This window comes from Gossypium hirsutum, chromosome A08 (assembly GCF_007990345.1).
Source record: "Gossypium hirsutum isolate 1008001.06 chromosome A08, Gossypium_hirsutum_v2.1, whole genome shotgun sequence".
NCBI classification, from domain to species: Eukaryota; Viridiplantae; Streptophyta; class Magnoliopsida; order Malvales; family Malvaceae; genus Gossypium; species Gossypium hirsutum.
This window is the reverse complement of record NC_053431.1, coordinates 122,151,228-122,221,580: the sequence shown is the minus strand read 5'-3', so window position 1 is coordinate 122,221,580 and position 70,353 is coordinate 122,151,228. Positions and strand designations below refer to the sequence as shown.

The following is a 70,353-nucleotide window of genomic DNA, read 5'->3' as shown; positions in this document are numbered from 1 at the left end:
GGGACACTTTTCAAAAAATTGTCCAAAGAACAAGAAACAATGCCAAGAAGATTGCACAGATAGTAAAACAATCAGGAGTAAAAATTCAAGAAGATGATGATATTGAATTTGTTTGCTCCATTGAAGATAAACCATCAGACAAAACAATTTGTGCTATCCCTGCTTATGATTCTTCAGAACCTGAATCGGATTATTCCGACATACAGATGATACAAGCTAAAGCTCAGACTGTTGACAGAGCCGTTGACACAGTCTCAGTTCCTCATATACCTGTTAAGGTCTATTTAGACAAGTATAGTAAACCCATTACTATAATTGCCTTCATAGACACTGGTGCAGCAGAAACCATCATGAACCCAGACGTTCTACCCTCAGAATGGTGGAAACCCCATATAAGGTATTTTGATTATGCTACTGATGTTCTTTTTGCTACTCATTTGATTAGCAAACCAATTACTATTCAATTCTTCCCAGGCTGTTGTGTAAAAACCACAGTATTAGGATCAAAACTCCCTGGAAAAAATATTATAGTAGGTTTTGACCTCTACAAAAAAAACCCAGCATCTTAGAATACTCCCTGAAGGAGTAAGATTCAAAAATCTTTTCTAACCCTTTGTTAGAATCCCAAAACTTTTTGTCATCCAATCTGAAAAAATCCTTCACACTATCCAGGAATTAAAAGCCCAATCTTGTGCAGAATCTTATTCTGAATTCCTGAATAAATGCCCAAACCCTTTGTGGAAAAATCCAGACTTCTTCATTCAACTACCTTTCCAGAAAAATGAAGACATCAACCCAACAAAGGCCAGCCACTAGGGAATGAATCCAGATCATCTGATGCTAGCATCAAATGAGTGCAAAGAATTACAGCATCAAGATCTGATTGAACCCTCAGATTCTCAATGGGCATGTAAAGCTTTTTATGTAAATAAAAGATCTGAACAGATCAGAGGAAAGTTAAGATTGGTAACTAATTACCAGCCTCTTAATCATTTCCGACAAGATGACAAATTTCCTCTTCCAAAGAAAGACTTACTCTTCTCAAGCTTAGCTAAAGCAAGAGTCTTCTCTAAGTTTGACCTCAAGGCAGAATTTTGGCAATTAGGAATTCATCCTGATGACAGACCAAAAACAGGATTTTGCATTCCTAATGGACGTTTTCAGTGGAAGGTCATGCCATTTGGATTAAAGACTGCTCATTCTTTATTCCAATAAGCAATTATAAAAAATTTTCATCCCTTGATGGAAAATGCTTTAATATACATTGATGACATCCTGCTCTACAGCAAAGACGAAGATTCTCATGCACAACTCATTGAAGAATTCAAATCCTTTATTTTCAAACATGGGATAATACTGTCAGAAAGAAAAATGCAGATCAATAAGTCAGAGATTCAGTTTCTGGGAATAGACATTAAAGAAGGAAAATACTCTCCAGGACCACATATTGCTCAAGAACTTCTCAAATTTCCTTCAAAAGATTTGTCTTTCAAACAGGTCTAACAATTCATTGAGATTGTTAATTATCTTAGAGATTTTATTCCTAAAGTTTCTAAGTATATTAACCCCCTCCAAAAGATGCTTAAGAAAGACCTTCATCAATGGTCTTCATCTCAGACAAAAGCTCTTCAAAGATTGAAAGAAATTACTCAGGATTGGCCTCCACTTCAAATCCTCTCAGATGGAGAAAGAATTCTACAAACAGATGCCAGTGACAAATACTGGGGAGCAATATTGCTTGAAAAAAGAAATGGTAAAAGACAACTCTGTGGATACAAGAGTGGAAGATTTTCAGGAGTAGAAATTCATTACCACTCCACATTCAAAGAAATCATTGCAGTCAAGAAAGGTATGACAAAATTCAAATTCCATCTTCTAGGTTATCATTTTCTAGTAGAAATGGATATGTCCTCATTTCCACAAATGCTCAAGTTTAAACAGAAAACTGTCCTTCACCCACAACTCTTAAGATGGGCAGAATGGTTTTCTGAGTTTAAATTTGATGTCAGACATATATCAGGAAAGCAAAATGTTCTTGCTGATCTACTTTCCAGACCCAAAGAAAATCCAGAAGTTTTCACCTACAAAAGAGTTTTTTGGCCTAGACCCATCATGATGTATCGACCTTATTCCTCATCATCCACCTTTCTTACTCCTTACACTGTTACTCCTACTCTCTACCCTGAATATCCACCAGAAGTTTTTACTCTTGTGGAAAAGAACTGTTTTCACCAGAAAGCCAGGGATATGATGTTCGAATATCAGATTCAAATTTTCAAGAATTTTGGGGGACTTATTCTTAAACCTTGGGGTATTCACCCAGATTATCCTTTCATACACCCAATAAGGTTTAAATTTATTGAACAACCAAATGAATTAAAATGGTTTTTATGGTACTTTACCCATCTCTACCATATTGCTATACAGTTCGACACCCCTAATCTCCTTTATTACTTAAAAAAAGCCATCAGAGGAAATATTGAACCAGAACAAGAAAATTTCTTTACTTTCCTTAGTTGGTTTCATCCTCTCCCACAATGGCTTCAGATTATTGAGCAACATTGCAATCAGACAATAGGTAACTATGGAAGTTATATGATTATAATCTTCTATAAGCCTCACTATTTTGTCAAATGTGGAAAAGCAACTCAACTCAATTCCTTCCTTACTTATTGGATCCATAAATCTCTTGAAAATGAAGTCTTCAAAGATGATGTTCAATATAGAGAGTTACAAAAGTTTCTCTACCAGCTCAATAGGATTATTCCATTTGAGATATGGCCACATCCAGATATTGATGCACCATGGGACACTTGGCCAAGGACATACACACATTATCATGAATAAGTCCTAAAAGCTCTCCGTGAATATCATAAAGGAATTCCTGACCCCACAGAATGGTCTCAAGATTACCCGTGGCAGTACAGTCAAATCAGTTTTGCTAAGATAGAACTGCATAATGAAAAAGAAAAAGATGAAGAAATGATCTGCTGCAGTGAAGATTTCATGAATAGTGCTCAGCTTCCCCATTCAAATGCAAACAGCTGAAAATCACTTGTCGGGAATCCTGCTTTAAATAATTAAAGTGTTTTACTTTATGTCAAATAATGTCTAATATCAGTACTATCTTTATTTTATGTACTGTTTACTACTGTTTACTTTATGCTTTAATGTCTAATGCTTATCCTATGTACTGTTTATTATTTTGTTGTATTACATCCCCTTCAGCTATAAAAGGGTGATGTATTCTCATTGCAAAGATCAGATAAGAATATCATAAATAAAATCCTAGTGTGTTTTCTCTACCTATGGCTTTCTAAAGATCTCTCATTTTCTCTAAATCATCTTCTTCTTAGAAAACTTCAGATGAGTTTACAAAGAATTTACAATATAGTATGCTCTGTGCTTGCCATATAATGGATCATGCACATCAGAAATATTGAAATTCTGATCAACAATACCTATATTGATGTGGATAGCTTAAGTCTCTTGAATTAAGGCTTTGTAGCTAAAAGGCAGTGCCTGTTAAATAACCCGTGTGGAGAAAGGGTTTAAGTTTTTGGCATAGCATACCTGCTACGATTTATTCTTTCTTGCAATCCCTGAGTTAACATCTTTTTATTCTTAACTTTTTTAAATAATTAAATAATTGAGAGAAGAGAACGAGATTACTTAGGGGTCAAATTCAAGCTCTGACTTTTTGAGCTAAAAAATACTTACCTGAGACCCGACTCGTTTAGAAAATAAATCTTGTTTATTGTTTAAACCCATTTTTGAAGTCTATATTTTTTTCAAACCTTAATACATTTAATATAATTTATATTCTTTGAAGGTACTTTTAATTTTTTTATTTTAACAAATAATAATAATAATAATAATAATATATGGTGGGATTTAAACCCATAACAACTATAATTAGTAAAATATTAAATTTACCACTCAACTAAAGCTTTATTTTAATATGCTTTAAACATTTTTATTTTAACATGCACAATCTATTATCTCTACCAGTTGTATATCTATATCATTGATAAAACCCTAGATAAAATAATTGTAGTGCATTTAGTATTATTAATTTGATGTATTTATGTGTTTAAATTTTGTTTACTCACAATTTAATTTAATTTAATTTTTATTTTAATATTATGAATATTTTATGTGCTAGTATAATTAATTAGTTTTAAACAATATGTTTCATTATTTATTATATGTTATTTTTTTAATAAACATTGATGTTTTAAATCAATGATTTTCAAACACATGAGTGTGATAAGATTTTTAATATTAATAATTTATGTTAAATAAAACTATTATCGTATCCATTGTTAATAGGATAAAAATAATTAAAAAATAATTAAAATTATCAAACATAACCAAAAATAATGGAAATAACACTAATAATCAAACTTAATGCATAATAGCAGTAAGATTCATTTAATCCGGTATGATCCAAACTTAATGCATGTGTTCTTTAATTGTCTTAAGGCTCGAGAGGCATCAGCTTTTGCAGGCTTTAACGACATGGATCGTTTGAGCGTTGCATTGAATCGGTCTTGTTTGATCAAAGTAACTTTAGGAGGAACGAGCGAGTTTTGTCGATTCGGTTTCATCGAAATCTACATTGTTGGAAATGCTGACTCTTATCTGCAGGAATGGCATAGCTCTAGACAGCTTTTTGGTGAGTTGGTGACTTCTAATGGTGTCGGCACTGACCAGGAGAAGCAGTGGAGGAGCCCTTGAGGGGGAGATTGAAATGTAACATCGATGCGGCTGTGTTCGACAGGGATAATGCGACAGCTTGGGCAGCGGTGGTGCGTGACTGGAATGGCAGATTTGCCCATTGTTGGTCTGATTTTCGAGCAAGTGCGTTGGATTATCATATTGCTGAAGTGCTAGCCTTGTGGAAAGTTTTGTCGTGGATTGAAGTTATGAGATTCGATAACATGATTGTGGAATCAGACTGTTAACGCGTGGAAAACTGATGTGGTTGATGATTGCAAATTCGGATTGCTAGGAGATAGCGGCGTATTTAGGGGTGGCAGGCCCCGGTTTGAAAAATTATCCATTTAATCATTTAAAAACTTAAATATTTTAAATTAATAAAGATAAAATTATACTTTAATCTCTTTAAAGTAATAAAATTTTAATTTAATTCTTTAAAAATTATAAAAATTTAGACTATTAAAAATTATAATTTAATTTCAGCCCCTAAAAAGATTATCTAACTTCACCTCTTCTTCGAGATTAAATCCCGTCTTCAATCGTTGTACATCAATTGAACTAGTAGGCAAGTTAGTAAGATGATTTACACTCTTGCTAGGGTAACCTTGATGAAAGCTTGATTTGGATATTTCTTCGGTTTGCATTATGAGTGTTCTATAAAATGTTATTTGTACTTCTGATTTTAATGCCATGAAATAGTAGGTCTTGTTTTCATGGTTATTTAATGACATTTATATTATTAAAAAATTAATATAATTTTTCTAATTATTCTTTAATTAATATAATAAAATGTCTTTACTAAGAGACACATATAATAATCCAAATATACAATGATTAATCATTATGACCAATTTATTTAGTATAAAGTAACTTTTTAAAGCATATATGGTTAAGATTTAGTGTTATAAGTGTAGATTATTCGTGATTTATATTATTAATTTTTAAATAGATTGGTTAGATAAAATTTCATTATTTCCATTAATGCCGTGTATAATGCCCTCTAAGGTTGTTGCACATAAAGCAAAATATAAGTAAATATTAGCTCACTGATTATTTAATGTTTAACTAATATTAAGTTGCATTACGTGGTCGAATCATAATGCGAGACGACAACTTGTATTAGTAGGTAATTTAAAAAATTCATAGTTTTATTAATTGAAATTGAACAAATCGATTAAAGAACTATTGTCTTTTATCAAGTCCAAATGGGAGATATATTATCTTAAGTATCGAAGTAGTTGACTCCCAGAAGATAGAGATATTGATGTGATTATTTAGATTGACAATACTATCAAATAAAACCCAAGTAGAATTAATCGTAGATTCGTTTATGGATTAATTTACTTGTGACATTTATAGTACGACTTACCTCAATCATGAGTAAGTGACTGATTATGTATGTATGACTCGTATACTTTGATATATTAAAAGCGTAAGTTCAAATAACTAAATGGCCAAAAGTTAGTACGTTGGGTATACGACTTATGCATGATATAGCTTCATTTACAATAGTAAAATTCATAGCCCAGTAAAAGGTAAGTGATGTCATCTCATTAACATCACATGATAGATGGAAAAGTAATGTGATCATAGGTTATTTCTCTAAGGCAAATGATTTAATTATCATTTGTTAGTAATTAACTTTTTCATGAAGTGAAATGTAAAGGTTATCATGATATAACATATGATCATACTAGGTGAACGGATTTAACCCAATGAGATAAAAAAAATTTCATATGAGAGTAACATACTCATGAAAATGTCATTGAACAAGCACTTACTGAGTTGCTTTCATAATGGTATGTAATAAGGGAGAGTTCAATCATGGTACTTTAGTGGAACGAATTTATAATTAAATAATATTATAATTAACAGACAAATAGTTAAAACTTAAATACAAATTATTTTAGTCTTAATTCTATATGTTTAATCGGTCCCTCCACTAGCTCAATATAACCCACAACAAATTTCATGTAGAACCAAAATCATAGAATGAATGAAAACGACAATTAAAAGAAAAAAGATTGCATTTATCACTACTCATAGTAAACACATTTTCCCAAGTACAAAAAATGAATTAGAGATTAAATTAATTTATTCGAATTATTATTTAATTTATATGAATTAAACAATAAAAGTTTAAAGTGTGAATTAAATTAATTAGTCATCATAGTTTTATTGAACGAGATGATTAAATATGTTTAATTGTAGATTCTAATATAATAAAGTTGTCACGACTTTAACGAAATTAGAATTTTGAGTAAAAAATTTAATTGGGTAACTTAATTAATATTTTGGAAAATAAAAAATAGTTATTGAGTTAGTTTAATTATATGAATTGGTTAAAAGTCTAAATAACACATAATTATATCGAGTATATAAGACAAGCTCGAGAGCCCATCCCAATACATGAGGAGAGGCAAACCTTAGTCACACTAAGGATTGTCACGGCCACCTAAGGTTTCCTTACAATGAAACTATATTTTTAATTAAAATATTATTTAAATACTCATTGTCAAAGTAAAACTCTTAGAACCTTTTTCTATTTTAATTATGGGATGACATAAATGACATACTAGTTAACCATTATTAATTTGTAAGAAAGTAATCACAATTTATTTATAGAATAAATTCTATTTTCTTCAAAACTAAAAAAAAAAAGATTTCCTATAGAAAGAAATCAAATTTCTTATCGAAAATTAATTGAAAATTTTCGTTATGTGCAATCAGCTTGTGTAGTAAAATATTAAAAAAAGTAAATTCAATGGTTAAAAAGAGACGAATTTTTAAAAAATTCATAAATAAGGAAGTTGAAGGGTCAAATAAGTCATTATACCTAAAAAAAATTTTAAAAATTCCAAATAATCACTTAACATATTGATAGAATTTTTAACCGGAAGACCAATTTACACTTTTTTTCTTAATAAACGGGGCAACATGCAAATTATTTGCTAATATATAGGATTCTATGAAAGTTTTACCCACATTTAACTTTTCTTTTATAAAACACATTTAACTAAAGCAATATTTAACTGCAGCAATGTTTAGTTACAAGTTCTCAATTAAACAAGTACCTCAACAATTAACTACACTAATAAGGCAAGACCCAAATTTATAATCTTAAAATAATGTCTTGGTAGACCATTTGCCCTCAACATTTTTGGGTAAGACCACTTGCTTCTCTCGAAAAGAGTCATCCATTTGTTTTTTTAAGTATGAACACTCTTAATGTGTGAACACACTCCTAATATAATAAAGAGTCCATTTAGGCATGATAACTTTGTACTAATAAAGTCTCATGATATACACTTATGAACATCTTTTACGCATTTAGCGTGGTTAAATGCTTATTTGATCACGTCATATCAGTGGACAAGCAGGTCTTTTCTATAAATACTCTAAAGAACAATGAAAAAGAAATAAATCTCTTAACACCCTAAAGTTATTTTGAGCAATTGTCTCCCTAATCTTTAGGTGAACTGACCTCATTTATACCACCGTGATACTTTCTTTATCCTTCACCCTTACTGTACTTTGTATCAACGAATCTCGTTATATATATTTATTTTTCTAAACTTATCAAAAATGCAAAAAATACATAAACCCTCTAAATAATATTAATTTACTTAAAAAATATTTTTAATAAATTTTTATTTAAACATTAATTCAATTAGGGTATATAATATAATACGAGTCAACAAAGTAATTATGATTGTTATATTCATTTCATATCAATCTAAATCACTTTTATTTTATATTTTTTAAATTTTTATTATTCATATATAATATCATTGTCCAAACATTAAATTTTGTTAACCAAAAAAAGAAAACAATGTTGAATTCCTCCATACTGAAGTTGACATGTCGACTTCTCATTGGTCAGCCAAAAGAGAATTCGGTGAGAAAAAAGCAAACAATACAGAAAAAGAACAGAAAAGCGGAGACATAAAATCATGTCGTGATCGGAGATACTCAAAGTATCGCGATAAAACCCCGATTCGAAAAAGGAAATAATACTTTCATTCATCCGTTGCCAATTATGGGTTATGATATGACTCACGAGGCCTTTTTACCCAATTAACCCCCCAAAAGCAAATATTTATGAAAACGACCCAATTTGAAAAATTATGATGTAAATGACCTAAAATCTACAGTGTCGAATAATGTCGACACACCTCTGGCCAGCACCCAACTCAATCACCCTGTAATGATGGTTTGCTGATTAGGTTGGGGTTTAAAAAATAATTTTTTGGTGCTAGCACTGCAATGGCCAGCACTTGTAAAATATTTTTTATATTGTTTCAAAAATATGAGTAATTTTCGGTTCAAAAAGTATATTTTTTATTAGATGTCAACATTTACATAACTGACACTACCAAAAGAAATTGCAATTTTTTTGGTATTTTTTGGTACGAACATTGTGGTGGTCAGCATCCGTGTCAGGTAAACAATATTTTTTTTGGTGTTGACCTTCTCCATACCGACATCAATTATTTTTTGAGAAAAACAATTAAAAGAAAATTTCGGTGTCGACCTTTTAGTTGTCAGCACCTATATTTTGTGAATAAAATAAATTTTTTTAAGTGTCGACATTCTATCTTTCAACACCTGTGTTCGAAAAAATGATACTTTTTGGGTGTCGGTCATCTGGTTGCCGGCACAAATAGGCTATATATTGAGTTTTTCTGTGTTTTTGTTGAGTTTTTTTTCTTTAACACTTTAAAAGGAAAAAAGAAAAATAAATATCAGTATTCTGTTGAGGAGGAAACAAATTTTGTTGAAGATGAATAACTAGATGTTGTTAGTGTATGTTCATTTCGATTGAGAGATGGTAAATACAAGTTAAGAAGGTTGTGCATTTCAAAGTCGCCAAAAAATAGGAATGAGATTCAATAAGCATATAATGCTGGCAGAATTAAAACGGAAGATCAGTGCAAAAATAGCTACCCATTATGGGAAGCATATGTCAAGATTATTCTACAAATTTCCATTTTCAATAGATTCGTTAAAGTTCTCTGATATGGAACTTGTAGATGATGATGATGTGGCCACAATGATTGCAATTTATTACCCACCTGAGATCGAGAACCCCCAACCGATTGAGTTATTTGTAGAGTAAACTGATCTCGAACTCATTTAAATTGTCCCTCTAGTAAGTTAATATCACGTATTTGACTTTGATATTAATATATGTTGGGAAGATCAGTCGAGTTGTGGAGGGACATCACAAATGCCCAAAAATCAAAACTACGATAAATGTTTGTATAACAACCCAATCTCGGGTCCTTTGTCTAGAGATATATCCAGAGGTGTTGGGCACCTTAGCATATGGTGATAAAAGGGCCCAATAACAAAGATCAATCCCACCATGATCTTGAAGAATTTAGTAACCCCGATTTGGATAAGATCTAGAAATATATAGATGATAAACACGCGGTGGAAGGTTAAGATGTACACCCTCTTCGATCGGGAACACAATATTTAGTATAGTTATATGAAATGATCCTGGAACCCACATGTTAACCATAGATCCTAATGCGGCGCTTGAACGTGAGTTTTTTGAATACCCAGCTATAGTACCTGTTCAACTGACGGAGGCAAATTCAGAGGTTAAAGAGTTGTTCCTAAGCCAATGGTTCGATAATAAGAAAGACTACGTATATGCAATAAAGCAATACAACACGAGGTTGTCAGTGGACTACAAAGTATCAAAGTTTACATAGACTTTATGTGTTAGGGAATGTTAGAGGGCTGATAGTGGGTGCAATTGGCAGTTTCGGGCTGCATTAATGTAGATGACTCAAATGTGGACAATCAGAAAATTAAAAGGGCCTCATACCTGTATAGCTGCACGTATGATGCTAGACAACTGAAAACTAGATGCGGAAATAATCTACAATTGCATCATGTCATCGGTAAAAAAACATGTCCTCCATTCATGTATCGGTCCTTATTACCAATATGCAAACTCAATTCAATTACAAGGTATGCTACAAAAAAGCATGGTGAGCGAAACAGATGGCGATGGAGCAATTGTATGGTGTATTGATGCATCATACAAAGAACTTTAAGGGTGGATAGTTGCAACGCATGAGTATGTGCCAAATACCATGATTGATTTGCAAACACTGTCTTACAAAAGTCCGAACGACGAACTATAAGTGGGGAGTCAAGTTTTCCACCCATTATTTTGGACATTCGATACCTATGTTAAGACTTTTTCCCACTGCAAGCTGTTAGTACAGGTTGATGGTACCTAACTTTATGGTAAATATACGCAAATACTATTGATTGCTATTATAGAATATGGCAATAAGAACGTACTGTCGGTTGCTTTCGCTATTGTAGAGTCTGAGAACTTCAAATCATGGGAATTTTTCTTGGGAAACTTGAAGAGGGGTATCGATATGCTCATATGATGACTGACCTTGTATAAACGGTTAACTCTATCTTAAAGTGTACACATTATTTGCCAATTTCAGTTGTTTTCTCGGCAACGTTCTACAGGCTGACCATACTGATGCCAAGAATGAGGTTGAGACAAGCGGAGTAGATGGATGCCATGAACATGTACGGTGTAGAGATTAATAAGGCCATGGAAATCAAAGTTTGAAGGGCGTGGTCGATGAATACAAAATTGTATTCCCAGGATATGGAAACTTTCTAAGTGCAAGAGTACATCTGCTATCGCGCGAGGGTTCTACTGAAGTCCTTCGCAGTTGATCTTTGAAACACAAGCTGTGAATGTAGGAAGTTCCAGACCCTTCGATATCCGTGTACGCATATACACACGACATGTGTGACTGCCAATCTAAATGTTGAACAATTCATAGACGAAGTCTACACGCTTCAATGCATATTGCGTATTTGGGGGAACGAGTTTTTCGTATTGCCAGATATTTCAAATAGAGAAGTACCTCCACCTACATTCGAGTTGTTGCTAGATCGGAGACTTCTTAGGCCTCCTAAAGGTTGACCGCATGTGGCGAGGATTCATGATGACATGAAAGTTAGAGGGATGGTTGGACCTAAGCATTACAGGGTATGCAGATGTAACAGCCTAATTTTCAGTGGTATCGGGAATAGAGATTTGAGATCACTAAATCCGGCGGGTGAGTTGAAAATTTAATAAATTAATACCTATGAGTCAAATGTGAATATAAAAGCATTTTTGAATTAGTGAATTTGGTGATGTAAAAGAATTAATTAGGTAAATTGGGTCGAGAATGAGGTATCAAGACCTCGACTTCATAAATCGAGCCATAAATATTTTTATAAATATTTATAGAGTGTTGGTGAGGTAGTAATAAAATTTAGTCAGAAAATTTTGACGTTTGGGTGGTTAATTAAATAAAAATGACTAAATTGAAAAGGGTGTAAAAGTTGCTAAAAGGATTAAATAGCTCAATTGTCAAATGAGTAAGGACCTAAAGTGAAAATAAGCCCAAAGGAGATATTTTGGGCGGCAATAGCGGAGAAAAATCAGGAAATGGGTGAAATAAGGGCAAAATTGGAAAATTGACAAAATTGGCTAAACAAAAATGGGACTAAATTGGAATATCTAGAATTCTCTTCATTTCTCTTCATATTCATCAGCTGAAAACAGCCATGGAGAAGGGTTCAAGCTGGTTTTCATACTCTAGCTTCATGTAAGTTTAATTCTTGCTTTCTCCTTGAAATTTTTATGTTTTTGGACTTTCACAATTGGGTCCAACTTACTATTTCATTAGTTTTTGATTTTATGTCTAATTTTTGAAGTTGTTATGGATGAGTGCTGGAAGTATATAATGATTTGGCATGGAATTAGAGCTTTAAATTGTTTATATTCTGATTTTATTGAAAGAATTGAATATAAAGTGAATGTTTGGGACCTAATTGTAAAAGAGTTTGAAGTTAGAGTTTCATGTCGAAATTATGAATTTCAATAGTTATGAAATAACTTATAATGTCTAGAAAAAGTATTAATTGAGAAAATTATCTTAATTGAGGGGTTAATTGAACAATGAGTGAATTGTATGAATTGTGAAATTTGGGGTAAAATGGAAATCAACATTTTGCACTAAAATTGTTTTGGGCAGCAGCAGTAGTTTAACTTTGAAAAATCACCAAAAATTTTAAAAATCGAATTAGAGGATGAATAAAATATGAAATTAAAGCTTATTGAGTCTAGTTTCTTATAAAAGAAATTATGTAAGCAATGGAATTGTAAATCATGAGATACAATAACTTTTGTGAGACAAGGTCAGAATGATTTCGGGTTCCCCTGTTCTGAATTTGGAAAATCATCAAAAATTGGATAAAAATAATTAGAGGCTGAAATTTATATGTTTAGAATTCTGAATGAGTCTATTTTCAAGGGAAACAAACGAGGACATCATTCGAATCTTGTACTAGAAGATAATTAATTTTTAGTGAAAAAGGGTCGGAACTGTTAGACAGCAGAACAGTGGAGACTTCAATGAATAAACTGTATTAATTGGCCCAACCAAAAATTATGAAATTTTTATGGTAAGAATACATATGAGTCTAGTTTCTGGGAAAATTTATGGATCTTAATTTGGAGTTCTGTAGCTCAAGATAAAAATAATTTAGTGACTATGACACAGATGGACAGCTTGAATATTCACATAAGTAGATAGTGAAAATTATGGACAATGTTACCTACAAGTGTGTTGTTTATACTAAAGATGTGGATGGAGAGGAGGAGGAGGAAAATATACAAAAATATATGAATGACTCGTGTATAAATTGATCACATGCCCAATCGTAATCGATAAGTGTTGGATTAGTAATGATATAATGTTTTATTTGGTATATTTATTATGAAATTATGATTATCGTTATAATACAAAAATTGAACTTGTGAGTTTATATGTCTAAATTTTGGTGATTATTTGTTAATTTTATGAATTTCATGATGTGTTATTTCATATGTATTGATGGTAAAATCGTGAATAATGTAAAAGCATGAAAATTGAATAAATGATCAAATTGAGCATTTCAGTTCAGTGACAAGATGAATTGAAGGAAAAGACCATGGTTGGACCATGGCAACAAGTGATAAGTGATAGCTTCGGCTACACTTATCTGATCAAGGAAAAGTGAAAGTGATAAGTGATAGCTTCGGCTACACTTATCTGATCAATGACAAATGACAAGTGAAAAGTGGTAGCTTCAGCTACCTGATCAGTGAAAAGTGGTAGCTTCTGCTACCTGATCAGTGAAAAGTGGTAGTTCCAGCTACCTAATCAGCGAAAAGTGGTAGCTCCGGCTACCTGATCAGTGAAAAATGGTAGCTTCGGCTATCTGATCAGTGAATAGTGGTAGCTTCGGCTACAAGTGACAAGTGACAAGTGATTTCCGTATAAGACCATATCTGGGATATGGCATCGGTGTGATATATGCTACTGTATAAGACCATATCTGGGATATGGCATTAGTGAGATATGTGATTCGTATAAGACCATAGCTAGGCTATGGCATCGATATATGAATATGTGTAAGACCATAGCTGGGCTATGGCATCATTATGTGAAGATGTGTAAGACCATAGTTGAACTATGGCATCGAGAAAACGAAGTACTCAATTCCGTAAGACGTTCACTAATTTGACAAAGTTTGGTAAGTGTTACATGGAATTATGTGAAACAAGGAAGTACGAGTTGATAAGATACGAGTATAGAACTTGGTTGATAAATGAATTCATTTGTGATTATATAATTGTTCATCTTGAATGTACTGTCCATATGTATTGATAATTCAAATGTTTTAATGAATAAAATTTCGATATGGAATAAATTGAACACGAGACAAATAATTATGAAATTGAACTCGGAATTCATGAAAATCACGGTTATTGATATATGGAGACATGAGACATTGATATATGAATATGGAAAATGTTTGATAAATGTGTTTATTCATAATTATAGAATTATATACCTCATGTGTACTATTTGCATAAAGATGATATTTCAAATACTTTGGTTATTTAAGCTTAAATATGAAATAGTCTGAAATCAAGATAAGTTGTTATGAAAATATATTTAGATTACAGAGATATGGCTGATATATGTTGTATAATTACATAACGTGAAATTGTGTATATATATATGAGAAATTGAATGAGAATTAAGCCCATACACGTTTCTTGTTATTTATATGAAGTGTACGACTGACAAGGGTGATGAAGTTATAAACAGAGAGTTACACGGGTTGAAAACACGAGCGTGTGACTCTCCAAAGTGTGAAAATTTTCTAAGTGTTGCAAAAGTTTCATATGTTTATGGTTTGGTACCGAACCACCCTGAATGTATGTTTTGGTCCCCGTAGGCCCATATAAGGGATGTTAAACATGTAACGACCCGAATTTTACCGTTACCGAAAAAGTGTATTTTCGGGTCTCTGTTTTTGAAAAACGGATACGTAAATATTTATTAAAAATATTTACGAAGTAAAATGAGTGGTTAATTAGAGGTTAATTAAGTGAATTTAATTTAATTAATAGTAATTAAGAAAAAGGACTAAATTGAATAAGGGGTAAAATTTGAATTATAGATTAAAAGAAAATAAAAATGACTAAAAAGGAAATTATACAAAAAGTATAAATTGAGGCGGTTTACCGTGAAGAAAATCTAAGATTTTTTTATGTTTAGTATATTATTATATAATAAAGATATTTTATGTTTTAATTATATTATATTATATTATATTATATTATATTATATTATATAAACTAAATAAACAAAAGAAAGGAAATAGAAACAGAATGAAACGAAACAGAGAGCAGGGGAGAAAAAGAAAGAAAGAAAGGGAGAAAAGAGAAAATTTAAGGTTTGAAGCTTTAAGCTTTAATAGTCAATGTGGTACCGGAAATCTCGGCTAAGAAAGGACAAGACAAAGTCAACGGGAGTTAGCTTGAAAATTACGGTTTGTATTTCTATAATCCGAACTTAGTCATTTTTTATTATATTTATATACATATGGAAAATGTTAGTGATTGAATTATGATGTTTTACAATTGAAATAGATTGATTTTAGTATGCGATGAATTTATTGAATTTATATTGATTGAAATTATTTTGATTGAAATTCTATTGATTGAATTATATAATATATATGACTTATGTAGAAATTTGAATATTGAATGAATGTTATATTGAAAAATATATTGATTGGAAATATGAAGAAATTGATATGAATATATGAGATTGTGATATTTGAATATTTGGTATTGAAAAGTGAATTGAATTGTATTGAATTATGAATTAATGTGCACAATTGAAATATATTTGTTGAATTGAATGAAATTGTATGAATTGTGAAAATGGGTAAATATGTGTAATTATCGGAATGAGAGATTGATGAAAGAATTATTAAATTGAGAAAGTGAATGAAATACCCTATTAACTAGTCGGGCTGAGTCGGATATAGTTGGCATGCCATAGGATATGGAAGTGTATGGGATTTGCCGGCTTTATCGATCAGGCACTTTATGTGTCGTATTTCAGGCACCTCGTGTGTCGTATCAGGCACCTCGTGTGTCGTTTTAGGCACTTTATGTGTCGTATATTGATCAGGTACTATGTACCGTTTTAGGCACAATGTGCCGTACTGGTGTGTTTGGGTTGGAATCTATGTATCCGTCAAAGCCCGGATTTGTTAATAGGGGTAAATAAGTGAAAGATAAATCGAATAAATTTGATTGATCAAGCTATTGAAATGAAACGAGAAATTGAATTGAGAATTGAAAATTTAGATATGAAATTGAAAATACGAACCAAAGGTTCATGAAATGATTGGAGTTCGAATTGATGATATATGATGCCACTTGATGAATTGAAATGTGATTTGAGATATATGAATCGTATGTATATACTGAAAGCTACCAGGGATAGTAAGTTGATATGATATAAATGAAATTGACAGATATTGAAATGAATTAAAATGGAATATGATTGATAAGTGTATAGTTGAATATAGTTTAGTGATATTGAATTGTGAGTAAATTAAGGAAAGCTATACCGAGTAGTAAGTGAAAAAATGGAGTAAATAATAATAGATTTAGTTAAGAATTGAACAATTATGTTATTTATTATATGATCTGTATAAAATTTATATGGTAAGTAGTTGAAATTTATCTATGAATAAATAATTGCATAATTGTAATTGTTATTACGATCTTAAGTATTTGTTATATTATTAAATGTTCGGATTATAGAAATGCCACTGAGTATACCATACTCAGCGTACGGTTTGTTTCCGTGCGCAGGTTAAGTAAAGATAGTACGTTGAATCAGTATCCCAGGACGATCCCGAATTCATTAAGGTAAAGTATATTGAGTATTGATAATGGCATGTACCCAGAATGTTTAATGAGAGTCATTTAGGTTGTAAAAGTATTGATGAAATAAGTAAATTATGGTTGGTAACGGTATATAGTATGAATTTTGAAATTTACTAAAAATTCGTAGTGATTCTAAATTAGTTCCGAATTGAATTTACTGTTCATATTGGATCGCAAGGGCCCATTAAAGGGACTACATCTTAAAACTAGGATGTGTGTGAATATTTATTTTAATTAATGATCGAAATTGGACTGTACTGACTGGTAATGTCTCGTAACCCTATTCCGGTGACAGTATAGGGTTAGGGGACGTTACAAAACATATGTATGAAAGTTTTTAATTTAGAAAAAAATTTATGGCTGATTTTTTTACATGATTGATCATATTAAGTTTGGTAATGCCTCGTACCCTATTTTAGGCTTGGAATACGGGTAGGGGGTGTTACAGCAGAAAATTGGCCACAATCGGACCACTTGCCCGTATCGTACCTACCATGTTGGTCAATCATCTTGATCGAAGGGAAAAAAGATAATATATAATATTCGTTTGATTAATTTAGTATATCTGAATTATTTATTAATTTTTAGCTTTCCTAACATATTTTTTTCGTGTAATATTTACTTACAATATAAATCCCATAAATTTTCTACTCATATAATATTTGTTACGTCTTTAACAAAATTTTTACTTGATATTCATAAAATATTTACGTAACATCTTACAAATTATTTTTTTAGCATCTGATAAAATATTGCTTCAATATTTGTATAATATTGATATAATATTTGTTTACCGTGTTAAAGAATATTTGTTTTATTTGTATAATATTTATTTACCATGTTAAAAAATATTTGTTTTATTCGTATGCTATTTGCTTACCATCTTACGAAATATTAAAATTGTCATCTGAAAAAATATTTTTTTTCCAATCCACTAAAATTTACAAGTTCAAAAAAGAGTTGCACAAAAATCAAAATTATTGGGATCTAGGAGTTGTCCCGACATGTAATGTTGTGGCGACCTTCGTCAATGAGGGGTGCATGTTTGTTGTGCAAATCATATGCACTTGAACTGGCACACTTTGTATCTAGTGTTCCTTGAGGTATACTAAAGAAATTGCTAAAATTGTATTTCCCATCATCGGGGGTGGTGGGGTATTACGAAGCCAGATGTGCCACGCCAAAAAAATCCTCGAAGGAAGGTGGTTGTTATTCTTGATAACCAAAACTGCAATCGCTCATATCTAGATAACATGAGTACATTTTGGAGGTCAAATATTAGGGCTTAGGATAGGGCACCAAGACAAGTTGGGTTATACCAAACGTTTGAGCTTGACGATGACGTACTTGAATCAAGCTTTCTTGTCAAGACCCTTGTCAGCGCATGTGTTAGAAGTTGCGTGACCCAAATTCCTGTTAAAAATAAAATACAAGTAGCAAGATAGGGAGATCTATGAGGGTAAAGTGAATTTTCTATTTGATATTGATTAGAATAATGTGTTTTAATTCGAATATAAGTTTACTTCCTCTATTTGATATTGATTAGAATAATGTGCTTTAATATTACTGCACTACTTCTATTTGACTTTGATTAGAATAAGGGTTTTAAGTTTATAAATAGAAGTAATCATCTATCCTCTTGTGTCATTTGAATTTGACAGAGTGAATTTTCTTCTCCTCTACCCGTGGTTTTTTCCTGAAAGGGTTTCCACGTAAAATTCTGTGTGTTCTTTTTTTTCCTCTTTTTCTTTGGGATTCATTGTCATTATCGACGTTCAACTTTAACAGCATGTCTGGTAGGACTACCATAAACTGACCACCAAATATATATTGCTTCTTGTTCTCTACGTGCCAACGTTGGTACTTAATCGAAGGCATGAAGTTAAATATACAACACTGAATCTAAGATCGCCTCTCAAGCTGGACATTCCACAATGCGATATATCTTCGATGTTCGACTGCCCAATTCTTGCTGTTTTTACCCCTTCTGTTCATGCCGTGTACAATGTTGAACATTTGTGGATCATCCGAGACATGTTGAATACACCCAATTTGTCTCAACACTCGAACATCATTGTGCCATCCCACCGTTGAAAAATTAATCAATAGTGCGTTGGTTGTCCATACAAGTTGTTGCTGGTGGATCCACGCTGGAATGATTGTTGCAACGTTTTCCCTCCAATACGACATCCACACAAGCTACACAGTATTGGCAATTTTAATAGTTAAATAAATCTATTTGAAATATTGTAATTAAATAAAAATGCACAATTTTAAATATTGTAATTTAAGAAAGTAAATTTCGGATTAATATTTTACATTGTCCCTGAAGTGCGCCTTAATCATTTGGCAGTATACGACCATTGTCTTCGACCTCTCTATTCCTGTAGTCATCGCCTATTTGCAAAATAAATCATAATTTTTTAGCAAGTTCACACACATAAAATAAAATTATTTAGCAACAAACTTTTCAAAAAAAAAACTTATTAACAAGTGGCCACACAGGTGGTTGGTGACTCACTGATGCCAGAAATGACATCCTGTATAGAGCCCAAGACTATAACAGAATAAGGCAATCGCTTATGTCTTGCGTCTCATGTTTTGTCGCTTGAGAAAGCTTGTGGTACAGCGTCGCTAAAATTGCTAAGCCTCAATTATGGGACCAAACATTATTAAGATCTTCCAATAAGAGCAAGTAATAATGTGGACTCTATTTTGATTTGAGCTCGGTATTAGTGCCCTGTCTACCAACTGCAGAACATACATTCGAGCAGTATAAATGACCTCAGACTTAGTGGGATTGCTCGATAACGTTTCAAAATTTTCTTTTAACCAATAAAATTTCAAACTGGTTAATATTATTTCACCATTATCGGGGATGCATCTGGGCAGTTGGTAGTAAAGGCACCAAGGACCAGCCACTTTACTTGGCCCTATTACTGCAAGTCCATCAACCAAGAGCCCCAATTGAACTGATACGTCATCCGACGTAATCGTGCACTCCTCACATGGAAGATGGAAAGTCTGGGTCTCTGGGCATCATCGTTCAATCAGGGTGGATATTAAGTCCGACCTTAAGTCAAACATCTGAATGAATGTCGTTGTGCCAAATCCGATGGCATCCAAGTATGATATAATCTAATGGTTAAGAATATATCCCGAACATGGAGTTAAGGCCTTAAGACCCGATACTCATTCTATACACATAATAAAACTGATATTTGTTAATTTTGACAACTTCAATTTTCACAACTAATGAATAATTTTTTTTACAAACTGACTCCAACAACATTTGAGAAAAACAAATTATATGGTTTTATTTAAAAACTAACTCAAACAACATTTATCAGCTCGTTAATCATTAGCGCTATGTGTTCTAAAGCTTGGATAAGAGAAGTCATTGTGATTTATGCATAGTTAATAAAATTATCAATCACCACTCAAAATAGAAACAAATAATTGAACAAATAATTCAAACAAACAATATAATAACTTACCTTAAAACTTCAAACTTAATACACACAAAAAAATTTTAGGTGAGGGTGTCGACTAGCCGGTGTAGTGTGGTGGTGGATGGGGAGGGACCATTGACATATATAAAAGGAATGAAGAAAGAAAGAAAGAAAAAAGAAAAAAAGAAAAAAAGAAAAAGGGAACAACTGTCGTGTGATCATCGGGTTACATCGGCGTCAGGTGGCGGGTTAGTGCCGCTAGTAGACTGCCAGTATCAACCTGCCACCTGACGCCGATGTGACCCGACGATCACAAGGCAACTATTCATTTTTTTCTTCTTCTTATTTTGTTCATAACATTAATTTCTTTAATTCACTTATTTGATCGATTTAGCATTGTTTAATACTGAATTTTCTATTATAATATTAGATTTTATTTTTATCATTTTTAGATAAGTTTTTATTCCTAAATTGTTACAACTTTGTCTATTAATTATACTTTTCCATTACTTGAATATGTTTTTATGATTATGGCTCATACTTATGAAGAATAAAAAAAATTGGGGATGATTAATTTTCTAACCCTTTTTTTTTAAATTTTAAAATATTACATGAAAGTTTCTTTTGTTATTCTTGATTTTATATTGGTTCAATTGTGGATAAAATTTTCAAACTTAAGAACAATAATTTTTTTTCTAATTTTAAAAAAGTTTCCTTTCTTTTTTATCATACTAATATTTACATTAAAAATTGTTCAAAAAAATATTTACCTCTACTATTGTCGATTTCTTTTACAAAATTGATCTAACTAATTTCATAATTTATGAAAATTCTCCGAGTGCAATAATAGTAACCAATTTTTGGATCAATCAAACTACACAGTTGCTAATGTATTTTCAAAAGTATTTTCTTCAGCTAATTCGTCTTTTACTTGAATCAAGTCCATCGACAATCTCGTAAAAATCGACCTTGCTTAATTTTCTTTCATCATGAATCTGATGACTCAACGGTGCATTTAGTAGGTTCCGTCTCGCACAAAGCACAAATATTTTTTGAGAAAAAAATTATTACTATAAATATTACAAATAGACTCAGTTTTTAAATTTTTAATTTTCCACTATAGCAGAAAATTATTTTCTAAACCAAAATTTTCCAACATGTTATTTGTTATCTAAGGTGTATATTGCAACATTCACTAGAAAACCAACAATAATAGTATAGAGCCAGAGGGGGATGGTAGGGGAAAGGACAATGGAGGGAATTTTTTTAATTTAATATGAATATAATTTTATTTATTTGATATTAATATAAATATTAATAGAAAATTTAAATTTATTGTTATATTTTTTTGAAAATATTTGTTTTTATATATTTTTAAATTTTATATATTATTTTTTGTAAACAATATTTTTAAATTTATTTTTATAATTTTTGAAAATATTTATGTAATTCTATTGGAAAAAAGGTTGAGACACTATTTCAATTCCGCAAATAGACTTTAAAGATAGTCATATGTCCATTTTTTTAAATCTTTAATCATTTTTATTTTTTTATTGCACTTTAGACAAGACATAAGTTTAAAAACTTTACTAATGTATTACATTATTTTGTATTTTAATTGATTTATATTTACTGTATTAATGAAATGAAAATAAATTTAATTTTAAATTTTTTTGCCTAAAAATATAGAAAAAGGAACTTATTTCAACAAAATGTATTATTTAAAGATTTTTTTCCAAGGTCCCTAAACTATTTTATTCACATTAATTTCGGAATTTGGCAACAATTTTCAATTTGATCTCTAAACTTAGATTTGTTAAAATATGATGTCGTGATACTTTAAAATTTTATTATATCATCAGCTAAAAGATTGAAATAAAATATATGAAATCTAAAAATATTGAAAAATATTAATAAATTTATAAAGAAATTATAAAAATATCCAATTCAAGGATCAAGTTGTAAAAAGTTATAAAGGTTGAGACCAAATGATATTTTACTCCTTTAAATAATAACAAAAGGAAAAGTTTAAGGTAGGGTGGGAGGTTGATTGTCATTACCTCACATAGGAAAATCCAAAATAAGAATTGAGTATTTAATTAATCAGAAATAACAAAAAATTGAGGCGCTTTGTAAAATGCGCGTGAGCCTTCCAAAAGTTAGAGATCCGTATATATCGCATGAGAAAAGAACCAACCTCCAGTCAAAACCAAAATATCGTGAGACATGCAAAAGGGTACCACGAGAAAAAACTCGCGTAATAACGAAAGGGACAGTACGAAAAGAGAAAAAGGGGTAAGGGCAGGGAAAGAATGATGGGGGGACCCGAATGGACGTGTGTACCGAATATTCACTAGATTTGAATTAGTGGTTTCGAATCCGCCCTTTGCTTTCCTATCATCTCACGCAATGATAAGCTGATAACCACTTCGAGAAGTATAACTACTTATAGTGATAAGCAAAGGTACTTTTCACTGATAGGTCAGTATAAAAAAGAAAGACCCTGTACAACGCATCGAAGATAGCGAGACTCTTTTTCTCTCTCTCTCTCTTCTTTATCTTCTTCTCTTCTTCTTCGCAGCTTTGAAACCCTAGAAATCCTCGAATTTCGAGCTTATTTAAATTTAGAGAGAGAAACTCAAGGGGAAATCCGTGTATATCTCTGGAAATTTATACAGATTCGAAGTCAGAGCTGAGTTTAACTCGATCTCGAGTTGTTTCCTGGACTCGGCTGGTTTTGGGAGATCGAGTTTCTTTTGTTTCTTCGAGAGGAGAAAAATGTCTTCGTTGAGCAGAGAATTGGTGTTTCTCATACTTCAGTTTCTGGAGGAAGAGAAATTCAAGGAGTCAGTTCATAGGTAAAGTCTTTTATGTTTATGTTTATGTTTATTTTTATTTAATTAAATAAATTTTCTTTATAAGTCTACACCGTATATTCGTATCTTTGTTTTTGTATATGCATTTTTTTTTTGTGTTTGCAAGTAGAAGTAAATGTTGACAAATTTTGTAAATCTTTTTTTTTTCTTTTTATTTGAGGTTATTATGGTAAAATTAGTCAGAATTTATTTAAGTAGTTAAGCTAATTTGAGTTGTAGTGGTGGTTAATGGCGAAAATCAGAGGATTTTGGGTGTAGAGGGGAAGTTTTTATGCCTTAGGTAATGAAAGATATGCAATGGAGCTCTAATATTTGGTTTCTGTATGTTTTGTTTTGAATCGGAGATATGCATTTAAACGGAATGAATATGGTTTTTTCTTGTTTAAAGTTGGTTAAACTTTTAGTTAGCAGAAGGAAAAAAAAAAAGAATAGAAAGAAGAAATCATAACTCACTTGTATTGCTTGTTCTTCTGTGGGTGAAGTGGTGAGAATTTTGCTAGTGTGCAAAATTATTCTCTGTTCTTTAACGCATAAATTTTGGACTTAGGTTATTTGATTCGCATTATCATTTTTGTTGCTCTGAGTGTATGTCTGAAACTATGTATTTTTTCATAGGCTTGAGAAAGAATCAGGGTTTTTCTTCAACATGAAATACTTTGAAGAGAAAGTTCAGGCAGGTGAATGGGAAGAAGTTGAGCGGTATTTATCAGGTTTTACAAAAGTTGATGATAATCGATATTCCATGAAGATATTCTTTGAGATAAGGAAGCAGAAGTATCTGGAAGCACTTGATCGGTATCGCTAATGCTTCAACTGTTAATTAATAAGATTTCATCAATTTCTATTAAATGAAGGATTTGCTATTGTTTCTCCTGCTGAAATAATTTGAACTTTTTATTGATATTTCAGGCAAGACAAGGCAAAGGCTGTTGAAATATTGGTCGGTGATTTGAAGGTGTTTTCTACATTTAATGAGGAACTCTACAAAGAAATCACTCAACTTTTGACCCTCAACAATTTCAGGTAATTCCATCGCAGAAATAAACTACATTGTTTGTCCAGGTATAGCATTGATGAATGATTTCGATTTATTAATCAGTTTTTTTGTCTAGAGACTTGATAGGGTAACAAGTGGATATATTATTTAGGTTTTAAATAAGTTAGAAATTTGATATAAGAGAACTTACATAACTTGTGTTCAGCTGTGCAACTAAATGCTTGACCTTTTTGAGAGAATTGTCATTGTAAACCAAACTCAAATGAATGCTTGAAATCTTTATGATTGAATGGATGTGCTTTTCTCATCTGAATGCAGGGAAAATGAGCAGCTGTCCAAATATGGGGATACAAAAACTGCTCGCAGTATAATGTTGGCAGAACTAAAGAAACTCATAGAAGCAAATCCACTTTTCCGTGATAAGCTTGCTTTCCCTACTTTGAAGTCCTCAAGACTAAGGACTTTGATCAACCAAAGGTGTGATATGATACTTGCTATTACAGAAACAAGAAGCAAATATAATTTTTATACCAGTAATATATATGTTTTGATTTGTAAGTATGGTTCATACAGCTTGAACTGGCAGCATCAGCTATGCAAGAATCCAAGGCCAAACCCAGACATCAAGACTTTGTTCACAGATCACACATGTACGCCTCCAAATGGCCCTCTTGCACCTACACCTGTCAATCTTCCAGTTGCTGCAGTTGCAAAACCTGCTGCTTATACATCTCTTGGAGCTCACAGTGTATGATACCAAACATCTATCGCAGTTTGATATTCCCTTGAATGGTTATTTGTTTTTCTACTTCTATAATAATATTTAGAATATCAACTAACATATGCTTTGTCCTACCTTTGGCATGTAGCCCTTTCCACCAGCTGCAGCAGCAGCAGCGGCTGCTAATGCTGGTGCTTTAGCTGGCTGGATGGCCAATGCTTCTGCCTCTTCATCTGTTCAAGCTGCTGTTGTCACTGCATCATCCATACCTGTTCCACAAAACCAAGGTCAGAACTGCAATTCTGAATCATTAGAAATAGCCTTGTAAAGTTTGGCATAATTTGGACAATTGCTCTATTAGTGCATATTGCTTGACATTAGTTAATATTTTTTTCTCAAATTTTTGGGTGTGGTTCCAATTGGCGGTCTAATGTTAGAATGTCGTTCCCATTGTTTATAATTTCTGGATGTGTTACTTTTTAAGGAAGAAATTTTCTTATTGTAAAATTTTCTATTTATGGAGATACTATGAGACATGTATTAAAATATGTATTTATTAGGTGTAATGCATTTAATTTCACTTCCATTGCAACAGTTTCAGTCTTGAAGCGTCCAAGAACACCTCCATCAGCACCCGGCTTGGTTGATTATCAGAACCCTGATCATGAACTGCTAATGAAAAGATTGCGCCCTGCTCCATCGGTTGAGGAGGTAATTTCTCATTTGTTTTAGTTATTTATTTTTGGACTCTGATCTCTTGTTCAGTCACCTTGCAATTATACTAATCTTAGATTCATTTCGGTTGGTTCATTAACAATTTAATATGTTTCTTCGTTTCCATGTTTAGGTTACATATCCTACACCACGGCAGCAAGCTTGGTCATTGGATGACCTACCAAGAACAGTAGCTTTGACCTTGCATCAAGGATCCATGGTCACAAGCATGGATTTTCATCCTACAAACCATACATTGCTACTTGGTATGAAAGTTTATTTTATCATTCACACTAAGACACTGGCACTAGCTTGAAACTTCTCTCCTTTTATGACATAATGCAATTGGAGCAGTTGGTTCTGCCAATGGTGAAATTACACTCTGGGAACTTGGAATGCGGGAAAGGTTGGTTTCAAAGCCATTCAAGATATCGGAAATTTCAGCATGTTCGATGACGTTTCAGGTTTGTATGCCATAAGTTACTGAGATTTCTCTCTATGTTATACTTTTTGCCTTGTACTATTTTTTCCAATGTCTACTGTTGCTGCAATGTGACATATATGTTTTAGTGGTTTCTATGTATTTCAACAATGCAATTGATTTTGTTATTAGAGTCACTTGCAGGCGATGATGGTCAATGATACACCTATATCTGTCAACCGCGTAACATGGAGTCCTGATGGAAATTTTCTTGGTGTGTGCTTTTTCAACCGATTACTAAACATTTTAGCTCACATATATTTGTGCTTATTGCCTTTCTTGCTGCAGGAGTTGCATTTTCCAAACACTTGATTCATTTTTACGCTTATCCCGGATCAAATGATCTGATACAGCGCTTAGAGGTTAGTTGATGTGTTTTACACCCTAGAGCTAAAGGATACACAACTGAGTTGGCTTTTCTTATTTTTTTAACAGATTGATGCCCATGTTGGTGGTGTAAATGACTTAGCCTTTGCTCATCCAAACAAACAACTGTGCATCGTTACCTGTGGAGATGACAAGCTCATAAAGGTGAGAAGTGGTAAATTTTCACTAAATAGGTTTGGTTAAAGTGGATATTTCTTCTTATCCTAATCAAAGAAAGTGGACAGGTGTGGGACTCGATAACAGGGAAAAAGCTGTTTAGTTTTGAAGGTCATGATGCATCTGTTTATTCCATCTGTCCACATCATAAAGAGAACATTCAGGTAAAATACAACAATCTCCTAGGTTGATTGATTATATATACTTTTTAGTGGTTAGAATGGGACATAAGTGATGAAGCCTTAGCTGTAAAACTGCCACAACTGTTTCTTCTGTTTCTGTCCTGAATGCGACTATAACCAATCTCTGCCACCTGAAGATGCTGTGACCATCAACTTGTTAAATGAACGAAATTTCATATAACTATTTGTTCTCACAACCTGTAATTTATGATTCCTTATCCAGTTTAATATCCATCGAAGAACTGCCTATTTTATCTAAGCCATCTCTGTACACCCGATCATAACTTCTCCCAATGATCTTCTGTTTGGTGCTATAGTGGTCCAATATATTTGATTCACTCTCTAACATTTTAGGCCAGTGTCTGGTAGATTTATAGTTTTGCGGTTCAGTTAAATGCTTAGTTTTTATTTTTGGCTGAGAACTGAATTGCTTTACCTTTTATATTTGGACGGGAATTTTTACTTTCATTTGCTGATTATCTCTACATCATTCCAGTTCATATTTTCAACTGCTATCAATGGGAAAATTAAGGCCTGGTTGTATGATAATATGGGTTCCAGAGTTGATTATGACGCCCCAGGTCATTCGTGTACTACAATGCTTTACAGTGCTGATGGAAGCAGGTATGATCATGAACTTTACGACAGAAAGTTTAGTTACTAGATGTTAATAACTTCGAGTTGTACTCCTTCCCCATTCTTTTCTCTCACAACACCTTTGGTTAACCCTTTGTTCTCCAATTTTACATGTATCGTGTCATTCTAGTTTTCAACTTCTGTTAATGTCTACTTTTGTTTCAGATTGTTCTCTTGTGGAACAAGTAAAGATGGAGAGTCTTTTCTGGTTGAGTGGAATGAAAGTGAAGGAGCAATAAAGAGGACTTATGTGGGGTTTAGAAAGAAATCAGCAGGTGTGGTATCATTTGACACAACACAAAATCACTTTTTGGCTGCAGGAGAAGATAGCCAGATAAAGTTTTGGGACATGGATAATGTCAATCTTCTCACTTTCACAGAAGCCGAGGGTGGACTTCCTGTAAGTTAAATATTGAGATTTTATAGTTCTTTTGTGAAACATATATGCTATTTGGTTGGGTGTCTAACTAATCATGTTAAAATTTTCAGAGTCTTCCCCGTGTGAGATTCAATAAGGAAGGAAATCTCCTTTCTGTGACAACAGCAGATAATGGATTCAAAATACTTGCAAATGCTTTGGGTCTCAGATCTTTAAGAGCAGTTGAAACATCTTTTGATCCATTGAGAACGCCAATTGTTTCTTCTGCAATTAAGGTGATAATCGTTTTGATTTAAATTTTATTTGAGAACATCCACGTCTTGAGACATGCAGGTTTTCACCCGTTTTTTTTCCTGCTGGTTAGGCTTCCGGCTTTTCTGCAGTTGCAAATGTTGGTCCTGTCAGTTGTAAAGTGGAGAGGAGCTCACCTGTCAGGCCTTCTCCGATGCTTGTATGTTAGCTGGATGTTCCTTGCTTTACATTTGAACCTTTTTGCTGAACCTTGTAGGGTAGTTGGTGCATGTAGTAGTAACAATATGGTTCATACTGCCACAAGCACATTAGGATATTATATATTTTAAGGGCCAACTTCTTTTGATCTTTTTGGTGACCCCGTTCATTTTTCTATTATGCCAATGGTGGAATTTTTTTTCTTATCATTTAGTTGATTTAAGAGAACTGTTTTTCGCTTCTATCTTTTCATGGGTATGATGTTCATCTTGCCTTTGGTTTCTTTTTTTGGATTGTTTTCTCTCAAGAATGGAGTTGATCCCTTGAGTAGAAGTGTCGAAAAGCCAAGAGTTCTGGATGATGCAATGGACAAGACTAAACCCTGGCAGTTAGCTGAAATTGTGGATCCTGGTCACTGTCGGTTGGTTACCTTACCTGACAGCACAGATACCTCCAGCAAGGTGCGTTGATTTCCTTCTATAATCTGGTTTATACATTTTTTTGATACCATTTATCCCTGAATTATTGCATCTCTTTGAAGGTTGTTCGCCTTTTGTACACAAATTCTGCTGTCGGTATTTTGGCACTTGGGTCAAATGGTGTTCAGAAGCTATGGAAGTGGCCCCGTAATGAGCAAAATCCATCTGGAAAGGTACAGCACCTTCTATTACATAAGATTGTGTCTTTGTTTCTTTCACTTTTGACTTTTTCTCTCTATATTCCCTTTTACTGGCAAGCAGAACTCTGAAGTCCTTTGAACTTTAAAGGCCACTGCCAATGTTGTTCCGCAGCATTGGCAACCAAACAGTGGTCTTCTTATGACTAATGATGTCACAGGTGTCAACCTGGAAGGAGTGGTACCATGCATAGCACTCTCAAAGAATGATTCTTATGTTATGTCAGCAACTGGCGGAAAAGTTTCTTTGTTTAACATGATGACTTTCAAGGTATGCCTTCATATGCTGGTGTTTTGGATTTACCTGTTGCTTGTCATGCTAATAAATCGTGATTTGCAGGTAATGACAACGTTCATGTCTCCTCCTCCAGCTTCAACCTTCCTAGCATTCCATCCTCAGGATAATAATATCATAGCAATCGGAATGGAGGATTCAACTATCCATATATACAATGTTCGAGTAGATGAGGTGACACTTCCCAACTCTTTTTGTTGTGTTCTTATTTATCTTCTCCCCTTGTATCATCTTGCTCTCGTGAGTGGTTCCAACGTTCTGTTTTTAACCTTTTTAGGTGAAATCAAAATTGAAAGGTCACCAAAAACGAATAACTGGTTTGGCTTTTTCAACCAGCCTCAATATCTTGGTTTCATCAGGTGCCGATGCTAATGTAAGTAGCAGGCTTGTCATATTTATGTTCACTTTTATTTTTTCCTTTTCTATTTTAATGTCAATGCTTCCTTCAAACAGCGAAGGACTTCAAATATGTTATTATTTACTTATTAACATCTTGCTACTTTCTGCAGCTGTGTTTGTGGAGCATTGATACGTGGGAGAAAAGGAAATCAGTTGCACTCCAAATTCCAGCTGGAATGGCACCTACAGGTGACACAAGAGTACAATTTCACTCCGATCAAATTCGCATGTTGGTAGTTCATGAAACTCAGTTAGCAATATATGATGCCTCCAAGATGGAGCGCGTTCGACAGGTAGGGAAGTAAAAAAAGTGGTACAGAATTTGGTGATATAATATTTGCTTTTGATGGAGGCAACATTTACTAATGCCCATTCATCTACTGCAGTGGATTCCACAAGACGTATTGCATGCACCCATATCTTACGCAACATACTCCTGTAATAGTCAATCTATTTATGCCACCTTTTGCGATGGTAACATTGGGGTATTTGATGCTGATAGCCTGAGACTTAGATGCCGTATCGCTCCATCAGTGTACTTGTCCTCGGTAATCTTAAAAGGGTAGGTTATCTGTCATTTACATCAATAAGACTGTTTAATTGTCCCTTAATTGCATGAACTGCAGCAACCATTAAATTCTCTGGTATTTGTTTCATAAAGAGGACACTGGTTTTGCAGAAGTCAAACTGTATACCCGCTTGTTGTGGCTGCACACCCGATAGAAGCAAACCAATTTGCGATCGGGTTGAGCGATGGAACTGTGAAAGTACTGGAGCCCTCCGAATCTGAAGGGAAATGGGGAGTGAGTCCACCAGCAGATAACGGCGTCCAGCTCAATGGTAGGACGACATCATCATCTACCACAAGCAATCACACACCAGATCAATTACAAAGATAGATTTATGAAATGTAGATTATTAGGTTCTTACTTTTTAGTGTTCCATATATCCCAAAAAGGTAAAACCCTGAATGATTAAGAATGCCCCAATTCTTGTATAATCCTCCTACTTGATTGATAGTTTTTCACTAGTTTTATTTACTTGTATTAACCTTTGGAGTGCTGTTCTTTTTCAAAACAGTGGCTGTATCGACTTCTATTGAATTTATTTCCTAATAAAACCCTGTTGTAAGTTTGATTTTGTTTCCTTTTTTGAAATAGTTGTCAATAATTCTTACCCATGGACCAAATTTCATTGTTAAGCAGACTTAATGCAGTGAATAAGAGAGAATCATAAACATACTCTGGCTTTTACAGCTTCCATACTTCAGAAAAAGTATATCAAAATAAATAAAGAAATAAAACAATCGAGAGGAAAAAATTATCATCAGCCAGCCATCATCAAAGTAGGTAGTCAGGGGAAGAACTCTGGTAACAAAATGCCATTGTCATCATACTGAATTTCACCAGATTAATTCAGAGGCTTGCACTTTTCTCCCATTAGTATCCTTTTCCTCCATACTTCTTCTTCCTTACTTTTTACTCCCACCACCTTTTCAGTTATCCTCTTCGCCAACCATGCTATCTTCGGCTTCTGTATTCTAGACTGCGACCAAGTCATGTCATTGCTTCCATTTCCTTCCTTCATTCCAAGAGTCCCCTTTCCTACATTGTCGTCCACGCAAACAACACCTGAATCATCGTTGCCAACATTGCTGATCTTTTTCGAGTACGTCTGCAGCAATCTCAATCTCTCTTTCCTCTCATTTCCAGCCTCCACCACCATTGCCAGTTCCTCTTTCCCTTCATCTCCCTCTTCAGCCTCCACCATTTCCTTTTCATTGACTAAAACCATTACCCCATCATTAAAAACATACTCATCTTCACCATTTTTCTCCGACTCCATGTCAAGGCTTTCAATCATTTTCTTTAACTTCATCATCGCTTCATCGGAGGCAGCCTCAGGGGAGTTGTTATTCTTACCAAACACACTGGAAGCCATTGATCCAACCTTCTTCCTGAAACTCCTTTTCTTGTGGATGGCATCATTTTCACGGCGGCCATGATTTCTTCTTTGCATAGCCTTCACCAGCACCTTGGGAATCTTGATTCGTATCGTTGGTTGCGGAAGTGTAATGCTTAAAACATAAGAGAAATGTGAGTTTTGGGAAACCAAAACCCCATTTTTTTCATGAATTTTGGCAGCCATCTTCTTTATGTGTGTAGAGAGAATATTATTTTGGTTTTTTTAATTCAATTTTAAGAAGCATTTAGAGTTGTATGAGAAGTGGGGAAGTATGAAGATTTACATGATCCAATTTAAAACAGTTTTTTCCTATAAACTGCATGCTTATATATATCACGTTACAACTTTTTGGATAGATAAATATATGAAAAAAGATATTACAACTTTCTGATAGATAAATGAAGATAAACGGTAAAAGTACTAGGGAGGCCCCAGTACTTAGGGGTGGATTGTATTTTGATCCTCTACTGAAAAAATTAGAAATGTGTAAATTAGTCCATCATGGACTGTTAATTTAAATGGTTAATTACTAATTTGGTCCCTGAACTATAGCTAAAATATTATTTTGATTTTTAAAAAAAATTATTCTTAACAACAATTCTAAAAAAAAATTAAGAAGTCTTAACAATAAATATAAATCATTAAAAATATTAAAAATTATGTTAAAATATTTTTAAAAAATGATTTGATAATTTCTCTGTAAAATTCTTTATTATTAATAAAAGGAACAAGGTGACAGAGAACAAATTAAGGTGCAAGGGCATCAAAATTTCTGGTTCACTGCTAACAACAAGAAGATATTATGGTTGCTTCATCATCAAGCTTATCATGTCAAAACTAATGCAGGAGACGGTAGTCAGTTGATTAGTGACCGCTGAAAATTTTGGGGAGTAAGGGCGTCATATGCCTCCTTCCATGCTTCATATTACTTTTTTTTTTAAATAATCTTAAGTTATGATTATATTAGTTTCTTTTATTAAAACAATGTCTAAAATTACGCATAGTCCCTCCCCGACTCATAAATAGAAGGATAATATAGTTCTGCGTATTCAAACCCCCATCCTCCAGCATTGACAATAGTACTCGTGCCAATCAAATTAAGACTCAAACGGCAGTTTCACAGTGCTTGTTAATTAGTTAGAATTGAAAACTTTTAGGGCTAATATATTTTAAAACTATATTAAAAAGAAAACTAAATTTATTGATTTTTAACATAATTTTTAATAATTTATATTTATTTTTAAGTTTTTTTTCAATTTTTTAGAATTATTGTTCAGAAAATTTTTAAAAATCAAATTGATATTTTAGCTATAGTTTAGGAATCAAATTAGTAATTAATCATTTAACTTAATGTTCCATGTTATCATTTAACAAAAAAAAAATTAATGTTAATTTGTATGTTTTAAAATGTATAATAACTAATTTAGTTATTTTTTTAGAAAATGCATCGAAATGCAATCCACCCCTAATTAAAGGGGCTTCCCGATACTTTTACCGAAGATAAACCAATCCCTTTGATACAAACAATAAATCAACCTAATATTAAACCAATCCCTTTAATATTTTTAAATTAAAATAAAATTAATTAATAAAATATAATTTTCAAATAAAGGCTAAATATATAAATTGACTCTTGAATTTTGTCATTTTTCTTAAGTTGACCCCTAAATTTTTCTATCAAATTGGTCCTTAAAGTTGGTATCTGTTATGTAAAGTAATTCTTACCATAAACATTTGTTTTTGAACAATTGAGTGATGTGACCAAAATAGGAAGTGACACCTAGACAAATAGGGGAAACAAACATGTCTTTCCTTCTTAATTATTCTGAAAAATTAAAAAAGAGCTTAAAAATTTAGAAGAAAAAACATTAATTTAAAAAATCTAAAAATATGTAAAAAATGAAAAAGATAAAAAAAATTTAAAATTTTAGAATTTTTCAAAATCAAATTGAATTAAAAGAAATTTCTCTCTCTTTTCCTTTTGTTCTTTTCTCTTCTTATCCGTGTTAATTGAATCGGTTCGATTGGGGGACTAGTTCGAAAAGTAGTTTTGAACTAATTAGATTAAAAATTAGTATGAATCGGTTGAATTGAATTCTTTCAACTTTTTAATTTTTTAAAATTTTAATAATTTTTTAATTGAATTGATTAAGCTGATCGAATCAATCGAATCAACAAACCGATAACCTAACCAATTCAACCACTACTTAATTTAAAAAGCATTGCTTCCTATCTTTCCTTATTTTTTTCTCCCAAAATAAAGCCCTACTTGCTACCGCTTCCACCACCCTTTGGTCACCTTCTTTGGTTGTAATTTAAATAAGACACATTTAGAACGTAATGCTATAACTAGTGTTACTTAGACTATATTTTAAAAATAATGCTATAACAAATACAAATGACAATAATTCTATTTCCTATAGAATTTATATTTTCTTTTGCTATCCCTGATTCTTTACTATGTTTATCTAAATAAGACACATATTTTTTTTATACATATCTCATCCCATGGTGGGGGTAGTTTATGAAAATATTAGTTTTTCCAAAATTCTATATTTTCATTTTCTAATTTTTGATATTCATGAAGAAATTTTTTTATTAAATTCTTCTAGATATCTAATATCACATAATTTAATTTTTGATAAGGTATAAATAGCTATATTATCTTGATCTTTTTTATCAAAATAACCACAAAATTCTGTTTTTAGAATATTTGTTAATCATTTTAAAAGATCTTTAGGAGTACCTATTTGATTAATTAGTTGTCCTTTTTGGACTTTCCCTACTTCTGATTCTTCCCAACGTCTTAAAAATTGTAAAATGTCTCATTGAAAAGTTCCTACAAAATAATTTAAAATTTTTTCTTTTGACCAAGAACCGTTGTTATTTACAACTATTGTCATTGACTGTGCCCAATCATCAATGGTTTTTTCATAGTCTGATATTGAAATATTAGTCAAATCTAAATATATTCCACCTTGAGCCACATTTCTTTTATTTAAATCATCTATCCTATGTGGTATAGGTATAGTTTGACTTGGTTGTTGATTAGAAGATTCGCCTGTATATTCAGTTTTAACTTCATTAGTAGCTATATTTTCAGTTTGATTACCAAAAATTCTTGTTGTATTTTCAACTATTTCAAAGTCTTTATTTAAAGCTCTCAGATAATCATCTTTTTGAATATCTGATTCTAATTTTCTTTTACCATAAGGGTCTGTTTGATCAGTATCCATAGGTTCGGGGACTTCTATATTTTCATCCTCATCTGTTGAAGTGTTTTCTTCATGAGATTTATAACTAGTTACATTTAAATCTTCTTGATTATCAGAATTACTAGAACTACTACTTTCTATAGTATCATAATTTAACATATAGTGATAATTAAACTGAGTAAATAGATTTTTATGTTTTTCATAAAGTTCTTCTATTAATTTTAAGTATTCTATTCTTTCATTTTTATCAGTACTTTTAGTAAATTTGACTTTCCAATGTTCTATTAATTCTTTATAAGATTGGAAATCATATTTTTGTTGAGTAATATTTTTTCTTCTCTATTTTTCAGATTTTTTATTTCTATTAATAGTAGAAGATGACTCTTCTGAAGAAGTTTCTTCTTCTTCATCTGATAAAGTTAAAATTATATTACTATTACCATAATATAATGGACCTAAATCTATATCTGATTCCATATTATTATTATTAATCACCTGATCTAATTTATTATTGACTTCTGATAAAATTTCTTTAGATTTGTTGTTCAAATCTAATTCTTTAATATCTCCCATGTAACTTACTTTTTCTTCTATATTACTGACTTTATTATATATTTTATTATAATATATGGATGTTATATCTATTAAACTATTAAATCCTTTACTAAGGGCCGAAATATTATTTTCTTGTTTAGAATCTATATGCATAATATGATTGCAGGTTCTATCTTTATATAAACAATCTGTCTCTTCCATGTTACTTATCTTTGGTACCTAAAACCGTCTGTTATATTATTTTGTCTTAACACACAAAGGCCTATTGTCTCTCTCCTAGACTGAAAAAGGCAAAAGTTAGACAAAATAACAGATATATGGGTTTCAAGATAAACAACCACGAAATTAACTGGATTGTAAATTAAAGATAAAAACTTACAAATGATTATTATGATATGAATTCCTCCAAGAACCGTAACTCGTGGGGCCTCTGATACCAATTACTTGCTAAATAGGTTGCGGAAGATTGATATTTTATTAAAAGTAAATGAAAGATTTTTACAAGGAAAGGTTGTTTACAGAGAGGATACTGAAAGTAAAAGGAAAGATTTCTAAACTATTTTTCGATGCCCCGTTTAGGCTCTTTACATTGCTATTTATAGTATAATTTCTAAACTCTATTTGATTTTTCTTCAATCCCGCACAGTGTTTCTGATAAGGATGAATTTATTGTTGCCTCCACGTATGTTGTTAGTTGTCTTTGTCATATCTTGTTTGTACATGGATGCCTTGAATTTTTGTTTGGAAAATAGTTTTAGACCAATCCATATCTCTGATATTTTATTAAAAGTAAAGGAATGGCATTTTCTCTACAACTACTTGTGGTAGCTCCAGTATCTAATAAAGCATGCAAAGAATATGTTTTATAGTCTCTAAATTGAAGTGTAATTTCTATATATGTATAATATTTCCTAGGTTGGAAATTTGAAAATGTAATAATATCATTTTTTCCTATTTTCTTTTGTTGAATAATAGTAGTAGATTGTATTTCTTCCATTCTAGTATTTTTAGAATTTCTGCTAGGTTCAGTAGGGAAAATAGGTATTTGAACTGTTTTCATACCTATCGGTGTTGTTGAATTTGTACTAATATTATCTTCTTCTTCTTCTATTTGAGAATTAGAAGGTAAAACTAAATTATCATTTGTATTTGTTATAGCATTATTTTTAAAATATAGTCTATCTCCTGATGACATATATTCTATAGTACTTACGGGTTTTGAAGTACTAGCACCACTTATTCTATCAATCATCCAATCTTTTGGAATTGACAGATCTTTTAAATGTAATAATTTTGGTTATATTTCTGTAGTAAATTTATTGGGTTCAAATAACTCAATTATTTTATTATTGATTTCTTTAATTTCTACTTCTGCCGTGTTGGTATATTCATTAATAGAAGTCCAACTTATTGCTAAATCTTTTGCTAAATCGCTAATTTCAGAATTTTTTGTCTGAATTCTTAAACATAAGCATTCTTCTATTAGGGGATCTGTAATAGATATAAAATAGTTTGGTTTAACTTTAGATCCTATTACTCCAGTGTGTAAATTAGACTGAATACTACCAATAAGTGCTTTTATCGGGTTTTCAAATCTTTTATCTAATAAAACCGCTATTATGGGTATATCATGTCCTTTTCTAAATAAAGCTCTAATTGTTATCATAATTATACCTAAATATATATATCTAACTTGAGGGTATTTCTTTTTAATCCTCTTAATTTTTTCTTTAGTAAATAATGGAATTTCTGTTAATCCTCCTCTAGTATCCTTAGCGACTGTGTTGCCACTAATTTTTTCTATATGTCTTTGACTCCATATTTTAAACTTAGATATTTTATATATTTCTTCTTTAGAAATGTGATTTTTATTTATTTTTTCTATCATTTCATCAGAAAAGTCTTTTTCTTCTCCAATCAAATTTCCTAATTTTATGTCTTGTTGTTCAGACTTAGGAATTTTTTCTAATTGATTTTTAGAACTACTTCCTATATTAAACATAAATATATATTCTTCTTCATCTAAATCAGAATCTGTTTCTGATATTAACTCATATAATATTTCTTCAGGATTTATTTCCTCTTCTTAACAAATTTCTAAATCTTGTTCTTCAAGACTTTTAATCATCTTTTTAGCACTATATTTAATAAATATAAAAAATTTTGTGTAGTTTATATAGACGATATATTAATATTTTCAAAAACACTGGAAAAGCATAGAAAACATTTAAATATTATCTCCCAAGAATTCATAAAACATGGAATTATTTTGAGCCCTAAGAAAATAGAATTAGAAAAAACAGAAATAGAATTTTTAGGTTTAAATTTATCGGCTGATGGTCTCAAAAAGAATAATTCAATCTCCTTGGTCTCAAGATTCGAATTCAGCATATCAAGCCAGTTATTCTGAAGTTATAAAAGGAGGAGAAAATTTGTTGAAACAACAACAAATTCCAGAAATAAAAGATTTTTATAATCCAGGATTACCAAATGAAATTTATAAATATATTAATGAAATATGGAAAACCCATATTTTAGAACAAAGAGCAAATTTTAGACGAGCTGGGATTTGATAATCTCCAGCAACATAAACATCATCCTTCAATTTTTTAAATATTAAAAAAAAAACACGACAATTTTTAAGATTACTTGAAAACGTATATTAATTACGGAAATATAAATAGTTTGATGACATAAATTAAGCATAAAAAAGATGAATAAGAAAATTGTTGAGAAAAAGAAAATATTTAAGAATAAATTTAGAAAAAAAATTAAACTAACCAGTATCACACTATCACGTATTTGAAAAAAAAAATATTTTTATTTATTTTTAATAAACCTATGAAAAAAAGTTGTGCAGATCTGAATTTTTTTTATTATCCATCTCAACTTTTTTTTTTTCATTTTATATGAGGTTACTTATACCTCTTCCTCAGAATAATGTGCATCAACTTATTCGAACTTATATTCTTTTGTATTGACAAAAATAGCAATGCTAACTAAACTAAAACTCTATCGGTACATCTCGATTTTTATCTCCACCTTTCACATTCATCATCAATAACAAAAATTAATCCAACATTGAAAAAAAAGTTTAATATTTTTTGCTATGAAAAATCTTGGGATTTGCTGTGGACAAAGGAAACATGCCCAAATCATAAGTACCAACTTGGGATAATGTGTCACATTCAGAGTCGAAATATATATTTAAACAAAAAAAAGTAATTTGCTAAAAAATAAAAAGTACAAGGACTTGTTGTACAATTTGACTTAAAAAATTTCACATGAAATGATGATATTAACAAGCCACGTCACTTTTCCGTCACACAGAAGTTAGCAACTCACTAACCACAATATAAAATTGATAATGTTTGTAACCATATAGTAAAATTTAAAAGTCTGGTGACTAAAACATAATTTTAGACAAATGGAAGTGACTAAACTTGTAGTTTATCCTAAAGTATACAGGGTCGAATTTATTTGGGCCGAATTTATTTGAAGATAGAATCCTATTGGGTTTAGGAATCAAAATGTTTATTTATTTTTTTATCTTTCTTTTCAAGCAGAAGCCTCAGACAAACCCTCTTTCTTTCTTCTTCTTCTTCTACTTCAGTTATCATTCATCGCGGCCGCTCTTAACCCTCCTTTTCAGGTGAGTCTCCAATATTCAATCTCATATTTATTTTTTTGGGAAAATTTCATAGTTATTTTTATATCAGATCGGGCTATGTGACCGACTTAATTTTTTTATTTGTATTTTAGATTTTGTGTGAATTTAGTGGATATATTTTAGGAATTTTAATACAATTTCGGATCGTAGTTTTATTTTATTTTATTTTATTATTTTGATTGGGAACTTGTATTTGGCTTCCTTCCTAGATTGAAGATGAAGGTTTTTTTTTTAAGATTAATTATTCTTTAAATTATTTGATTGATAGAAAGCGGCGTTGTTTGTTTTAGGTGAACAAGGGCGGTTTTAAGAATTTGATTCAAAGCATGGCGAATTTTGCGAAACCAGAGAATGCCTTGAAGAGAGCTGAAGGTTAGCTACAAATGTTTCCTTTATTAGTTTGTTCGTTGTTTATTCAAATTGTTTTTTTTTTTTGGTTAATATATGCTACCCATTGTTTAGTATCAAAACGGTTATCTGCTGTTAATGTGAATCTGGGTCTTGCAATCATTGCCCTAGTTTTTTAAAAGTTTATGTTGGGTTGTGATATTTAATTATACTTTTATGGTATAATGTGTTTGTAATGTATTGACTTTGTGATGTGGTTGATGCAGAGTTGATTAATGTTGGGCAGAAGCAAGATGCTTTGCAGGCTCTTCACAATCTAATAACTTCAAAGAGATACAGAGCTTGGCAGAAGCCGCTTGAAAAGATCATGTTTAAATATGTAGAGCTGTGTGTTGACATGCGGAAAGGTCGTTTTGCCAAGGATGGTCTGATTCAATATCGTATCGTATGTCAACAAGTAAATGTTAGTTCTCTGGAGGAGGTGATCAAGCACTTCATGCATCTTTCTACCCAGAAAGCTGAGCAGGCTCGAAGCCAGGCAGAAGCCTTAGAAGAAGCTCTTGATGTTGATGACCTTGAAGCTGATAAAAGGCCTGAAGATCTAATGCTAAGCTATGTCAGTGGAGAGAAAGGAAAGGAGAGGTCTGATCGTGAGCTTGTTACTCCTTGGTTCAAGTTTCTCTGGGAGACCTATAGAACAGTGCTTGAAATATTGCGGAACAATTCCAAGTTAGAGGCACTCTATGCGGTATTTCCTGTCTTAATGACTTCCCATAAATGTTCATCATTTGTTGCAACAATATCTGTAAATTTTCAATTTTTTACTACTACATAAAAATTGACAAACCTGTTTTTAGCATTATCATAGAAGGGACTCTGGGTTCTTGCATACTATTTTTGTGTTCGTAGTCTTTCATTGAAAGATGAGTGGAACTGTTAATTGATTTGGTATTTAGAATTGAAGTATTCTTTGTATTACAATCTTTAAGTTTAAAGGATAAGTTTTGAGTAACATAGGGACTTACAGTTGTTATTTGGTGAATTACAAAGAATTAACGAGTTTACTGGAAAAAAAAAAGATTTTGGTCTTGGAAAAATGATAATTAATTTAGCATTTGGAATCAATACTTCTTTTTCTTTCTTTTTTTTTTTGGGGGGGGGGGGAGTTAACAATCTTTTAGCTTGAAAGGTAAGTTTTCAGGAACATAGGATATAGTTTGTCCAAAAAAATTGTTTTTGGTCTGTTGTAGGTGATTTCACCTGCACATCCTTACAGTTGAAACATAACGGCATTAATGTCTCTTGTTTTGTGTTTGTACTTGATAATGTCTTGTTTCCATGATTATATGTAAAAATTTGGAATAACAAAGCTTTCTGTTTTTAAAAACTATCCTGTAGATGACAGCACATCGGGCATTCCAGTTCTGCAAGCAGTATAAACGGACAACAGAGTTCCGAAGGTTGTGTGAGATTATAAGGAATCATTTAGCAAATCTAAATAAATATAAAGACCAGAGGGACAGACCTGATCTTTCAGCACCTGAAAGTTTGCAACTGTATCTTGATACAAGATTTGAGCAGCTAAAGATTGCTACTGAACTTGGACTCTGGCAGGTATGCTTCTTGCCATATCCACCTTTTTGTGCTTAATGGATGAGTTTGCTAACATGTAATGGATAGATCTTACCAGCTTCCTATTGTTGCTTGTTATGTTGGTCCTTACAGGAAGCTTTTCGTTCTGTTGAAGATATTCATGGATTGATGTCCATTGTCAAGAAAACTCCCAAGGCTTCCTTGATGGTGGTTTATTATGCCAAGTTAACTGAAATATTCTGGATTTCAGGCAGCCATCTTTATCATGCTTATGCATGGTTCAAGCTATTTTCACTTCAAAAAAGCTTTAATAAAAACTTAAGTCAGAAGGACTTGCAGTTGATAGCGTCATCAGTTGTTTTGGCTGCACTGTCAGTTTCCCCTTACAATCAAACACGTGGTGCATCACACTTGGAACTTGAAAATGAGAAAGAACGCAACCTTCGAATGGCAAATCTTATAGGATTTAATCTTGAATCTAAACTTGAGAACAGAGAAGTGGTATGTTGTATTTTCATTTGATGTACTTTTGTTTTTCTTGATGTTAACCAACTCTGACATTGTGTTTCTTACAGTTGTCAAGGTCAGCAGTTCTTGCAGAGCTGGTATGCTTAAATTTTATGAGTTCTTTTTGCTTTGTTTCTTCTTTTCTCTGCATGTTACTTTTTTTTTGATGGCTTGTTTCTCATGAATTTTCAAAGTTTAAATTGTTCAAATAGCCTTTAAAAAAGAAGCAAGATTATGGATGGTAATGTTGTCAATTACTGATTGTTGATGTCTAAGTACTCTTAACAATGGCATTTCTCAAATCAATTTTAATATGGTGGAACTTAACCAACTAGGGCCGCTAATCACAAACTATTTGGGTTTGGCTACATCACATAATTTCTCCATTGTTTAAGGCGAATAATCAATTGCTATATAGGCTTAACTCTTTATCTAGGTTATCATAGCCTTAAAAATCTGCTTTATTCCTGGATATCTTTTTGGTCCTGAATCATTGTATTCATGAAGTGATGGTTTCTCTTTGCTATGTTCATTAAGATAAAGAAATAAGTCTTTGCATATTTGTAAGTTAGACTTGAGTTCTCTCTCTCTCTCTCTCTCTCTCTCTCTCTCTCTTCTCAGTTGTATGGGAGGGATACCAAATAGTACTGGCTCTACATTTATGTGACTAGAATTTTTAATGTCTTTAGAGTCTTGACCAACTGCTTTTTGTTATTTCCTTTTTATTTAGGTATCCAAAGGTGTACTTAGTTGTGCAACTCAAGAAGTGAAAGATCTTTACCATCTTTTAGAAAATGATTTCTCCCTCTTGATGTTGCATCTAAGATACATCCTTTGTTGATGAAAATATCAAAACTGGGTGGGAAGCTGACTTCAGCTTCATCTGTTGCCGAAGTTCAACTCTCTCAATATGTTCCTTCTCTTGAAAGGCTTGCTACCCTCAGATTGCTTAAGCAGGTCTGTTTCTGTTTTTTGTTAATTTTCTTTTCATTGTTCTTTTTTATTTTTTACTTGTGATAAGCTTAAGCATGTGTGTTCTTGTGTTTATGCTTGATTTACTTGCGTCTCCAGGTTTCCCAACTTTACCAGACAATGAAAATTGAGAGTCTGTCTCAGATGATCCCCTTTTTTGAATTTTCTATGGTTGAAAAGATTTCTGTTGATGCTGTGAAACATAATTTCATAGCCATGAAAGTTGACCACATGAAAGGTGCTGTGCTGTTTGGTAATATGGTAAGTTAGGATTTTTGGCTGTTTATGCTTATTTCTTTGTTGGATATTTCTAGGATTTATGCATTCTGTTCACATTTCTTAAAGGCCTCTGTATGGCAGACGATAATATATTTCTTTTTCATTATGCTGTCCTTTTCAGGGTCTTGAATCTGACAAGCTTCAAGATCACTTGGCTGTTCTTGCTGAGTCTTTGAATAAAGCAAGAGCAATGATATACCCCACTCCGAAGAAAGCATCAAAGCTGGGTGAAGTTTTACCAGGGTTAGGGGAAATTGTAGACAAGGAACACAAAAGACTTCTTGCACGGAAATCAATCATTGAGAAAATAAAGGAAGAACAAGAGCGTCAACTATTGGAAATGGTATCCCCATTTAAAACATGAGGTTTCATTATTTAGCAAAATAACAGAAATTTCATAAACTTGTGCCCATGCTTTTGTTTGTTTTGATATGTTAGGAACGTGAGGAGGAGTCAAAGAGGCAGAATTTGCTGAAGAAAACTGAAGAAGCAGAAAAGAAGAGGCTTGCTGCTATGTTTGAGCAACAACGAGCTGAAAGAATTCGTAAGGAAATAGAGGAGCGAGAGCTTGAAGAAGCACAGGCACTACTACAGGAAACTGAAAAGCATTTGAAAAGGGGGAAAAAGAAGCCAATTTTGGATGGGGTAAGTGGCCATTTTTTTCATCCAATCAAGTTCTTTTATTCATATTGAATTTGGTTTTTGACTATGAATGGGTGCCTCAATGAGAAATTAACAAAGCAAACCTTGATCGAGCGGGCTTTGAGTGAGCAGCTCAAGGAGAGGCAGGAACAGGAGAAGAGACTACAAAAGGTTGCCAAAACAATGGACCATCTAGAAAGGGCAAAGAGAGAGGAAGCAGCCCCCTTGATTGAAGCTGCTTTTCAACGGCGATTGGTAGAAGAGAAGGTGCTTCATGAACGTGAGCAACAGGTGAAAATTTGAAAATTCCACGTCTCGATTTTGTTATCCCACCTGTTTTTGCATTTAGAACATACCTTGTTTACAATTCTATAAACATATAAAATATTTTGATGTGCTCAAGTTTGCTTCAACAGATGCCTTCCTTCATTTGCGTATCTATCTCTAATGGATGAATCTATGTTGCACCATCTTTGTTTGAGAGGTTTTTGTTGCAATTGCCAACCTTTTGATGATATCATCTTTAATTCTTTTTTCCTTCTGACTTGTAGCTGGAAGTTGAGTTGAGCAGACAGCGCCATGATGGGGACTTGAAAGAGAAGAATAGGCTGGCACGTATGTTAGAAAACAAGGTCAGTACCTTTGGGATTTGTGGCTTTATATTCTTGAGAGAGAGAGAGAGAGCTCTTGGCAGAGATAATCTTCTTTGCAGTTTTCTACGTCTTTTCCAGTGTTAGTCATTTCTCTTCTTTTCCACAGATGATTTTCCAGGAGAGTGTAATAAGTCGTCGGCAAGCTGAGTTTGACCAACGGAGAGTGGAGAGAGAGGAGAGGATCAAACAAATAATTCAGGCTCGGAAGCAGGAAAGAGATATTAAGAGAAAGAAAATATTTTATGTGAGGTCTGAGGAGGAGAGAATAAAGAAGATGCGCAAAGAGGAGGAGGCTTGTAAACGTGAAGGTATATATTTTCAATGAGATTTTTTCTTTTGAAAAAAGCCAGTTTACTTGATTCATGAATTTCCCTTTCTCACGTAACAGAATTGTCTCACCTCTTATTAACTTAAACAAATTTGAGTACTTTGTTCAGAGTCATATCAGTTATGTCTTTCTGTTGTTTAAATTCTGTTTTCGTCATTATTTATTGGATCTTTGAAACTTGCAGAGGCTGAGAGACGAAGGAAAGAAGAAGCTGAACACAAAGCAAAAATGGATGAGATTGCTGAAAAGCAGAGGCAAAGAGAGCGAGAATTGGAAGAGAAAGAGAGGCTGAGGCGAGAAGCTCTCTTGGGAAGGGCACCAGAGGGGATTTCTAGGCCTTCTGAACTTCCTGCTGGGTCCCGTACAACTGAGCCTGTCGTTGCGACTCCAGCTGCTGCTGCTGCTGCTCCAACTACCGGGAAATATGTTCCTAAGTTCCGGCTAAGGCCTGAAAGCTCTGGTCCAGCTCCACCTTCTGAACCTGATCGATGGGGCAAGCCAGCACCGTTGGAGCCCGACCGACGGGCTGCTGGCAGCAGGGCTCTCCATCGCATCTGATCGTGGACTAGTGGCAGTAGGGCTCCACCTCAGGATTCTGATCGTTTGGCAGGTGGTGGTAGCAGAGCTACACCTCCAGATTCGAATCGTTTTGGTGGTGGCAGTGGGAGCAGCAAGGCAGAACCCTGGCGATCTTCAAGGGCCAGGAACCCACAACGTGGTTGAACCGACTGCTGATCGTCAAATGTTGGGTTGGAATGAATGCAGAAATTTTTGTACTTGGGAACTATTTATGATTGTCAATGACAAATGACAAACAGCTTTTGAGGCATATTGGTTTTTGGGGACGTTAAGACATGATAAAGTTGTATTATGTTTTTTATTTGTTTATTTATTTTTCCTTGGATGGATTACTGCATTTTGGATGTCGAACCTTTTAGACAGAGTTGTTAAGGCTGGATTTTGTTTCTTCAATGTTGTAGATAGGGTTTTTATTTTTATTTTCTTATGTATTGCATTAGTTTCTTTAACTTTTGAATGTTATAGGCTTTTCTCTTTGCCTTTTTCTAAAAAAATTACATTTAAGGTCCTTAAGAATTGCTGCTATTGGACCTGAAATTTGATTTGAGCTCCACGGAATGCTATTATAGAAGCTCGAATCCAGCTGTAGGTAAAGTTGAGTTATTTGAGCAAAGCTTGTTTACAAGATTTTTATCGAATTTGTGCTTGAATTTATTTTGTATATAATTTTTTATATTTAAATAACAAAATTTACGGTCTGGGTTTTAAGCAGACATATTATGTGTTAAAAAGATGTTGAGTTCGGCTAAATTTATAGTTTGAGATGTTCTAAATAAATTGAGTTTTAGTTTGATTAGTATACGTATTGTTGTGGAAGGTGTGGACTCGAATGTGTTGAATTACATTATCTTTCTATTTATTAGTTAGATGATCAGAACTTATAATGAAATTAATAAAAAAATATTTTTATTATAAAATTGGAATGAAAATCCATTAATCATTTAATAGAAAAGAGGCTTTTTTTTGTGGGAGTACTAGTATTTACAACCCAGCAGGAGTAACAAGCACATTTAAGTTTAACGGAAAAAGCCCCACAAAAGGGCCCATCCTACTTCACCAAAACTAAAACCCTCTTCCCTTTCCCACTTCCTCCTTTCAACTGTATTGCTTGCTTCATCATCCCTTCTCTTTCCTTGGGTTTTCTGAGTTTGGATCAAATCAAAGAAAAACAGTATGAGTTCATTCGCTATCAGATCGGCAAAGCTCCTTAGACTTTCTGTTTCTACGACACGCAACTCTTCTCTAGGTTTCTCTCTTCTTTTACGTTTATGGTTATGAGATTAAACATATTAATATAAGTAACTGTTTTCATATTTTTCATCTACATGCTTTGTTTTTTTTTTTCTATGGCCGGCATTACAAAAAAATAAAAAAAAAATCTTAACTTCATCTTGCAATATGTGTATTATTTATGCTGATCAATGTGGGTTCTTTTAGCAATTTTAACAAACAGTTGATGCGCGTGAAAGAAATTTTTTATTAATAAAAGTGGAATGCCATATTGGTAAAACTTTGTTCACGAAAATGTTGTAGTTGCAGCGGGTGTGCAACGTACCTCCAAGATGTGGTATTCAACAGGTTCGCTTGATGACTTCGAAAATGAGGAAGCGAAAAACGAAGAGATAGATGAGATTCTTGGCGACAAACCTAACAGGCGTGAGCCACTGCCCCAAGGTGTCAGACCCGGAAAGGGTTGGAATTTCCGTGGTGTACACAAGGTATAACCTCTTGGTGATTGTGTGATATATAGCACATTTGTTACTGCAAATCTTAGATTGTAAATATGGTTCTTGCCTTTAATCACTAAAGGTGGTATAGGATAGGATCCTTAAGTGAATAGACACGATACATGTAACATAATTAAAATAGGCATAGAACTATTTTATATTACAAAAGAAAAACGTAAGGTTAAAAGTAAAATGTAAACTTGCATTCGATATTGTAATGGTTTAACCTGTTTTTATTCTTATTAGGAACATAAAATGAAAACTATTTATACCATAATTAATAAAAGTGAATTTATTTAATTGATTGAAAAGGTAAGAAATATATTAATTAATCACATGAATGTGATTTAAACTAAAAATATTATCAAATTTATCATACTATATTACATATTCCCAAAAAATTAAACCAAATAAAAGAAAAATATCATATCTTTAAATAATTGTTAAAGGGCTAAAAGGCATTTTTCAAAGAATTTGGGGGGCTGCCTTCCCCTGTCCCCCTCTCTGCGAGCCCTGCTTAAATCCGCCCTTGCTTAGAAACTTAGGTTTTTACTCTTTTTAAGTCCGACACAGGTCTTGGATGCATATCCAGATATGGATTGAGGATATGATCCTTTTAAGGACTCATCTTGGCGTTGAACATAACCATGTTGGACATGTACTTGTGTCCGACACCCAGATTGGAGTAACACAGGTTCTAAGCAATCACCTAGCTTTTTATGTGTGTGTGCCTGTCTCTCTATTCATCTTTTCTATTACCTTTAAAAGGAGAGGTAAACAAAGTATTATGCATTTTTTACAGGCAATTATTTGCGGAAAAGTTGGGCAAGCCCCTGTGCAGAAGATTTTGCGAAATGGGAGAACTATAACTATATTTACAGTTGGAACAGGTGGTATGTTTGACCTGAGAGTTGTACGGGACCAGAACACACCAAAACCTGTCCAATGGCATCGAATTGCTGTGCATAATGATATACTTGGGGCATATGCAGTTCAAAAAGTCACAAAAAAGTAATAAATTTGTACTTTTGATACAATCTAAAGTCAGATTATCCTAGAAAATGGCACTGTGTTTATCTTTGTGTGTGTCTGAGGAATGGATTTTTTGATGCAGCTCTCAAGTCTTTGTTGAGGGTGACATTGAAACTAGAGTTTACAATGACAGCATAAATGGTGAAGTTAAACATGTACCAGAAATATGCATCCGTCGCGACGGTATGTGGCTTTTTATTGCCCTTATTTATCTCCCTTGTTATCCATTTTATTGTTTTAGGGCTCATTTATTTGTTATCTGTTTTTGATGACCTAATTATCGGGGTAGTGCTATATGAATTTGATCTAAAACCGAGTTAAGTTCTTGAAGAAAGTAGACACCAGCAAACTGCATTCTGCATTAAACTATGCATTGATAATGTTTATGTGGTTTTTATCTTAAGGAGTTCATCACCTTTGTAGATAATGCATTATCAATTTGTGACATTTGTACCTTGTAATATCTCCTTGCAGGTAGAATTCGTGTTATAAAGCCTGGTACAGGTGTTAACAATATATCCTTTGATGACCTGAGTAAGTTTTCTTTCTAATTTCTCTTTGCTTAAAGTGGCATGTTGATACTAAGTTATCGAAACTACTTGCAAAGGGCATAAAACCTTCTCAGTTAGGTTGCACCTTCTATATGTTCAATCTTCTGATTAATGGATGACTGGTTGTGGCAGGTAAGGGACTGGTGTAGTTTGATCTCTAAGGGCACATTGTGGCAACCTTTTTCACCGAAAATGTGAGCAGCTGACGCTTCTTTGTATATTAGGAAGAACCTTCTTATGTTTCTGCTGATTGAGCCAAGATGGAATTAATGCTTAGTTCATTTAGTTTCTATGAACCACTTGGTCATCGTCATCTTGTTTTAAACCAATTGACAAAAACTCGATATGGCATTTTTGCCTTTCTTTGCTATTCCTCCCCTCTTAGTTTCTCCCAATCATTTGAAGAACTGAGAATGTGAATTCATAATAATATTTAAGAGGTTGATATGAGGGACCATTTACGTAAGCAAAATAATTGCATCAACATTTTGAATATTTCCATCCTTCCGGTCCTGATCCAATGCTGCATCGATAAACCAGTTTAGATGATTTTATAAACCAACTTCAAACAAATTAAGAATTTGTTCATGAACATAAATGAATTAAACTAGTTTTATTTGTGTTAAATTTATTGGTTCAAAATCTTATTCATATTTGTTTATTTAGTTTGATAAAGGAATATAAATGAACAAAAACCAAACTACTTATAAATCGAACTATTCATCAAATATTCCCTTGATGATAAATGAGTTTCAATATAAATGAACTGAATAAGGTTTCTTTAATAAACGAGCATCAAAATTTTATTCATAACATGTAAAAATGAATAGAAACCGTACACTGTTCATTTAAAACTACTCTAATAGTATGTGATCAGACTTTTCCTGGCTCAATGACATGGTCTTAGAGAGGTGCCATGTTGATGCTTTGAGGGCAGAGTAATGTGCAACTGAAGATAGTGGCCCTTGTTGGAGTGAAAGAGTACGTTATGGTTTTAGAAAGGAGTTCTCCTTTGAAACAAATAATGTCTTGCAAGTTGACCTAAAGTCTTCATTCTTACCCTAAAACCTGATTATCGAAGAGATCTGAACTTATTAGGCGTATGAAGCTCACTTTAGCAGGCTTTTTTAAGGCCTGCTCTTGATGGCCTAACAGGCTGTAGATAGGCATCATTGCTGCCATTGAGCTTAGTCAGGCTAGAAAATTGAGAAGATGCCCTTGTTAATGAAGAAGGGCATGTGAAAATAGATATTGATATATATATTACACTGCTCAATCTTTCACTTTTACTTACAACATTCATGCTGTTAGCAATCAAAACTTATCACAAATATCTATCACATAGCTTCTTTTTTTCCGGAGTTGGTCGGTAAAAACAGACAATGTAAACTCACACGATTATCTATCAGATAGCATAAAATCTTTGTCCGGAGTTTGGTTGGTAAAACAGCCAACGTAAACTCACAAACAATAATTGGCTAAACAACACCTAACTCTATTTCTACCTTGATTCTTAGCCACATCTATTGCAATCACCAGGTAATGCAAAACCATAGCAAGGGAAAAAAAATATCACACCATATTTACTTTTTGTTACCAAATTAGATGTTATGCGACCACTGCGGGCCTGCTTGGCCTTTTTCCTTCCATGGCATCTTTCTTTTTCTGACAGTTAGTGCAGAGAAACGGTCCTTCCCAGCGCTTCGAACCGTGTGAGAAAAATGGCCCAGAGCTCAGAGTTAAACCCTCAGCTGGAGGTTGATCAACTTGACAGACTGCACATCGGAAGATTCCGGAGTTTGCATTCGTGGGGAAATCCTTACCCAACCTGCGATGGAATGGTTGCAACTAACATGTCAAATGTATGCCAATTCATTTAAGACCATTGATCCATATTCTTTCCCACATGCATTGACACCCAACATGAGTATTTCAAAGCAACAAACAAAACTGGAAACTGATTAGCATTTAGAAGAGCAGAGAAGAATTCAAATGATATGAACCTTTCGGCAAGCACGGCAGAACCCTCTTCAAAGAGCTCCTCAACAACTCCAATGGCAGAAAGTTTATTTGTAGTCTTGTTTGTGAAATTTAGAGATTTCTTCCTGAAAAGAATTGAACTGAGCATATTCTGCTTCTTCCTTGGAGTTGAAGGTAGGACCGGTTGGTCAGACGGGATAATATCAACAACCAGACAGGTTGTATCATCCTTTAGGCCCCTCGACCTCAAAGCTTCCTAAAGAGTAATAAACATGATTAGATATCAAAGAAAATTGAGTGAATAATACAAGGAGAAAACACCGGTCAGGTTATCACCTTAACAACCATCTTTGCTCCAAGGTCTGCTGGTAATCCCCGACAAGACTTGGCAGCCATGTCTGAAGATAAAGCATCCCAAATACCATCTGAAGCAATAATAAGTCGACCTCCAGCATTTGACAACTAAATTAAAATAGAAAACAAGTTTCAGGTTTGACTGTTTGGAAGGAAAAAAATGCATCAGCAATAAGGATGAAGATGTAACCTTCACTTGCTTAACGTGTGGTATCGGGACAATAAACTCTCCAACATCTGTGTCACCGATTGACCTAGAGAGGCATAACCCACCAGGCCAGCAACGAAGTGGACCAACCTACAAAGATTCAATCCATTAAGATAAGGAGTTACAAACGTTCGCAACCTTCACAAACAACCCATTCCACCACCTATAATTCCTCCTATTGAAAAGTAGATTACCTCGTTGCCCCCGAAAACATTAAGCCTTCCTACTTCACCCCCGCTGGCAGTGACACGCTCCCTTTCTTCTGCATTCTCTTCTAGCCTATGATCTACAGTCAGGAGAGAAACTATGCCCCCTTGGGTGTCTAATATACACCGAGAATCACCCACGGATGCAACAGTGACAGTCCATCCATCAATCACAACAAATGTGACTGTTGTCCCGGAAGTTTCCCCTGTCAGACAGATAGGTAAGCATGCAGCAGAATTTGACTGAGTGAAAACAAGTGCCATGAAATAGAATCGAATAAGTACCTCTCTGCTGAAATTCAATGTCCGTTTTCACAAAGCCAGCAACCAGAGCCCGAGGAAGGGCTTGAAGCCACTCCTCCCTACTGATGCCTTGTGGTATTGCACTCAAGACGTTACTCAATAAGTTCTCCTTTGCAAAAATGGCAGCTGATATACCATTATGCCCATCAAAAATCTGTGAATAAAACCAATATGAGGAAGCTCTAATAGTATTGCCAAATTTAGATTTATCAACTTGATCAGCAAGGGAGAAAAGAAGAAGAACCCTAAGAAACTTCGGTTATCATTTTTATGTGGACAAATTAAACAATATCATGCGTTGACCAAAACTCAACACGGAATCTCTTCCTTCCCACAATACAATTCAATTTCTCTCGTGTTCGTTCTTAATTTCTTGAAAACCAAACAAGACTTCATGTTTTGAAAGAGAAAGGAATAGAATACCGCGAACACTGAAAATGACGATGCTGGATTCCCGGGAATCCTCTGACAATCAGGTTTAACCAGAAAGTAATCTTCTCCTTTTTTGGCCAAAGCAGCTTGTCCGTGCTTCACGAAAGGCTTCTCAACTTTCTCGTTTCTCAGCTCACGACCAATCAAGGTCGCAAGCGGAACAAGAGGTGGCTTCATCCTCAATACTTCAGCCTGGCTCATGTTAGTTTAGGTCTTAACATCTCCAAATCTCCAAAACACCCAAGTCCTAGCAATCCAAATGAAAACTATTTAGCATCACCACATCCAAAGAAAAGAAAAACTTGCCAGGTCCATAAATAAATGCTTAAAAACCCAGTTTAGTTTGATTAAAATCTAAAAGACTTGCAATAAGTTAAACAGTATCAATAGATTAAAATCAAATCCCAAATTATCAACAATTTCATATACTATATAACTCATTATTAATCTTTAAAACACATTTTGACCACTAAAAAACAGGATAAAAGTGAATCAAACAGATCAAAAGCTTCCCACAACTTTTTTTTCATCTTTGATTATAAAAAATGTAAGACAAATCCAGATGAATTGAACTGCAAAAAAACCCAATGCAGCAACAACAATTGAAAGAAACGGCCTTACACACTTCGCTACTTCAATTCACAAAAATTAAAACAAAAACCCCAGAAAACTGATCTGAAAATTTCCACATATTAACTCATCTGTATTGAACTTTACTCTAATCCCCAAAAAAGCAATGAGATAATGTACAAAACTTATCATCCAAAGCTAAATTCTTTACTCATTAAAATAATCGAACTCAAAAAATGTTACTCTTAACCCATAAATCTACAAAAAAGGATTAAATAAAACCAGAGACTCAAAACCAAGCCATTTTCAACCGTTTGATGAGAAACCCAAATTCGATTCAAGATCCAAAATTTAACAGTAAAAAAAATCTGAAAAAATGAACTGCCAAAAGCCCCAAAAAAGTGAACTTTTAAGAAACCCAAAAGAACTCACAGTTGAAAGATGAACGAAGTTAAACTTCAGATCGAGCAGCTATGGAGATTCATTGGGTGTCTGTTCATTTTCTGTCTGCATGTATAAAAAGCATTCCTTTTGTTGTAATTTTCTGGCTTCCGAAAATCAAAGCTGAAAAAACAAAGGTAGAGAGAGAAAGAGATAGAAGAGATTCACAGTGATTTGATTGAAAACAAAAAAAAGTAGAGAAAGCTAGAGAGAGAGAGAAACGCGGGGTTCAGGTGCTGATTTTTGGACAAAACTCTTCGATAATGACATTTGTGTCCTAAATCTTAATCCTTTTTCCTTCTAATAAGGAATAAATTATGAAACAAAAATAATACCTCTAAAATAACAAAACATCCCCTTTTTAATAAATTTATTTTAAAATGAGGGTAAATATTAAATTTATAAAATGAAATTTGAGTTAAAGTATAAAGTTATATATAAAAATTGATTTTGCCTTATCTTATATATAAAATTTTAATTTAATTATATTTTTACAAATCATTAATAGTATGTATGTATTTCTTTCTTTTTTCTTTTTTTGGTGAAGAGAAATCAAACTAAAAAAAACTAGTTACACATAAAATCTCTGAACGAGACTATCTCTTACTTTAACGACAGGAATGATTACTAAAACCCCTTTTAAAATCTCTTCAAACACTTCAAATTTTGTCCTGTATTAAATGCCATTTCGGCCAAACAATTAGTAATATTATTAAACTCCCTAGGTATATATATTGTATGCCCCGACTTCTAATGTTGTCTAACGTTGGTTAATTCTATTAACAAGAGCAGAGCTCGAAATTTATAAATTTAATATTTATCTCTTTAATATATTATATTATATATATATATTGAATTTAAAGATTTTGTCTTTTTACATAAATCTCATCGTGATCCCAAATCCCAATACTATTTCACTGTCTAGAGCACCATAATTTAAGTTGTTTAATTTTCAATTTCTTTATTTAATTTTTTTTCTTCCTAAAGGAAATAAAAAAAGTGTTTTTTTAATCAAATATTCTTGAAGAAAACTATGCTAACTGGCCTTTTGTACAAATATTATTCTAGAATAAAATTAATTTACTTCTATTATTTTTTATATATCTCTTATGCTATTCATGCTCTAACTAATTAAAGAGATAGATGTTAATCATAAATTTTAAAACTACTTCATATTCAAAATAAAGATTAAAAAAGACTTTTATCATCTCACTTATATAATTTTTAATACTCATAAAGAAAGTAAGATGTGATTATATGTCATGTAACTATCAATTGAATATAACCATAATGTAAAAATATTATTAAAAAGGGTAAGATATAAGGATGTGGAAAAAAAAAAAGTGAAAGTGGTTTTGACTTATAGTTTTTTTCCCCTTATTTTTCATCTCCTATAAGTCTATATTATGAAAGAAAATCTCTATCAAATTTCCTATTCTTACTGAAAATTGGGTTTGACTTATTTGCTGATCCATCTACAGAGAATTTTTTTCTGTATTAAAAAGAAATTAAAAAAAAAGAAGGTAATGGAAATTTGCTGTGTTTTGGCTGGCAAGAAAATAAGGTGGGGTTGAATTTTTCCCGAGAAAATAATAGTGAGGCTGAGAGAAAGCTACTTGTTGTTTAGGTGAAGGTTAAGATTACCAAAGTTAGTGGTTGCTTGTTTAAGATAAATTAACAAATTTATATTTTTTAAAAAATAACATTTATTTATTATTTTCCTGGTATCAAATTATTCAAGAAACCTAATCGATAAATCTAAAAGATATTCATAAAATTTAGCATATGCGATGTGATACATAAATTTAAATTTTTTAATTATATATAAAAAACATTATTTTAATTTAATTTTTACAAATTACTAACTATTAACATAATATTATTTATGATTACGAATTACATATATCAACAAATATTTTAAAATATGTATAATTAAATAAAAATAAAATTTCATATATATATAAAATTAAATTAAATCAAAACTTATATATCACATTATTTTCATCACATTATTGTTTCTTTTTCTTTATAATCATAGTCCACCTAGTGGAAATTGCAAGCTGCCTCTCACTAATTTCCATATATATTATACCTTTGACTTTGTTTCTATGAATTAAAACTGGGATGACAGTTTAGCAAGAAAGATATGAAATAAAAAATTTAAGAAAACAAAAAAGAAATCAGAATATTGGGTTATATTATTATTATTATTTTGTATTATAATTATATTTAGAATATTTTGGATATATTAAATAATTTATATTTAAGGTTATGGTTTGCATTGAAGGGTAGTTAGTCTAAACTTTGTGGGAGTAGTTGTCTGCCTCTTGAATGGAATTTAGTGGAATAAATATCTCAAATTTTTTAGATAAAATAAAATAAAAAAAGAGAAGAAAAATCAAGGCGTTTGCTGACTTGGCCATGTGCTTGTGGGGCCCACTTAGGGTTAGTCACTTATCTCAAACTCATGTGAAAGGCAAAGTGGGCATGCAAATGCATCAACGTTCAAACAAGCAAGTGGATGGATTGTTATGATTTTTCAATTGTGGTTAAAATTGATTCATTCCTTCTTATAGCCTTTATAGATAGCATTACTTCATTGCTTTCTTTCTATTAATCAATCTATGGGTTTTAAGGATTTGTTCCAGTCTTGTGTACACTTCAATGACTTTGTTAATTTTTATGGGAATTTTGCATTGTTTTCATTTCATTACATGGTTTAGGCTGGGCTAAAGTATAGTTTATAAGTACCTAATAAGTACTTTTTTTCTCAACCGTGTTTGGTGTTTAAAGTTTCGATACTGAAATTATTTTTAATATGATTATAAGTATTCTCATCAGTTTTACAGTTTAAAATTAATTCTGTTTGGATCAAAATGATATTTAAATAATTTCACTTTAATATAATAATAGTTTCAAGATTTAAATTCAATCTAAATACAATCAAAATGAGGATGCTTTACTCTTACAAAAATGCCACTCGCCTTTAATATTTTGAATGATTATGCAAGAAAAGAAGTTAAATATGTCCTGTTTATTTAATTTTAAAAAGTTATAAAAAAAAAGTCATTAACCTAATTAAAATTTTTATTTAAATCATTGAGGTATTAAGTTTAAGTTTTTTTTTTTTATAAAAGGTCTGAGTAACGAGCTCCAAACAATGATTCAACAATCAGTAAGTGAATTTGTACTCATCGACGAGTAGAATAACATACTTTAAATCCAAATCGATCTAAGAGTTAATATCAAAGATTAGAGAACAATGCTGTTTAAATTTTAATTCACAAATTTATGACATTCAAAACTATTTTATGAAAAAATTAAAATGTAAAAGAGAAATAGAATCAAAATTTTATTTTGGTGTAAACAATGCGGACAAAAATCCATACAACAACAACTTAAATGAGAAAATGAGGCGCTATACGGTCTAAAATTTTCCCAAACCCAACACTACATCAAGCTCTATTTGAGTGCGTGTAAACTTAGTTATAAAGTTTTAGCTTTTCAATGGGCTTCAACTTTTATACTTTTAGATTGAAGACGTTAGGCCTAGTAATTCCTTCCAATGATATTTATGTAATCTCCATCACTTTAACTCTTAAATATGTTGTTGGACAAAATAAGAACTTCAAAATAAGTCCATCATCGAACATTAAAAATTACACTCATTGCTACACCTTATTTCAACATTTTGCTTAATACATACATCAAGATATTCACCACTAACAGCTTAACAAACCCTAGATTGAAAGTGGGATGAAGGCTCTTCCCTGAACTTGATGTCCATCAGGAACCGGTGTCCGGAAATTACAGCAGCTTTATAAGATATCATCAACAATTGTAGACAACAGCAGCCCTTGAACGCATTCGCATCTCTTTGCCTTCTCTTCCTGGTCCTTAACAGAAAGGGGTGATGATTGGATAGTTCTGTCATCGAAACAAAATATCAGAAACATAAAAAGCCTAAAACCTCGATAGGAAAAAACAATGTTGTTAAACATCTGCATGCCCTTTTCACTTAGAACCGAACTTTTTGAGATGTCATACCAAACAAGAAGGCTATGACAAGATCCATTAGTAAGACTGCCTCAAGCAACCATGGGAGAAAAAGGGACAACTGGATTTAAAACACAGTAAAAACTTACCTTTCGGACTTATTCATGTCAGAACTTTTGTTATTTCTGCTTGTTTCAGTACGAAACGGAGGCTGATCACTAACAAAATCATCAACCATTGGTAAAATAAACAAAGACAACAATGGATCAGGTGCTGAATTGGATGAAGACACTATACAAGAAGAACCCCCCAAGAGGGTCTGTAGGTTTCCTTCCCTCAACTCTTTCTTCAGAAGGGAGAGTGTTGAATGAGATCCACCTTTACGTGATTTCCTCTTGCGCTGCATGTAACCACTCGTTAAGGAAACAAAAATATCTAAATCATGCCCTTACAGTGATGTAACGGTGACCACCAAAGCTAGCAATGCTACTACTACACCAAACAGGGAGAGAAGGACAGGAGACTCATCTTAAATGTCCTTCGATGATCCGAGCATCAAAGAACAGGAACAAAGATGAAAAAAATAACAGGTAAAATTGAGAATCAACATCAAACTCTACATCTTTAGCTGACACAGATAATAATTTTAAGGTACATGGCAATATGAAAAGAAAGAAATCAAAGATACAACTTAGAAACTCAAAAGACAATTTGTAATAAATAATAACTCAATAAACAAGGATATCTTGAATATATTTCCATGTTGTAGCGTTATATGCGCAACCATATCAACCCCAACCCTCAATGCACAGACCGGACATACCTGTGAACCAAAAAAAAACATCACAAACAGAATTTAGATTCAATGAACACATTCAAATTGGTTAAACTCAAGCTCTTAGTCCAAAACTTAATAATCCAAATTATCAAAATCCATAAATACTCAACCATCAAAAGACTCATTTAAGCTTTTAAGGCAAAGGCTTAAAATCTGAACTACCAGGGGCCATAACAAACAAACCCCTTAAAATTCAAAGCTTAACTCAGTTAAGTGAACTATGCTACTTTGAACAAAATCTTAAAGGATGATGAAAAAAAACAAGAAATCAATATACCCATCTTGCTTGTAAAAATATATAAAAGGGCAGTGAGGAATAAATAAATAATAATAAAAAAAAGAAAGAAAAAATACCCCATTTTTAGCCTCCACAGGATGCTCATCATCAATGTGACAGCACAAGCCAACGATATCGAAATACTCTGAACAAAAAGGGCATGGGAATTCCTCTCTTATATCATCTTCTTCATCTATTTCTTCAAACCCCATTAACATATCTGCATTTTAGACCCATTTCCAAACATCAAATCATTTTCAATCAAAAAAATAGGTAAAAAAAATTCGTCCTAAAAATCTAATCTTCTTGTAATCAATTTAAGTCGAGTAACTTCCTTTCCCTTAATTTTCCACCATACACAGCTAAAAAAAATATCAAATATATGTATTTAATCACAAAATGGAAGTGCAAAAGAAGATGGGGTTTTATTAAATCTTACTAGATCGTGATTCAAGAGATGATTGATATCTCTTAGAAGCTGAAGAAAGACGAACACTCCATGTATCAGCATCCATTTCTAAATCACCCTCTCTTTTTTTTTTTAATTATTTTGGACCCAAAGTGTAAACAATAATTTCTGGAGTTAAACCTTGAATTGTTTAGAGCTCTGGTAATAGATTTTTTTAAAAGTAAATCACTGAATAAATAAAAACCCAAGAAATTACAGAGTATGAAGGTAGTTAGGTCTTTGGTGTTGGATGTGAGTGTGAGGAAGAAGAAGAAGAAGCTGATTCCTTTGGTTCCCCTTTGGAGGTGAATTTCATCGACAAAAAGGTTTTTCCATTTATCAACTCTTGGCCTTTTATAGCACAGTTTTATTTATTTATTTAAATGGGTAAACTGTATAAATTGTCATTAAACAAAGGCTAATATTACAATTTGGTCACTTAATACTTATAAAGTTATATTTAGGTCACTCTTTTGTTAACTTCGGTAACCCTCTTAATGAAAACATGATGTATATGCTTTCAAAAAATGTCGTGTAAAAGTGTTTTTGATATGCTTAGTTTAATATTTTATGTGTTTATCGTTATTATTAAAAATTATTGTGATAAGTTTAAATGTCTATTTTAAACGTAGTGTTATAAAGTAAAAAATAATTTAATTTAAATCATATTAAAATTTATGATAACAAATTATTAATATTATGATCTATGAAATATAAATTTTAAATACTTTTTAACTAATTAATATAATTTATTTGTAAAATTTAATTTAAATTTATAAATCATATTTATAATTTATAGTTAATATAAATGCATAGCAAATGGTTAAATTTTCATTTTTTGGTTTGTTACCAGCCAATTGATTTGGTTGCAAAAATTCAAAAAAGAAATCGTTAATTAGTCTAATATTTGAATTAGGGGAGTAATCAAGCCGAGCCGAGCCGAGCCTGAATATTGTCAAGCTCAAGCTTGAACTTGATAGAACATCTATTTTTAAGCTTGAAATCGGCTTGAGATATAATCAAGTTACTCGAGCTCGATTAAACTCGTTTACCAATTTTTATACTCAAGCTCGAACTCGATTCAATAATTAAGTTTAGGGTTAATAAAACATATTAAGGGCAATAACTTAATTTAATAATATAAAAATATATAAAACTTGATAAGACATGCAAGGTGTTCGAGACAAGTATAACTAAACTCGAATTCGGTTTGATCAATAGCTCGAGCTTAAGCTCAGCTTGATAATTACCAAATCGAGTTTAATTTTTTTTTAATCGAATTCGAATAGCTTGAGAGCACCAACACCTCATTTATGCCCCTATCCCCAATCTCTACATAATTGTACGTTTACTATATAAGTGTATTAATAGATTTCCCCCTCAATCTAATCCATGCAACTGCTCTGTCTACTGTTTCGTTGTCTGCATATAAAGTTAATAGGAGCGTTCTATGGTAGCTTCAAAATAAGAGTTATGAGAGATTTCCCCTTCAAACACGCAATAGCCCATTGAAACTCTTGATTCCATCTGCTGGTCCTTCTGTTAATATTGCAAAGCTTAAGGACTTCTCCCCAAACTTTCTTCAGATATTCACAATCAAACAACAGATGACGTCTTATCTTTTCAGCCAATTTGCAATAACTATCAATGTTAACCCCATGGATTGGAGCCTCACTTTTATAGGTAACCAAAGAGTTCTATGCCATGGAACCTTACCATCTTTCTCTCCTTATTTTTTGTCCTGGTATCAAGTTTAAGCAATAACTAGCTTTTTCTCCAACTCCTAGAATCACTCTCCAATTCCAACTTTTATTACGAAAAGAAGAAACATGTCACAAAGACCAATCTTTCAAGCTTGCAGCTAAGCTATTTATAATGATCCCTGGATAGCTTCAATATGGTTAATCATATAGCATGGTTTCATATTTCAAGATTTTTCAATCCAAGCCCCCCTTTTGATTTGGGCTTACAAATTTGTCCTCAATTGACCCTTGCACCCTTGGGGCCTCGTCTTTTCTCTGATTAATAGATCGAATTATTGCTTTTGGCAACAAAAAATTGTCTACATAAAAGATTCTGAACTTGACCGGATAAATTGCATCCTTCCTGCATAGCTTAGATGTTTGGCTGAACAAGAATAAATACAAGTTGAAATCTTAAGGGAGAAGAGTCTCTTAATCACAAAAGGAACACCTATGTATCGTATAGGCAATTTCTCTATCTTAAACCTAGTGATATGATGTATTTCATGTTGGAAAAATACGAAAGTGGTGCAGGACCAAATTTTAAAAATTTTAATACAATTTAGAATCAACTCAATTAGTTAAGAACTATAAATCATTGATAATTTATTACCTAGATTTATTTTGATCCGTTTCTACAAGCTGGAAAAGTTTACTTGTGGTCAATTTCAAACTGTCACTAAACTCATTGATAGAAACGATCATATGTCATGTTGTAGGACTTGAAATTAGGTTATTCAAAATTGTTGTGAAGACAACTTGATGATCTATGATTTGGGAACAAAAATAACACAAAAAGGAAGTCAAAATATTTTAGAAAGTCAGAAGTTAATCCTGTGAACTACTATTCTTGAACTTCCCATAGGGAAATGCATTGCTTTACAAAAATTACCATATTTCAAGTTCAAGTTATTCAAAAACCGTTTCGAAGATAACTCAAAGCTATTAATTTTAGATTCTCACATAACTTTAATTTTTACTTTCAATCGGTTGAATCTTCTCCACTATTTTCTAACTCATTGATGGGTGTTAAATTGATCAAAAATAAATTACCATACCTAAAACCAAAATTAAATTTGTAGTATAGGGAGGAGGGTCTATCACACAAAGACTGATCTATCAAGATTTGTATTTCGTTATAACTAAAATGGGTGGCAGGTGCCCACGACTCATGCTAACCTGTACAAAAAATGATCAATTAATTGCCAAGTTTAGTAGAACTTATGTCCAAAATTAATTAAAATAAATAGTAAAAACATGTCAATTAAGCGCATTATCACTCATGAATCGCACATCTGTTGTACATTATTCCAAACCCTAAGCACAGACACTAACTCGGAACTTCATTAAGAAAAAACAATTCTAATAAGTCTGCATCTCTTTTAATTGAATGAGTGAAATGACAATTAGAATTTTCGTATTTTCATCAATTTGTAGATTTTTATCGTTTTCTCTTCAATTAAATATTAAATATTTATAGATAGTTGATTAGAAGTTTAATTATTTGAAATTACCAATAAAATAAATAGTTTAATGTTTTCTAAATGATTTGTTTGAGATATGATAGTTGGTTCCACATGACTTTATAAAGGACGCTTCCTTTAGAATTGGTGATAGAAGATAACACTACTGTGATCAGACTAGGAACCGTTTTAAAGTAGATTTCATTATTTATATTTCGCCATTTGTGAAAGTGGCATCTAGCATTCTATCGGAAAGGTTTTAGGCGTAGAGTGAATGCATAGAAGCTATATGACTTTAGCCTTGCATTTATCTTTGATGTGTTTGATAGATTAGGTTGTTATCAAGAAGGTTTGTATAATAAATTCATTCTTTAGGTCAGTACTCATAAATATGGATCTGATAACCGAACTGCTTATACAATCTCAAACTTCTTCTCTTGAGCTTACTTGTTACAACATTCTTTAGGTCAGTAATCATATGCTTTCTTATGTTGGTAAGCTCAGAGAGTAAACATATATAAGCATGAAATGGATGTTAATTTCCAAATAAACATGATTCATATAGTGATTGAATCACAAATGCAGCTTAGCATTTTATTGGTAAGAATGGAGTTTAAGGAATACAACAAATAATTAAATACAGGATAAACCACCTCGAAACTAAGGCTCAACTCTTTTTCCTTTTATTGTTGACATATTCAAAGGCAGTGAAAGATCTTGTGACAAGGTTTGGGAGTGTGAGTTTCAAGTCAAATGTTAACATCTGTAGAATCATTGATAAGGTTCTTACATCAGACATGGCTCTGTGTGCTGAACCAACTAATGGGATCTTGTAGTGCTCTCGAAGTGCTTGTAAGGATGTTCCCGAAGGGAGGTTGGACCCTGTGGATAAAAAGGAATTCGATTTCAATGTCAAAGCTTTTAACTTGCAGCTAAGCCATGTCAACAAAAAATGGGAGGGAAAAGAGAGAGACCTCCGGACTTCATCAGTTCACGGGCGAGAGGAATGGTGTCCATAAACAACCAATTCGGAGGAATCTCATATGAGCAACGACTGAATTCATTGATTAAAAACGGTAAATCAAATGCAAAACTATTGTGAGCACCCCACAATACATAACCCCCGGGTTTCTGACGGCTTTTTATAAACTGCAGTAGGATTGGTATTAGTTGCTCCATCCTACAAAAGGTCCATACAGCACATCATGTTATAAGCAAAACCTAATAATTTGGCTTTAGATGCAATTAGCAGTTTGCCAATGTCATTATCCAGCAATCAATGGGGGAAAAGTTTCAAATTTAACCACTAACACTGCCTAGTAAACAAATTTTCTCGTTTTGATTTCATAAGTTGTGGAAGAAACCCAAGAAATAGTGTACCTTGGAACATCAGGCCTACAAACCATGTTGCTTGTGATGCCATGAATATGAGAATTTGCAACAAAGCATCCGGGATTAACCAAAGTCTGGAATGTGCTGTTTTCACCTCCTGCCAGATCCTGAAGAGCTATCTCGATGATTCGGTCAGCTTTTCTACTAAAGCCCGAAGTTTCAGTATCATAAATGATAAACGTTACAAGGTCGGCTAAGTCTTTGTTCTCTGCAATCATCTGTTTAATACCACAGTACTGAATCTGTTGATGTTTACTTGTTTCATCTGCTTTATTTAAATCCAATGCAGTGCTTGTTGACACCTTTTCATCTACAATTTTACGCACAAGGTTACTTGGTTTAGCAGCCTGGTTAGTCTTGTTTCTCCCACCTGTTTTTGTTGTCATAGGCCTTCTAATCCATCTCCTACTGTAACCTCCTTGAACCCCATACTTGGAAGCAAGTGGCTTGAGGCTCGAACTATTTACATGACTGCAACTTATACCGCGGAAGCTTTCCCAACAAAAGTTAGCTAAGCCATGGATCCTGCCTCTGGGGGCTTGCAACATTGAAAAGTAAATGGCAGCGGATCTCATTGGAATTTGATCTATAATGGATAAATTATACCGCATCAGACAAACAATGGACTCCAACCTGAAAATGATGAACAGTTGAATTAGTAAAATAAGAATAACAGATAAAATATCAACCATATCAAGCCTCAAAAAGATTTAAGTTCATTACATAGTCAAACTAAAACCCGAAATAAAAGATCCCTACATGATCAAATTAAGACCCAAAATATGAAAACCCAAGAATCACTAGGGTAATGAACCAAAACCCTTAAAACCTTGAATAAAGGAGCTGAGGGTAAACCTTCACAAAACAAGTTTCAATGGAGAAGTTTACAGATCAGACATTACTGAAAACAATTGATCAAGCCATCAAGGAGTGAACTTTAACCCTAATTTTGCACCAAAAATTTAAAATGGTTTTTTTTTACACAAAAAACTGAACCCAATGATAAAAGTTTGTTTGTCTGACATCAATATCACAATTAATGGCGAACTGTTACTTCGACTCTTAACAAAACAAGACTAACTATTTAATCAAATAGCACACTCTAAATGAAGTTTAATGCAACCATATATGCTCTGAAGGGGGGAAATAAGAACAAAACTTCAATGTCATCACAAAATACAAATTCAGAGACTCGCCCCCCCCAAGAAAAAAAACCCCTAAAATTTGAATTCAAAATCTTAGTTTTTTTTCTCTTCTGTTATACATTGAGAAGCAACTTTTTTTTTTCTTTTACCAAGCTCGATTGTGAGTTCTTCTACTTCCCTTCGCATTTCTCAAAACATAATAAAATCAAAACCTTTCTCTTATATCCCTTCAATTTCCAAGCAAGCAAACACATGAGAGGGAGAGAGAGAGAGAGGCGTGCCTTGTGCAGGGAGTGATTCGAGACGTGAAGCAACGCGCATTACGTGTTCGAAAAAAAGTTCCAAACACACACTTCTGAAAGTGAGAGAAATAGATTCCTTTTTTCAGTTTTTCTTACCTGGAGATAGAAAATGGGGTTAGCCCCTCGTCTTGAGGTTGAGGGATGGTGGAGGAGTGGGCTTTTGGCATTCAGTTGAAGTTGAGCCCCATCATCACCTATAAACTCGGATTCAGCACATTTGCATCGCCCGATCCGTACGTCTCGGATCCTAATTTGGCTTCTTTTATCACCAATATATAATTATATATTGACTAATATCATATTAAAAGTGGGATTATCGATGTGAGATTCACTTTGACTGATTTTTATTTTTATGCTGCATAAATAGACCCTCATTTAAAGCTTCAATTGCTATACATCTTCCTCCAATCTTAGCTTTTCAAAAAAAAAAAAACAATTAAATTAAACCGTTATTATGCGATCAGAAGCATTAAACCTAATTTAGACATCTTATAAAATTTTTTTGATATTTTCTCTTAAAATATCTGATTAGTTTGGGCCTAGATTGAGTTGGACTTAGTGATTTCAAGGCCCACAATACATACTTTGGAGGGATCAATGCAATTAGGAGTGAGCATTTGATCGAATCAAGTGAAGAAATTTCGAGTTAATCGAGTTCATGAGTCTTATTTTATCATCCTAATTCAATTTAAAATTTTTTCAAGTCGAGTCGAATCAAGTAAAATTAAAAAAAATTAAACATGTCAAATAAAAATATTATTATAATATAACTAATTCTATGTTAGAGCACATAAATTTAAAACCATATATTTGAAAAAAATTTAAAAGAAAAGTAAAAAAATTTACTTGAGTATGATAAATTTGAATCATTAATTAGGTCCTAAAATTATTATTTATTTTTTAAAAAATTTAACCTTTTATATATGTTTATAAATATTTTTAATTTTTAATTTTTAAAAATAATTTTTAAATTTTTTTGTTATTTTGTTGAGAGAGGTCAATTTACTTATTTTCAAAATTGATAGGGACCAAAGAGGTATTTACACCAATTTGTTATTCAAATTATTCGAATTATATGATGTCATATTCAACTCGAATCAATTTATTCGAGTTGACCCGAATAATTTAAATAACTTAAATAATTCAATTCAATTAACTCGAAATTCAATATTATTTTTAATTTTTCCAAAATAAATCGAATTTTATTCGCCCTAAAAGCAATTCCCTTCCCACCAAAACAATAAACCATTCACGATGTTACAAAATAGAATAAATAAAAACAATTAAAACGTGATAACATAAAAATAAAAACAATTAAAACATGATAAAAATAAAAATGCACCTCAAAAGTTAAATAATATATTTATACAAATATATAATAATACTTTCAAAGGATCAGAAAAACAATTATTTAAGACATACAATATAAGAAACGGCTACAATATCATTTTTCATTTAGACTCCATCATAATCGGGTCAAGTTCAGATTAGGTCAATGTAAAATTTTAAGTTTATTTTTTAGACTTGAGCTCGATTTAAAAAATTGGCATAAAATTTTATCTAAATTTAACTTAAATAAAAATGTTAAATTTGAACTCGGTTCAGCTTACACGTGTTATATTTTTTTATATTATTTTATATAAAAAAATTTAAAAAATATAATACATCAAATACACTAAAATATTAAAATAAATATTTCTCACAAGTTAAAAATACAATACTTAAATAACACTAAGATAGTTATAACTTAACAAGTAAATGCCTCTAAAATAATTATAAAATTAATAATAAAACAAGAGTTATACAATATTTAAATAATAACAGTGAAATAGTAGTAAAATTACAACAAAAAAATTTTACCCAAAGGCTGGCTGTAAACGGGCCTTTTCATACTTGGTTGATTGATTTTGTAACTACTATTTACATTATGATATTTACATTATGATTGAGCCATCAACGCCCAAACTCAGTAGTTTTTTTTCTTTTTTTTTGGTCCCTTCTTTCGGGCAAAAACTGCAACAAAACAATGGCATCAAAAGAAAATGCAGCTTGGCGTTGCCAAGGTTGAAACCCAGATAATGATGATAAACTTGATTTTGTTGTTGAATTATGAATATGAAGATGATCTTTGCAACAATACTTTGATGGCCAGAACCCAAATAACCTCATCTTAATCCATCAAAATCGCCACTGGGCTTCTAACCACCATTTTTTGTTGCCGAATGCTGATGAGAGTGATGCCCAGAAACCAAATTGTGGGTTGTATTTTATTGGTAAAAAACCTTTTCAGCCCCTCTTCATTTCAAAAGCAAGTAACAGTTCAGGTATCTCATTATACATAAGTTTTTATTGGTGTAATAACAACTTTAACCATCAATGTTCATATATTTCATCATTTTGACCTTAATTCTAGAGCATTCAACAAATTCAATCTCATTATTTTATCGGATAAAATTTTTAAATTAAGAGCAAATTTACAAAATGTATAAACTTTGACTAAATTTATTATATCAATCAAAATCATGTATAATTAATGAAAAACATTAACATCGTAATTAATTATCTTTATTACTAGCTTTCAAAATTGATAGGATTAAATTGTTCTAAATTTTGTGAGGGATCACTTTGATAAATTTCAAAATTGAGAGGGATTGCAGGGGTCTTTCTACCTATTTTATTCTTTCGTTCAAAATGGGTCAAGTATTAACATTTACACCCAAATATAAGCATCCCAGAAATTGTTTTGCTGGCACAAAAACCTGTTTTAATTCCTAATTGCATAAAGCAAATTGGTGCTTGAAAAGCAAACCACCTGCAGTATTGAGTGCCGTTTCCATTACAAGCAGCAAAAAATAAAAGAGCTCAAAACAGAACACACCATTGATGCCAATGCCAATCATCACACCGATTTCTCTAAAATCATTTTTAAAAGGTTAAGAAATTCCCAAGTTCCACAAGGTCCTAAATGGCTTAAACTAAACAAACCCTCTATTTCTCTAATGAAGGAAATTAGACCTTATTAACTAAGACAAAGGGAGGGCGTTTACCTTTGTTCTTAAGTCTTAGATGCCGTGAAATGCGCCTTCTTCGTCTCCGTGGGATCAGTGTTGACGTTGAAGCTCATACAATCTCCACTGCCGACCATATCGGCGAACATCTTTTGCAGATCCTCGAAACTATCCCCCTATATATCCAACCACTTTATCAATTAAACTGTCGATGATATCATAAATTACATATACAACATTTAAAAGGAAAATCAAGGGATCACCTCGTCTTTCACATTGTTCATCATCGATATCATCTCTTGCATAAAGTCACAGAAGTCCTGCTTGCAAAATTTACAAAGTTCAGGGAGGCAAAATATTTGATCTTAGCAAAATTAAATAAATATTAAAATATGCTCCAAGTCATTGTATATTTAGAAGTTACTCCCTTTACTTTTCAGAACTGATGTTATAATGAACTTAAATTTAATAAAGGAATTTTAATAGTACTAAGAAATGGAGTTGCATTTTTAAATCCAAAAGATTGAGGACCAAATTATCGCCAGCAAAAGTAAGAGGACTAAACTCCAAATGTAAGAAGAGTTCAAAGACCTGGAGCATGTTTTAACCTTTAAATAAATATACATGTATATTTTTACGCACTTGGTCATCATCTGCCGAGGGATCGTAGAGACTGGCGTCATACATTGATCTCTTGGACCCGTTTGAGAGAACTGTGAAAAAGCAAACGGCCAATTTGATGAACAAATAAGGTGATAAAATTCGACGGCGATAGGATTAGAGGGAGGGATTCGACAATGTTACCGGAATAAGCTTCTTGGATTTGCTGAAACCTGAGTTTCGCTTCGCCGGCTACCGCCGGATTTGTGACGTATCTGTCCGGGTGCCATTTCTTCCAAAAAAAGAAGAAAATAAAACGTCAAAAAGAATACATTAAAAGCACCGTTTTTTTTAATCTAAAACGTTGAAAATTAATGAAAACCAGAGAAGCTTTTTGATTACCAGAGCAAGCTTACGGTAAGCAGTACGGATATCGGAGAAGGAGGCGTCCTTGCGAATCCCGAGAATAGTGTAGTAACAAGATCCGCCGTGGGATCCTCCTTCCCGGTCCATCTTAGCCGTCCAAAATCTTTTAGCTCTTAAGAAAAAGACAAACTATACAAAAACCATAACTTTAATGAGATCTTAGAAACAGGAACAACAGGTTAGGAAAAAAAACCAATGTTCTTTTTGAGAAAAACAGAAACACTAGTTTATGTTGTCGCTGTTAGGATTTTTTTTCAGATTTTTTGTTTTTGTTTTTTTTTTTTGTAGTTTGGAGAGCGAGAAAAATATCTAAGGAGAAGAAGGATAGGAAACTTCGAGAGAATTAAGCTAGATATTTTCTTGGCGGGGGTTATTGAAATGCCGCCGGATTTGGGTTTAAATTACGAGATTTGCCATTGGTCTTCGGAATCTTCTGGGTGCTTACCACATTACCGTTTTTCTCTTCCCCCTATCCGTCACTCGTCCCTTCCGTCACGTAAACAACTTTGGATCCCGTTTAAGACTTTAATGTTCTCTTAAACTCGAAATTTAAGAGGGTTTATATAAAAAATATTATATCTCTTTAAAGGTCTGAAATTTAGGAAGGTTGTACATTTAAAATATAAGTTTTATAAAAAATTAAATTATTTAAAATATTAATTAAGTTCGAGCTTTAATATTTAAGTCTAAATTCATATATGAATTTTATTTTATAAATATGAATGAGTTTAAATAAAATTTGAGATCCATATATTCGGTTAAATTAAATTTAAATAAGTATAAAATATATTAATATTATACAAAAATTCGATTAAGACTTTTCAATAAAATCTCTAATATAATCTTCTAAGTTTATACAATTAAACAAATGTTTGTATTTAACTAAATGTGTATAAATATTTGTATTCAATAATTTAATAAATAATTTTAAAAATTATTAAAAATATAATTAATTGTTATGAGTATCTTATTAAGTGGATGTCTATCATGATCAAGATAAAGTTTTGATGTAATTTAAATTCTAATAATTATTATAATTAGATCTCTACTTCTTTTATACTTATTATGCCTATAAATAGAGAATTCGATGAAATATTGTAAATCACCCTTTTTGATCAATAAATTACATTATCTACTGCCTTCATATTTTCTTTGTTCTTTATTCTCTCTATTTTTATTTTATTTTATAACATTAATTATATTTTTTTCATTAAATAGTTTTACTTATTATAACGCATTTGGTTGAACTTAGCAGTGTAATTAATAAAAGTATCTTAACTTTATAAAATAACAAATATTAATAATATTTTTATGTTTTCATATATTTTTAATAAAATATTTTAATAAATATATGTTATTTTTTCAATCACATTGTAGATGTGTTGTAATTTAGTAATTAATTATGTTATTTTGAATTAAAATTATTTAATATTTTTATATAAAAATATTAAATTAAATGAGAACTTAAATAAACTAACCCATATCAAATTTAAAAAGTATGAAATCAGAGTGATGTGGTTTTAGCCACTCCCTTTGACAGCATCCACTAATACAGAACTAAATTTGAAAGTCATATTTTGACTCAGACATTTTTGGATACCTCTAATAACCAACGAATGATAAGTGTTTTTTCTTGTGTGGATCATATTTTAATGGGAACTTGATGAGTCGATTCGCCTACACGTCTTGCTTTTACTGTTATATCGGGAGTTACTCCACATATTGCTTGACGTAAAA

The 70,353-nt window shown here is 32.3% G+C and overlaps 7 protein-coding genes across 18 annotated transcripts; 3 read left to right on the top strand and 4 right to left on the bottom strand.

Annotated features, from left to right (window-relative positions):
* Positions 1–23,040: 23,040 nt before the first annotated feature.
* On the top strand, positions 23,041–31,006 carry LOC107894078 (topless-related protein 3). 2 transcript variants are annotated; one of them, XM_041075103.1, is made up of 25 exons: positions 23,041–23,378; positions 24,012–24,191; positions 24,306–24,419; positions 24,712–24,870; positions 24,967–25,141; positions 25,263–25,401; positions 25,710–25,825; positions 25,962–26,094; positions 26,183–26,292; positions 26,454–26,523; positions 26,598–26,671; positions 26,745–26,840; positions 26,921–27,016; positions 27,531–27,658; positions 27,836–28,070; positions 28,160–28,324; positions 28,414–28,500; positions 28,808–28,960; positions 29,041–29,151; positions 29,267–29,446; positions 29,516–29,644; positions 29,748–29,843; positions 29,980–30,162; positions 30,256–30,431; positions 30,549–31,006. In XM_041075103.1, the coding sequence occupies exons 1-25, from the start codon at positions 23,299–23,301 to the stop codon at positions 30,766–30,768; spliced, it is 3,405 nt and encodes a 1,134-aa protein (XP_040931037.1). In that variant the 5' UTR covers positions 23,041–23,298; the 3' UTR covers positions 30,769–31,006. The 2 variants fall into 2 exon arrangements, with proteins under 2 accessions (XP_040931037.1, XP_040931036.1); XM_041075102.1 differs by having other exon boundaries at positions 26,442–26,523.
* Positions 31,007–39,109: 8,103 nt separating this feature from the next.
* Positions 39,110–45,568, top strand: LOC107894061 (eukaryotic translation initiation factor 3 subunit A-like). Its single transcript, XM_041075101.1, is given in 15 exon segments — positions 39,110–39,256; positions 39,565–39,646; positions 39,889–40,370; positions 41,021–41,236; positions 41,348–41,716; positions 41,791–41,820; positions 42,453–42,522; positions 42,525–42,679; positions 42,794–42,955; positions 43,095–43,316; positions 43,412–43,618; positions 43,700–43,906; positions 44,167–44,247; positions 44,375–44,576; positions 44,781–45,568. Coding segments are annotated over 14 exon segments (2,823 nt in total). The 5' UTR covers positions 39,110–39,256; positions 39,565–39,600; the 3' UTR covers positions 45,155–45,568.
* Positions 45,569–46,121: 553 nt separating this feature from the next.
* Positions 46,122–48,932, top strand: LOC107894047 (single-stranded DNA-binding protein, mitochondrial). 3 transcript variants are annotated; one of them, XM_016819252.2, is made up of 6 exons: positions 46,122–46,421; positions 46,709–46,893; positions 47,705–47,913; positions 48,017–48,117; positions 48,409–48,468; positions 48,618–48,932. In XM_016819252.2, exons 1-6 carry the CDS (start codon positions 46,349–46,351, stop codon positions 48,632–48,634), a joined length of 645 nt encoding a protein of 214 aa, XP_016674741.2. In that variant the 5' UTR covers positions 46,122–46,348; the 3' UTR covers positions 48,635–48,932. The 3 variants fall into 3 exon arrangements, with proteins under 3 accessions (XP_016674741.2, XP_040931034.1, XP_016674749.2); XM_016819260.2 differs by having other exon boundaries at positions 46,192–46,421; positions 46,715–46,893; XM_041075100.1 differs by lacking the exon at positions 48,618–48,932 and having other exon boundaries at positions 46,124–46,421; positions 47,705–47,912.
* Positions 48,933–49,689: 757 nt separating this feature from the next.
* On the bottom strand, positions 49,690–53,592 carry LOC107894039 (probable protein phosphatase 2C 5). The gene is made up of 8 exons (XM_016819241.2): positions 52,971–53,592; positions 51,960–52,215; positions 51,519–51,690; positions 51,222–51,439; positions 51,010–51,117; positions 50,802–50,927; positions 50,489–50,721; positions 49,690–50,313 (listed from the first exon to the last, which is right to left on the bottom strand). The coding sequence occupies exons 2-8, from the start codon at positions 52,167–52,169 to the stop codon at positions 50,094–50,096; spliced, it is 1,287 nt and encodes a 428-aa protein (XP_016674730.2). The 5' UTR covers positions 52,170–52,215; positions 52,971–53,592; the 3' UTR covers positions 49,690–50,093.
* Positions 53,593–56,797: 3,205 nt separating this feature from the next.
* Positions 56,798–58,605, bottom strand: LOC107894032 (protein DEHYDRATION-INDUCED 19 homolog 3). Its single transcript, NM_001326821.1, is given in 5 exon segments — positions 56,798–56,906; positions 57,125–57,381; positions 57,721–57,798; positions 58,168–58,310; positions 58,530–58,605. Coding segments are annotated over 5 exon segments (663 nt in total).
* A 3,706-nt stretch (positions 58,606–62,311) lies between these two features.
* LOC107894015 (exonuclease DPD1, chloroplastic/mitochondrial) lies at positions 62,312–64,947 on the bottom strand. Of its 5 annotated transcripts, none has more exons than XM_016819202.2 (4): positions 64,679–64,947; positions 63,124–63,768; positions 62,718–62,923; positions 62,312–62,625 (listed from the first exon to the last, which is right to left on the bottom strand). In XM_016819202.2, the coding sequence occupies exons 1-4, from the start codon at positions 64,747–64,749 to the stop codon at positions 62,411–62,413; spliced, it is 1,137 nt and encodes a 378-aa protein (XP_016674691.2). In that variant the 5' UTR covers positions 64,750–64,947; the 3' UTR covers positions 62,312–62,410. The 5 variants fall into 5 exon arrangements, with proteins under 5 accessions (XP_016674691.2, XP_016674705.2, XP_016674710.2 ...); XM_016819216.2 differs by having other exon boundaries at positions 64,562–64,760; XM_016819221.2 differs by lacking the exon at positions 64,679–64,947 and adding an exon at positions 64,430–64,567.
* A 1,394-nt stretch (positions 64,948–66,341) lies between these two features.
* LOC107893991 (dnaJ homolog subfamily B member 6) lies at positions 66,342–69,055 on the bottom strand. 5 transcript variants are annotated; one of them, XM_016819180.2, is made up of 7 exons: positions 68,593–68,982; positions 68,395–68,482; positions 68,233–68,303; positions 67,854–67,910; positions 67,630–67,766; positions 66,845–66,877; positions 66,576–66,780 (listed from the first exon to the last, which is right to left on the bottom strand). In XM_016819180.2, the coding sequence occupies exons 1-5, from the start codon at positions 68,701–68,703 to the stop codon at positions 67,638–67,640; spliced, it is 456 nt and encodes a 151-aa protein (XP_016674669.1). In that variant the 5' UTR covers positions 68,704–68,982; the 3' UTR covers positions 66,576–66,780; positions 66,845–66,877; positions 67,630–67,637. The 5 variants fall into 5 exon arrangements, with proteins under 5 accessions (XP_016674653.1, XP_016674678.1, XP_016674669.1 ...); XM_016819164.2 differs by having other exon boundaries at positions 66,342–66,877; XM_016819189.2 differs by lacking the exon at positions 66,845–66,877 and having other exon boundaries at positions 66,342–66,595.
* Between the last annotated feature and the right edge of the window lie 1,298 nt (positions 69,056–70,353).

What these genes read in the sequence shown, in the direction of transcription:
- LOC107893991 (XM_016819156.2), bottom strand. Translation starts at nt 68,703, where the DNA reads ATGGACCGGGAAGGAGGATCCCACGGCGGATCTTGTTACTACACTATT. An exon ending in AATCCAAGAAGCTTATTCCG is followed by an intron (nt 68,304 to 68,394) that starts GTAACATTGTCG and finishes GCTTTTTCACAG; the next exon opens with TTCTCTCAAACGGGTCCAAG. An exon ending in TGAACAATGTGAAAGACGAG is followed by an intron (nt 67,767 to 67,853) that starts GTGATCCCTTGA and finishes TTGGATATATAG; the next exon opens with GGGGATAGTTTCGAGGATCT.
- LOC107894015 (XM_016819202.2), bottom strand. Translation starts at nt 64,749, where the DNA reads ATGCCAAAAGCCCACTCCTCCACCATCCCTCAACCTCAAGACGAGGGG. An exon ending in TGTAGGCCTGATGTTCCAAG is followed by an intron (nt 62,924 to 63,123) that starts GTACACTATTTC and finishes GACCTTTTGTAG; the next exon opens with GATGGAGCAACTAATACCAA. An exon ending in TGAACTGATGAAGTCCGGAG is followed by an intron (nt 62,626 to 62,717) that starts GTCTCTCTCTTT and finishes TTTTATCCACAG; the next exon opens with GGTCCAACCTCCCTTCGGGA.
- LOC107894039 (XM_016819241.2), bottom strand. Translation starts at nt 52,169, where the DNA reads ATGAGCCAGGCTGAAGTATTGAGGATGAAGCCACCTCTTGTTCCGCTT. An exon ending in ATGTTTTCGGGGGCAACGAG is followed by an intron (nt 51,118 to 51,221) that starts GTAATCTACTTT and finishes GAATCTTTGTAG; the next exon opens with GTTGGTCCACTTCGTTGCTG. An exon ending in CACACGTTAAGCAAGTGAAG is followed by an intron (nt 50,928 to 51,009) that starts GTTACATCTTCA and finishes ATTTTAATTTAG; the next exon opens with TTGTCAAATGCTGGAGGTCG.
- LOC107894078 (XM_041075102.1), top strand. Translation starts at nt 23,299, where the DNA reads ATGTCTTCGTTGAGCAGAGAATTGGTGTTTCTCATACTTCAGTTTCTG. An exon ending in AGGACTTTGATCAACCAAAG is followed by an intron (nt 24,871 to 24,966) that starts GTGTGATATGAT and finishes TGGTTCATACAG; the next exon opens with CTTGAACTGGCAGCATCAGC. An exon ending in AAGCCGAGGGTGGACTTCCT is followed by an intron (nt 28,071 to 28,159) that starts GTAAGTTAAATA and finishes TAAAATTTTCAG; the next exon opens with AGTCTTCCCCGTGTGAGATT.
- LOC107894047 (XM_016819252.2), top strand. Translation starts at nt 46,349, where the DNA reads ATGAGTTCATTCGCTATCAGATCGGCAAAGCTCCTTAGACTTTCTGTT. An exon ending in ATTTCCGTGGTGTACACAAG is followed by an intron (nt 46,894 to 47,704) that starts GTATAACCTCTT and finishes CATTTTTTACAG; the next exon opens with GCAATTATTTGCGGAAAAGT. An exon ending in GTTCAAAAAGTCACAAAAAA is followed by an intron (nt 47,914 to 48,016) that starts GTAATAAATTTG and finishes TTTTTGATGCAG; the next exon opens with CTCTCAAGTCTTTGTTGAGG.